The sequence below is a fragment of the Palaemon carinicauda genome, chromosome 8 (genome assembly GCF_036898095.1).
Source record: "Palaemon carinicauda isolate YSFRI2023 chromosome 8, ASM3689809v2, whole genome shotgun sequence".
Classification (NCBI taxonomy): Eukaryota; Metazoa; Arthropoda; class Malacostraca; order Decapoda; family Palaemonidae; genus Palaemon; species Palaemon carinicauda.
Genome location: NC_090732.1, coordinates 90,400,517 through 90,468,965, shown reverse-complemented (window position 1 = coordinate 90,468,965; position 68,449 = coordinate 90,400,517). Strand labels below are relative to the sequence as shown.

At 40.1% G+C, this 68,449-nt stretch overlaps 1 pseudogene; it reads left to right on the top strand.

Moving 5' to 3' along the window:
- Window positions 1-7,901: 7,901 nt before the first annotated feature.
- On the top strand, window positions 7,902-62,988 carry LOC137645796 (uncharacterized; annotated as a pseudogene).
- Window positions 62,989-68,449: the final 5,461 nt, after the last annotated feature.

The following is a 68,449-nucleotide window of genomic DNA, read 5'->3' as shown; positions in this document are numbered from 1 at the left end:
AGAACATTTATAATGTTAACAGTTGCGTTATCTTATATCGGCCCCTCATAATACAGAAAGCGTTAAAATTCGGTTTTTATTTCTGAACAAGGAACACCGACACCGACAAGCATGACTTCTTCAAACGTACAAACTAGCGCCATCTGTCGTGATTAGACTGAATTCTCATTTGTCTTTCGATAATCTTGACAATTACAAGCGTTACATTTGCTTATGCCCATAATGTAAATAGCAGCGATTTTTCATCAGTTATACTTTCGAAATATTGATAATGGTAGAACATATGCATTTTTTTTTTAGTTTTGTTCTCAGTATGCATGCAGTACCAATAGTTGATACGTCGTAATATCTTAACTTTGCATTATCACACTCTAGGCATTTGAGAATTATGAACAATGATAGTAGTAAGATTAAGCTTCTTTGACCTCTAAACTTATATCAATGGCAGTGAGATTACATTTTTCTTAATTCTGTATATTGCATATGGATAAGGTAATCATCTCTTCCCTAGTTTGCAATTTGGTTTTCGTAAAGGCCTTGGAGCATGTGATGCCCTTCTTACAATCTCCAATGCTGTACAGAAATCCCTTGATTGTGGTCGGGAAGTTCGTATGATTGGCCTTGATTTTAGTGCTGCCTTTGACCGTGTTAATCATGAGGCCCTTGTTTTCAAACTGAAACAGTTGGGAGTGGGTGGGTCGTTTCTTAGCATTATTATTGATTTTTTAAGTAATAGATCTCAAAGAGTTGTTGTTGATGGGCACCATAGTGATTATAGGAATGTGATATCCGGTGTTCCACAGGGTAGTGTTCTTGGCCCATTACTTTTCATACTATATACACATGACATGTGGTTTGGCCTAGAAAACAAGCTTGTTGCATATGCAGATGATGCTACTCTCTTTGCATCAATTCCATCCCCTGAATGTAGATCTAGGGTTGGTGAATCCCTTAATAGAGATTTAGCTAGAATTAGTGCATGGTGCAAATTATGGGGTATGAAGTTGAATCCTAACAAAACTCAAAGTATGATTGTAAGTAGGTCAAGGACGGTGGTTCCTCAACATCCGGATCTCAGTATTGATAATGTTTCTTTAAATATGTATGACTCTTTCAAAATTTTAGGTGTGATTCTCGACAGTAAATTTACTTTTGAGAAACATATAAGGTCTGTGTCTTCTTCAATTTCACAAAAAATAGGCTTATTGAGAAAGTCTTTCAAGATTTTCGGTGATCAATCTATTCTGAAGAAGTGTTTTAATTCTTTCATTCTACCTTGTTTTGAGTATTGTTCTCCTGTCTGGTGTTCAGCTGCTGATTCTCATCTTAATTTGTTGGACAGAAACTTACGGTCTATTAAATTTCTTATTCCAGATCTAGATATTAATCTCTGGCACCGTCGTTCAATTAGTTCATTATGTATGTTGCATAAGATTTTTCACAACTCTGACCATCCTTTACATTCAGATCTCCCTGGACAATTCTATCCTGTTCGTAATACTAGGCAGGCAGTTAATTCTAATAGCCAGGCCTTCTCCATCACGAGGCTCAATACTACGCAGTACTCTAGAAGTTTTATTCCAGCTGTGACCAAGTTGTGGAATGATCTTCCTAATCGGGTGGTTGAATCAGTAGAACTTCAAAAGTTCAAAGTTGGAGCAAATGCTTTTTTGTTGACCAGGCGGACATAGTCTTTTTATAGTTTATTTATGACATATTTGTTTTTGATGTTGTTGATAGTTTATTATATGACATGTCTGTTTTGACGTTGTTTCTTATTTTAGAATGATTTATTGTTAATTTGTTCTCTTCATTTATTTATTTCCTTATTTCCTTTCCTCACTGGGCTATTTTTCCCTGTTGGAGCCCCTGGGCTTATAGCATCTTGCTTTTCCAACTAGGGTTGTAGCTTGGATAGTAATAATAATAATAATAATAATTGGTGATAAATATTTTTTACATAGATTTCTTCTATGTTGTAAAAAAAAAAAAAAAAAAAAGCTAGTGATAGGACTAAATTTTACCATATTTATGAATATTAGGGTATTGATAGCAGTGAAAATAATACTCTAATTTCTGGACTCAAAATGTCAATAGTAGAATGACTGAAAAATCCTTATTTATGGACTCAAAAACTGATAATCTAAACTAAGATTGGAGTTATTTTGATTTCTGATAACGTTAGAGATCAGGAAAACTTAATTTTGCTAACGTTTTTACTAAGAGAAATTACAATAATACGACTATTTTTTTAGGAATTCTTTCTTAACTTTGATGATGAAATAATGTTCTTGGTCATAGCAATATTTGCAATAAAAAGCCTCAGCAATGCCTACAGTCAGAATATCAAAAACAAAAAGATAGAGTATTTGTCATTCATGCATGATGACGTGAAGAGAATTTTTACTTATATGTACTGTAGAATCTAAATCATCTTGTTATCATTACATCGCTATGAACACAGGTAGTGGTGAAATACAATGTCCCGTTGTTCTGCTTGTGAAGTATTAATGGTGATAAGATTATATTTTTATGGCTACAATTAGAACTTAAAACGAAGCTCCTCTGATTGCTGTATTCCGAACATTGATAAGAGTAAGGTTGGGATTTTCTTTGTTTCTTGACTCGGATTTTCGATCATGGTGAAACTGAGTTTTTGTCATAAAAAGACAAGGAAAGAGAAAAAAATTCTGAAGAACACCGCAGTAAATGGACTCATGCAGTATCAATATCAACAACAGAAATGGAGCCGTCCGATAAGAAACTTTAGATAAGCTTTTAAAGTGGAGTGGAGTTTTAATCAGTGAGTTTGACTAACAAAGTCTCGAATCATATGTTGACATATATATATATATATATATATATATATATATATATATATATATATATATATATATATATATATATATATATATATATATATATATACCTTAGAACTACCAAAAGCCTTATTGATGAAAGAAGAGAATATTTTGAGAATAAAGTTGTCATAGAAGTTAGTTTAAAAAAAATTTATAAAGTAAAAGAAATAAGACTTTCTCTAGGATTATATGCCAGAGTTAAAGATAAGTCAATAAAATTAAAAAGTAATTGAACAGACTTGTTATAAACCACTTGAGAGAACAGAGATTAATGCAAATATGGCCTCATATTCAACTTGTGCTCAGAAATTTCATAACTCTGAGGAATTAATACATAACATCAAAAAGTGTATTAATAGCTCATGACAAGGTTTTTGCAATGGAATCATCTGAAGATGAGTAAATTGAAAATGAGAAGGGAAATCGAGGGCTTCTATGGTGTTATCAAACTTGAATGAGAAGGGGAAAGCCAACGTTGCAGAAGTATTTGGGGGATGTTTTTAGCTAAAAAAAGGGCGTGGGTAACGTTTACAAGATGACAACGTCACACAGTTTCATAACTTATTTATAAAACAGTTCATTTTTTAAAGGATTTTTGTTCTGGAACAGTTCTTCCCTGATTTGACGGCAACGTAATGCAGAATGACATTCCAAGTTAGCCTTGCTTCTCTTGACTAACTCTCGCCTTCTCCAGAATAGCACGAGAACACGTATGGCCAAATCGAGGTTTTATGTGAAAGGGGGAAAAAAAGAAAAAAAAAAAAAGGGTAGGATGCTCACCTACAAACTTTTAAACAAAACCAACTGATTGCTAAACAACTAGAGTCACTGGAACAAAGATAAACGAAGAAAATCAAAGTTGAGGTAATATGAAGGATGGTCTGGAAAAATGCAAGTTATTCAGTGTGATCGGTTCCAAATCACTGAAATTCTCTGTTTGAGAATCTCTGGATATATTTGAATCCGAAATAACATTCGGAGAATGGATAGATTTTAAAGACAATATTACGCATTATTATTATTATTATTATTATTATTATTATTATTATTATTATTATTATTATTATTATTATTATTATTATTATTTTCCTAAACTCCCAGCTCTAGGGAGGGTTTTCACAATGCATATTCGTGAGATATTTTGCTTTCGTGTTTCCATTTTTCTTTCCACAGCAAGTTCCCTCACTTGCAAAAGCATTGTCGGTCTTTTTGGTCGTCATTGTCTCGATTGTGTCGTAATCCTTCGATAAATCATGTCAATCTTTACCACGTTTTCTTTACAACATTATAGTTTATTAGAAAGGCTTGCATATAGACAATAAACAAATGTATTATCTGTGTTAGAATAATAAAAGGAATTCTTTTACTTTACTTTAAGGGCTATTTTCCTAGTCCTCTCACACAAGGGAACCCTGTGCCCTACACGACATACGAGATCTGTTTGTCATATACATTCTTAGGTATTTAGAGAATCACACAGCATATTCCGTATTAATTGTCAAATCTACATTATAGAGGCACTTAGAAACCAAGAGTCCTCAGTTTCTTCTTGATAACCTTGATATCTTCAGTCTCTCGAATATATAGTGGGAGCGTGCTGTATAGTCTTCGGGCCGAATGTTTGAAAGCTCTAAAACCTACAGTAGACATACATCTTGGGTCCAATGATTATGAAACCATCTGTAACTATTCTTGTATGTACACGATTAGTTGACTGTACGATGTATAAGAATTCTCTAAGATATTTTGGACATCCGGTTCTGATAACTTGATGGGTTATTGCAATTTTAGCTTTAGTAGCCAGGCAAATTCAATTAGTATAGGTGTAATCCTTTCTCAGAGTGGGTCACCCTTTACTAATCTTCCTCCTCTGTTTATTATGTTTTGTAATTTTCTGTTGCTTAGATGCTGTAAATGTTTTTTGAATTGTTCAAGATATATACAATTTCTTTTCATAATCTACACATATATGGACAACACTGTTGTCATTTTTCGAAGATGATACCTGAGCTCCAAAGTATTTCTTAAGGACTAGATGGGAAGCACATTCAATGGTCACAGGTGCAATGCTTGATGGTTATGATGGAATAATTCATTATTCCTGCATTGCATTAACTGCATGTTGGTGCTACAGAGAACGGCGAAACAATTAATCAAGCCATAAATATTTTGAATAGAATGGATGAGTTTTAATTCATGTTAACATCAAAAATATTTATGGAGTTATTTGCTGGATGAATTTTACAAGACTAGACAATCACTGCAAGATCCCAAAGTTAGTCTAGAAGTATGTAGGAAATTGTATGCTTCACTTTCTGATTTTGTTGAAGGTACCCGGGATCGTTTCTATCATTTTGAAGAATAGGCAAAGGAAAAATTGCCTAATGTTGAATACAAGGAAAGCAAATCTAGAAGAAGGCACATCAATGATGAAGATGGAAATCCTTGAGCCAAGAGGCAATTTTGGAATCAAATGTGGCACATAGCGCATCAGTAAACAATGATGCCGCATTTTTTTTATTCTTAACAAAATTAGATGCTGCAGAAGAAGAGATTCGTGAAGGAGTTAGTCTAAAAGATAATTGTCCATAATCTATGTTTAGTAACAACAGAAAATTTTACGCCTTAAGCCATCATGAAATGTCTTAAAATGGCTTAGAATATAACCACCCAATTGATTCAACAAAAGATTGATAATGTGATCTAGTATAATCTTTGACATCCTCTTAAAACATAAATGATATGTCTTACACATACCATATAATACAGGCGGGCAGATAGACATACGGATACGATCGTTACTCTCTCTCTCTCTCTCTCTCTCTCTCTCTCTCTCTCTCTCTCTCTCTCTCTCTCTCTCTCTCTCTCCCAATAATGAGGCATGTGGGAAAAACATAATTTATTTGATAAAGTCCTTAAGTGTTAGCAAAATTAGTAAAAGAATTATGAACCAAATTGGAAGAGATTATTCCACATTAGCATAATGTGGAATACCTTTCATTACAATATAATTTGGAACCTTGAAACTTTTCCGATTTAAATTAAAAAACTACTGAAATATCATTATACTTTTCCCCTTTGTCAAATGATGATGATGATCATTATTATTATTATTATTATTATTATCATTATTATTATCAATATCATTATCATTATCATTATCATTATCATTATCATTATCTATTATCTATTATCTATTATCTGTTATTTATTGTTATTGTTATTTATTAAGTTCCAATAAGTTCACAGAGCCCAATACAGTTTAAAAAGCATATCATTAGGATCCTCACTTTATGAAGATTCTAACAATATCTTATTACATTTCGGACGTTCACTTTAAGCGAGTTGAACAGACATAATCAATCATTCAGAAAATACGATTAGCATTTATTTCCCAAAAGTAACCAGTTTCTCTACGAAGGAATTATTCCATAAAATAATAAAAGTATCACTTACTGCCACATTCGTACTTTACCGTGTGCAGCAAATTTCCAAAGCAATAGCCGGCCATTTGTTAAGCCCTTATAGGCTACTAGGCGTTTCCAGGACTCTCCTATCCTCCTAGAACCTTTGAATTATACATCCTTACCACAACACTAACACTTTTGATTATTTTCTTAGGACAAAACCATCCCTAAATACTGTGATCCTTACATTTTTGTATCTACATTTCTCATATTTTACGTTCTTCGTACGCCACATATATATAGCCAACTGAGCATAAAATAAATTTCAGCGGCTTCAAATTGGTTTTCTTTCATTTGCATTTAACATCTAAGCTTCACATTCATAAATAGACAGTTATATTCCCTTCATACATTCCCTCCAGTGCTTTCAAAGACGTTCGAAATCTCTTCCCAGCTTTTACATTCGTGACATGCCGTTACCTTTATTAATTCACCTGTCCTGCAACTCTCCTCTTCTTATTTTGCCATCATCTGTTATATTTATTCTGAAGGCAAAAACGAATAATCTGCTTCCATTTTTTCAAATCAATAGAAACGTTTGTTTTACATGTTCCTTTCCATTTACCTTCATAAAAAATAATCTTCCTTACATTTACCCTTAACTCTCAACTTTTGCATAAACATTCGGTCTGTATTTTCTCTTCACTAACCCTAAGCAATACCATATTAGATCAAACACCCATTCTATAGTCCATCTACGATCAATTTTAACTACGAGTTTGAGCTTACATCTGCTTTCCTTTTTCTTACTCTTAGCATTATTCCAACCATAGATGTATGAAATATAACACATCAACACCCTTGCCTCTTTAATCCCCCAAAACTTTTAATCCTGCAATACATTTTCCATGGCCTCTGCATTACCTATTTATCAATTTAATCATAAGCTTTGCTTTATGTATAGCATATAGACCATGAATTATTACTGAGGTTTAAAGCTTAAATGCTCTTATTCTTATTGCCCACGTACCAAAGTATTTTCCCACCAGCGTTTTATCATTTCATTATGAATGTTCTGAATCTAATCTTAACTCTGTGAACTTATCAATGAACGATTTTTAAATAGATGAAGGTACATTCTCAAACGTACTAAGGGTTTTATGGTTTTCTAAAGTGAAAACTTTATGTTCGAAACGAATCTTAGCCTAAACATTTAAAAGAGTAATAATTGATAAACAACTATAACAACGACTTTTTTTCTCTCATCGCCATTGTATTGAAAAAGCTAAAGGAACACATTTAGCGCTCAACAGGCTACATTTTTCATCACAAATTTTCCAATACAAAGCTCTTGGAAAAGCTAAGAAAATCTATCTACTCATACTTAAGAAAATAAAGGAACACTGTTGAAACATTTTTAGATCAAGAATAGGATATGATTAGAGCTCCCCCTCAACCTTGTGTATGTTTCATGCATGGCAGAAAACATCATAATACGTTGACGTATCACTTTACTGTGTTGCAGAAAGGTTTATTTCTTTTATTGTTATTTCTTTTGTTTGCTGCACTTCATGCACGCTCCGCTATACTATCTTATCTCATATTCCAAACATCTTTCAAAGTACATACGTAAATACTGAAATACTCGATCCGTCCTTTTGTACTTGTCAATCAAGTGGTGTCAGTCAGACCTTACCCGTCTACATTGTAAGGTCAAATTCAGCCAGCTTCCTTTGGCCTCAAACCAGTGTCGACCAAGTCCCCTGCTGATGACGTCCTGTAATAAAGGTTGGTTTTATGTGAACTTTTACATTTTTTTGGAAACCTCAGGTTATTTATCTTTTATAGCATTTCCTTTGAGAACCCTTCACATTGACAAATACCTTTCAAATTCATCCTCATTGTGCCTAATGCAATTAATTTGAGTCTCTTTCTCATACTATTTTTCTTTTTTATGTAAAATATTCAAACGGAATTAGATGTTTTCCAGCTTTTAGGTCCAGAAATATCATATTTTCATGCATTACTAAGATGATTTGAGAGAGAAAAAATTTAAATTTAAAATTGCAAGAAAAGACATAAATCGCCCCTTCATCACGCTATACTAATCTGATATAATATAAATTGTAAGAATTGTAAATGTGTATTTCTCAATAAAAGGGAAAAAATCTGATAACCAACTTCAGGACACATCACAATTGGTCAGTTTGTGTCTGTAATCCTCCACTTATGGATAAAGCATCTCTCTCCTATTCGAGGAGGAATTCAATCTTAAAATAACGTTTAGAAGGATGCTGGCTCCCCCTTGCTTGATTGGATGCATGAATGGGGTTGCTCTCACTTCAGAACCTTGCCCTCCTAACTATCTAGTTTAGCTGTGCATTAAACAAGAGACACATTGCCTTGACATTTCACAGACTCTCTCTCTCTCTCTCTCTCTCTCTCTCTCTCTCTCTCTCTCTCTCTCTCTCTCTCTCTCTCTCTCTCTCTCTCTCAGAGGTTGTGTATTACGGATAAGTTATCCCAATAAAACTGGCTGTCAATTTGTACTTGAGAATGAAAGTCAGAATTGTGGTAAATAGATTCATTTGATAATAACCATCCCTAAAAGTGTACTCTATTCACCCTTACAAAACAAGTTCTCCACAAAGTGGTTTCTTTTGAAAAAAAAAAAAAAAAAAAACAAAAAAAAAAACACTATTTTTATTTGATATAGATATAACTTCATAAAACATTCACAGTGATTGATACAATATGTAGGGAGTCCTACTATATATACGATAGATGTGTATATATACGTATATATATATATATATATATATATATATATATATATATATATATATATATATATATATATATATATATATATATATATATATATACACACTTACACCTACACGTACACCGAATAGTCTGGCCTATTCTTTACAGATTCTCCTCTGTCCTCATACACCTGACGACACTGTGATAATCAGGCAATTCTTCTTCGCCTAAGTGGTTAATTACTCCACTGTAATTGTTCAGTGGCTACTTTCTCTTGGTAAGGGTAGAAGAGACTTTAGCCATGGTAAGCAGCTCTTCTAGGAGAAGGACACTTCAAAATCAAACCATTGTTCTCTAGTCTTGGGTAGTGCCATAACCTCTGTACCATGGTCTTCTACTGTCTTGGGTTAAAGATCTCTTGCTTGAGGGTACACTCTGACACACTATTCTATCTTATTTCTCTTCCTCTAGTTTTGTTAAAGTTTTTATAGTTTATTTAAGAAATATTTATTTCAATGTTGTTACTGTTCGTAAGATATTTTGTTTATCCTTGTTTCCTTTCCTCACTGGGCTATTTTCCCTGTTGGAGCACCTGGGCTTATAGCATTGTGCTTTTCCAACTAGTGTTGTATCCTAGCAAGTAATAATAATAATAATGAAAAGATAATCTTAGTTTTAGAATTTCAATAGAGAAATAAATGATTAACATGTTGAGCTAAAACCTATAGAATGAACATCTGCTAGGATGAGTGTCTAAAAAAAAAAACTTTTTTTATGATAAAGAATTCATTTACACTTTAAAGGGATGATTAAAACACCACTGACAATCATTGTCATTAGGGCTAATGAAGCAAAGAATCAGTTAACACGGTTTTGTAGACATGGAAAATGAAGCAAGGATTTAAACGCTTATGGGGGATTATTTAAAGTAAATCATCAATCAACAAGGTTATGGAGGTCTTATGAAAACTGACCTTGCCATGATAGTCTGTAATTAAAAGTAAAACATTAATTGGCATAATCATGGAGGGTTACTGAAAATGTTTTGGATTAATTGAAAACTAAGGTATAATTGACAAGCTTATGAAAGGCAGTTGAAATAAAAAGTATGTATTCGTATGGTTAACGTAAGAATACCAAAAGTAGTGCATAAATTGACACGTTTATGAACTGTATAGAAAATAATACCTAATTGGCAAGGTTAAGCAAGGTTATTGATGGCAAAGCATTTATTGTGACATTTATGAATGACTATTGAAGAAAAACTTTAACCGCTATAATAATGAAATGTTGAAAATATGCCAGTAATTGACCACCAACACCCGAGCTCAAATATGGAACCCTGCCTGTAGCAATCCCACAGCAAGGTCTATAGATATGTGGGGGCGGGGTCCTTGTGGCCGAGAAGTAGTCTAAATCGTAACCTTACCCGTTTGTCGATGGAAGCCCAAAAGACATCTGTTGCCTTGGCGGGGTTGAGCACTGACAAAAAAATAGTTTACCTTGTTCTTTGAGGTGAAAAGTGACATTAAAAGTTGTCACTGCGCAAGCGGAAACTTAAAGCGAAGCTCTTCCTAAAATGGAAATTTTCGTGAAAGTATATTTTTTTATTCCACGTGGATCGTCCATCATAAGAAGTTGAGTTTTTTTTTTTTTTTTTTTTTTTTTTTTTTTTTTTTTTTTTTTTTTTTTTTTTTTTTACCCGTTTCGTTCGTTTCATTCATACTTTGTACATACGATCTTGCTTAAATTCGAGGTATTAATCTTTCTTACGCGTTGCCCAGTGTTGTGAATTAACTTTGTGTGTGAGCCATAGACTTTTGGGTCTCCCGAGAATAGTTCAAAAGAGTGCCACTTGAAATGTTAAAATAAAGTTAAAAACGTACATGAGTGGGCTTAATTATATTATGTTATGTATATAGGTTATATAAACTCCAATAGGATGAGGATAAACATTGCAGGCTAAAACCTAGATACAAACTATCTTGGTTCGATGAAATGTACTCCTTTTAACGTTTCAAACGTATTTAAAGGGAATGAAACATTTTCTGAAGCAACGTAAAAAAGTTGATGTCCCTTTTTATTCATACAGATTTCAGCATTAGCTGTGTGTTTTAAAGTCACTGGCTGTCTGTCTACACTCTACAATCTATATCATCTATCATAATGGCACAATTGTTAATCGGGTCTTCTTGTCTTACAAACAAAATCAAAATAAAAGTAAAGGAACTAAGCAAATTACCTGAATTAATTTTTATTCTTATTAAGAAAACGCTAGAAAAAACGACATAAGACCAGAAAATAGAATAAGTAAAATTATTAAGAAAGCGATCGGGCTATTGTGGTTTGGATGGCAGTAGAAATTTAAATCCTGGTGCCTAGTTCCTGGTTCCTGGTTCCTAACTGCTCACTCCGCAAAATAATTTTGCAGGCAATCTGTTACTTGATAGATAGGTGCAAAGCTTCTAAGCTTATACTTATTATTGCAATTTAGTTTTTTCTTGTAACATAAATAACGTTCCCAATGAAAATCTTCATTCTACCTTGAAATCAGTTAGGATAATAATACCTTGTTATCAGTTTTGGCAAACCATTGTTGTAAGTTTGGTATTTCTGAACTCTTCTTTCAGATTCATAGCCCTACTTATTTATACCACCAGCTCTCTGCTATGATCTTGCAACATACCAACACTTATATCTTGTTTCTGCAACTTTCCTAATTTTAGGCTTGAAAATGAATGTTCTGTATTATCTTCTTTGCATAAGTCACACACATCATCGGCGTATTTTCCCCTGAATTTTACTCTTAGATTGTGCATGTTTAATCTTGCCTTCATTATAGGGAGTGCCTTATCCATATCCATTTTCGTGATAAAAGGCTGTGGGCCATTTCCTTCTATGAATCAATTTTTTTATCTCTTTCTTTTATTCTTCAATAGTTTCCTCTATCTTTTACAATTCTTTTCTTAATTTCCTATTTCAGGGTCGCTTTCCCCCCTATTCCTTATTCCCCCTAATCCAATCTATATTGACAGCAAATTTCTTCGATGCTGCTACTCCAGCACATTCCATAGGAGTTCTTCAATTATCTCTCTGATTAGTCTCTTTTCATCAGAGTTTATGATGTTTCTTATGGAAGAGCATTATTTTCTATAGTCTATTCTGCAAGACGCTAGCCAGATTCCTGTATCTGTAAGGATGCCCCAATATGGAGTACTTAGAGGTTGTTCATACATATTTCTTATTATCCTGTATTGAAGGGCTTTCAGATCTTTCATATTTTTATCTCTTATATCACCCCAGGTCTCTAAGTTAGCAAATACTGATGGTGCAACCACTATTTGATATGTTTTCTATTTGAGTTCCAATGTCATTTACTAATTTTCTGACGTCACCATATTTTCGTATTTCTTGGGTCATATACCCGATCATTTGGCTTTTCTTATTAATGCTAAATTCTTTGTTTCCTTTTGCAGTGTACCATTCACCCAGATGATTATATTCCTTAAGTATACTTAAAGACTCACTCTTCACTTTTGTTTTAATCTCTTCTTCCTTCTTTTTCTTTCTTTTATTGATTATTAATATACCAGATTTTCTTTTCGCGGGGGGCGGGGGGGGGGGGTGAAATTGGCACTGATGCGATCTTCAAACTATGGCTATTACTCATAGCACATTCTATTCCTTCTTTCCTTCCTGTGGGAAACATAATATCATCTATCAGATCCAATTTCAATAGTCCTTATCAAGGTAATATTATTTTTACTGATGCTGTTCTCTTTGTCAGTTCCTGGTCTTACTCTTCCTTCAATCTCAGTGTTTTCTGTTGTACCTGCAGGACAGTTAACAGCTGTTATACCTTTTTCCATTCCTTTTCTTCACCGTCAGGGCTTCCTTCCATCCAATAATTTTCCCCATCTCTTCAATGCAATCTTTGAGATCTAGCTAATCAAAGCCCTTATATGCATCACATGACCCTATGTACGGTGATTATTCTATTCTGAAGAAGTGTTTTGATTCTTTCATTCTACCTTGTTTCGAGCATTGTTCTCCTGTTCGCTCTTCAGCTGCCGATTCTCATCTTAATTTTTTGGACAGGAACTTACGGTCCATTAAATTTCTTATTCTTGATCTAGATATTAATCTCTGGTACCGTCATTTAATTAGTTCATTATGTATGTTTCATAAGATTTTTCATAATTCTGATCATCCTTTACATTCAGATCTTCCCAGACAGTTCCATGTTGATCTTAATACTAGGCATGCAGTTAATCCTATTCAGGCCTTCTGCATCATGAGGATCAATACTACACAGTATTCTAAAAGTTTTATTCCAGCTCTGACCAAGTTCTGGAATAATTTTCCTGATAGGGTAATTGAATCGGTAGATCTTCAGAAGTTCAAATTTGCAGCAAATGTTTTAAGTTGAACAGGTTGACATAAGCCATTAATAGTTTCATCATCTTCATCATCATTATCATCATCATCATCTCCTCCAACGCACAGGGCCTCGGTTAGATTTCGCCTGTCGTCTCTAACTTGAGCTATAAAATCAGCACTTCTCCATTAATCATCCCCAAATTCACGTTTCATAGTCCTCAGCCATGTAGGCCTGAGTCTTCCAACTTTTCTAGCACCTTCTGGAGCCCAGTTGAAAGTTTGGTGAACTAATCTCTCTTGGGGAGGGCGAAGAGCAAGCCCAATCCATCTCCATCTACCCCTCACCATGATCTTATCCACATATGGCACTTGAGTAATCTCTCTTATAGTTTCATTTCTAATCCTGTCCTGCTATTTAACTCTCATTATCCCTCTGAAAGCTTTATTTTCAAATCTACAAAATCTTTTCGATATTGTTTAATCGTCATACAACGACTCATATCCATACAGTAACACCAATCTCACTAAACTGATATATAGTATGATACTTATGATAATTAACCTAGTCATTATCTGATTTTCTCTTTTTAATCTTTCATTAAACTTCATTTCTAAAGACCCCGAATTAGTGATCATAGTTCCTAAATATTCAAATAATTCCCCTTCATTAATCCTTTCTCGTTCCAATGATAGTTCGTCTTCCATTGCATATTCCGTTTTCATCATTCTATCGTTCTTCTATTTATCTTGACCCCAACCTCATGTGATATATTCTAGTAAGCAAGCTTTGCAAATCCTGTGGTGTTCTGCTAATAAGGACAGCGTCATCAGCATACTCTAAGTTAGCTAATTTCCTGTTACCAATCCAATCCAATCCTTCTTTACCATCCTAAACTCAGATATCCGTAGATACGGATGTCTCTGATGCGATGAAAGACATCCACCTAGATGAGAGGATGTCGGAGGTGTCCGAGGACACCGAAAAAGACTTTCTAGCGGGAGGTCTAGAAGAGGAGTCTACCCTTGCTCCCAAGACTGAAGAGGACGACGTCGAATCCGAGTCCGTTTCGTCGGTTCCGGTCCCAGAACCAGTACCCTCTACGTCATCTGCTGCTTCATCGGATGACATGGTAAAAGCTTTGGCTAGTCTCATGTCTATGATGGAAAGTCTTCGTAAGAAGAACGAAGAAAGGGACGCTGAATTGAGGAGAAGGATGGACCATCTCGCCGTATCCCGTGGGTCTCAGAGGAGACTCAATGTAAAAGATCTTCCTCCTTCCTCCTTGCTCTGACGTGAACCAATGGGATGATTTTCATTTCAGAGAAGCTGGGGGCTGTCCTCATAGGGGATGTTGACTTTTGGCCCAGCTTTAAGTCTTACCCAGACTGCTTCGTCCGCTTGAAGGCAGAACCTGTTTCCAAGGAGGAGACAGAACCAAAAGAGGTCATAGTGCTTGACCATGAAAAAGCTCAGGCTCTGTTGGCAAGTAGCCTGAAAGAAAAGGGCTTCACTAATTCGAAAGTGCCAGCCCTTAGCAAGACACACCATTCTTTTCTTGCTCCTGCTAAACTAGCCTTTCCCTTTACGGCAAAAGGGTTTAAGGCAGTCATGAAGGCGGTGGACGCAGGAAAGCCTTGCCCTACACTCAAGGAGTGTAGACCCTTGTCCCTAGCCTGCCTACGGACGGGAAAGACTGGAAAGAAATCCACCTTACCTTCTCAGTTGGGAAGCTGGAGGCGGATATTGCTGGATGTCAGTTCAGTGAAAACCTCCCTAAGTTGTCCGAGTTTCTCTTGCAAAGGGAGCAAGAGACAAAGGAGAGACTTGCCGCATCCCTGTCCCTCCAGATTACCTTGGAGGCAATGGCAAGTGACAACAGATCCCCAGATATGTACATGGTCATCGCCAAATAACATTTGGCTACACTATTTTTAAATTGCATATTTCTAGGACACTTTTGAGTAATCACTCAATTCTTGATTAAGTATATTTTGAATATACAGTATATCAAATGTACGCTGGCATCACGAAATTCTGCTTATGTACGCTGGCATCACGAATTCTGTTTGGTTGACTATGTTGACGTCAGTTCCATGTCGTTTAGTGAGGAAACAGAGCTATTTTCTTTTTATAACCCCTTCTCCCCTCTTCAATATATCTTGCTAATTATTGCTTTCCCAGAATTTAAATAACCCCCTAATTACTGAGCATGAAGGTGAGAACTGCAGGATTACATTATATTGGAGTAAATGGAGAGCGTGGTGTTCTATATTATTACCTAAAGTCACACTGTCTCTCTATTCCCCCAGGGAAGAGGAGAGACACAGCGGGATCTGTCAAGAGACTACTGAAATCCGACAGGATATCAAGACGCCAACAGGAGAGAGTACTGGGTTCTCTTCAGTTTGCATCAGTGACAGACCCGGTGCTAAGAGCACAACTGAAAGATGCATCAGGAGTCTGGAGAAGATATGCATCAAACGCTCGAAGAGATCTAAGAAGACCGATACCAACTCGACTACGATCACTTCTCAAGCCATGGTCGAAGGCCAAGAACCTGAAAAGGTCTGTGCCCTTGCAACCACCTCTACCTTTAGTCATCATCCATACAGACGCATCAAAGGAAGGTTGGGGAGGTCACTCTCACCAATGGAAAGTCCAAGGGACTTGGTCTTCTCTATTCAAGACCTTCTACATCAACGTTTTGGAAGCCATGGCAGTCTTTCTCACGCTGAAGAAGTTATCTCCTCAACATTCAGTCCATATAAGACTGATCTTAGACAGCGAGGTGATAGTGTGATGTTTGAATCGTCAAGGTTCGAGATCACCCCAAATCAACTAAGTGATGTTGGCCATCTTCCGCTTAGCGGAAAAGAAGAGATGGCATTTATCAGCAGTTCACCTGCAAGGGTTCAGCAATGTGACAGCGGACACTCTATCCAGGCTCATGCCGATAGAGTCAGAATGGTCCCTAGCCGCAGGATCATTCTCCTTCATCTTACATTAAGTCCCAGAACTGCAGATTGACCTCTTCGCGATGAGCGACAACAAGAAACTATCTCGTTACGTGGCCCCGTACGAGGACCCTATAGCAGAAGCGGTGGACGCTATGTCCCTCGACTGGAACAAATGGAACTGGATTTACCTGTTCCCTCCAACCGGCCTCTTAATGAAGGTCCTCAACAAGCTGAGATCCTTAAAGGGAATGGTAGCTCTACTGGCTCCCAAGTGGCCAAAGAGCAATTGGTTCCCTCTGGTATTGGAACTGAAGCTGAGGCTGGTCCCTCTGCCTGACCCAGTACTGACTCAACAAATACAGAAGTCAACTGTCTTCGCTTCATCACAGAAATCCCAAAACCTTCATCTCATGATTTTCTCTCCTTAGCAGTAAAGAAAAGTTTTGGGATCTCGTGAGACAGTATAGACTTCTTAGAAGAATATAAGTCTAAGTCTACTACAGGACAATATGAGTCATCTTGGAAGAAGTGGGTTGCTTTCGTCAAGGCAAAAGGACCAAAAGAAATCTCAACAGACTTCTGTTTATCCTTCTTTATTCGCCTTCATAAACAAGGTTTAGCAGCCACCACGATAACGACGTGTAAATCAGCCTTGACTAGACCTCTGCTATATGCCTTCCAAGTAGACTTGTCAAACAAAATCTTTAACAAGATCCCTAAGGCCTGCGCAAGGCTTAGGCCTGCAGCCCCTCCGAAGCCCATTTTATGGTCCTTGGATAAGGTCCTACACTTTTCTTCAACAGTGAAAAATGAGGATTGCTCTCTGAAAGACTTAACCCAGAAAATTATATTCTTGGTGGCTTTAGCCTCGGGGGCCAGAGTTAGTGAAATAGTGGCCCTTTCCAGAGATGAGGGCTATATTCAGTTCACAGAAGTGGGAGAACTGAATCTCTTTCCTGACCCAACATTTCTCGCCAAGAATGAGCTATCTACCAACCGGTGGGGTCCCTGGAGAATCTGCCCTCTGAAGGAAGATCTCTTGCTGTGTCCAGTAGTGTGTCTAAAGGTTTATCTTCGTATAACTTCAGACTTCAGGGGAGGACAGCTCTTTAAAGGAGAAACCTCGGGGTCAAATCTATCCCTAAGACAACTAAGGGCGAAGATCACCTATTTCATTCGCAGAGCGGATCCTGACAATATACCCGCAGGTCATGATCTAAGAAAAATTGCTTCGTCATTAAACTTCTTCCAATACATGGACTTTGAGCAGCTTCGCTCACACACTGGATGGAAGTCATCCAGGGTGTTCTTTAAACACTACGCGAAGCAAGTGCAAGAGTTGAAACGATTTGTGGTGGTGGCAGGTAGTGTCCTAAAACCTGTCGTCTAGTGCTGCAAGGAACAGTGAATTGATTGGGACTGTCAAATTATGGGTGAAGGTGTCGACACTTCAGAGTGCAATACTTTAAGATAAGTGTCACGAAGGTGGCACTATGGACTGTTCTAGTTATTAAAGGTGAAAGAAACATAGAGTCAACACTTGTGCCGTGTGTCCTTTCACAGTGTGAAGAGACAATCAAAATCATAGAAATGCATATTAGAAAATTTAATAAATTTCCAGTTTGTGGCTTTAACAATATTTTTTCCCTTTCAGGTGAAATAAACATTTCTGGTCCTGATTGTAATACATGTTTCTAATTACACTTATTAAAATTATGTTAACATTATGTTATGTATGTAGATTTGCTGGTTATTTATTGCCAATAAATACTTGATATGTATTTGCGTCTTATTTCACCCCAAAATTCATCTCAATAAAGATATGCTTGAGTATTATTTTCCTTTAATAATCTGCATATGTATATATGAACGAAATATAATTAATACATTTGTTCTGTTACGAGTACAAACTTTATCTGGCTATGCATACAGTGAGACCTGCTTGCTTTTGATGCTATGTTTCTTCATATGGTATATGCAAACCTTGAGACTCTTTCCTAAGTCTAGTATGACTCTTCCCTGCAGGGGACAGGAAGCACTAACATGGTTTATGATTAGTAGTAATGATGTATAACGGTAAAGTCAAATGTCTCTATGGTCTGGATGACCAAGAAATAATCGTCCTGAGGTTAAGGCACATTTGGAAAATCCACAGATACAGTACTTTCTAAATAATGCTCTGGTAACCTTCCATCAGGACGACATAGCCTGAGCCCAAAAAACGGATTTCTAGCGAAGCGAAAAATCTATTTGTTCCTACACTAGATACAAACCCTCATTCTTTACTATAGGAGATATTCTAGCGCAAGTTAGAAAATACGGCAGAAAAACCTTAACAAGGTCGTTAACGACCGGGCAGGTAATTACCCACCTGTCAGTGGTGGGGGACCACCGGTCGGTAGCTGCTGTTTACCTTCAATCAAATTCTAGCCTTCCCAGTGGTAACACCACTGCTCCTGCTTTATTTGCCTGGCAGACTAGCCTTTCGTTTTTTGAGTTTTGATTAATCCATTTTCTTTTTCTTTGTTAGATGATATCCTCTATTTTGAGGAAGTGTTCATGGCGCCTTTATGTCACCGCTGGATGTGGATCCTCTTTCCCTATGTCCCGTTACAGATGTCATGGGTGTTCTGCTACCTTGCGGAGGAAGGGTTCCCTGCCAAGTATGTAGAAGTGGTCTTCACAGTACCTCCTCCTCCTCCTCCTCCACTTCATTGTTCTCCCCTCTTCGGAGGCTAGGAGGGAGAGAGAGAAGAGGAAAAGGAGCGCTCGCACTCCTTTGCCCAGTCGTTCTCTCCGGAGACACAGGTGACATAGGAAGAGACATAATCGTTCTTGCTCTTTCTCGCCTTCTGTCTCTTCACGAGATGTCTTGCTACAAGATTAAGCACTCTCGTCACAAACTTAAGAGCGCTTCCTCCTTACCCTAACATAGAGCATCAAGAGCGTATGCGCATGTTGGCGCATACGCTCCATCACACGCCATGCGCTCAACTGCGCTCCTGCGCACAAACTACTGCGCGCCACCAATCATCTGTGCAATGCCAGCGCTCCCGCGCCCCAACATTCTCCTACACGTGTGTGTACGCGCCCAACACCTCACTCTCCTGCCCGCCATACTGCGCACCATCCTACACGTCAGGTAAAACCTACGCGTCAACTTTCTACAGTTAGAAGGACTTCTGACAAGTCAGCCATGTTGCCTTCTCCCGCGCGCCAATCCTTACCAACGCGCCAGTGCTTACCATCGCGCCAGCATTTACCAACACGCCAGCACTTACCGGCGCGCCAGCCTTCTCCCGCATCCGCAAGGATATGCGCGCACGCCCACATGCCCGCACGCCCCATATGATTCCACTATGCATGTTAGGGAATTTTCTGCTGCACGCGCCCTACGGCTGGCACAGATGTGCGAGAACACTCTCCCGCACGCCCGTTTACGCCTTCACCTAGATGTTCTCACCGAAGAGACAGGTGAAATAGGAAGAGATATTATCATTCTAGCTCTTTTTTCGCCTTCTGTCTCTCCCCGAGACTTCTTGCCTCGAGATTATATACGCTCGTGCCACAAACCTGAGAAGAATGCTCCCTCTCGTCATCATTCTAAGAAACCAGGAGCGCGGCCAAGGGTAAAGCATGTCCTAACCTCGATCCCTCCTCTTCGCATAATAGTTTGAGGGTCTCTGTCTGCTCTAGAAAAAGTCAGATAGAGCGCTTCTCCTTACTTCACTCTCTATCTTCAGAAAGATCGCTCTCGCCTTTGAATTCTCGATCGCTGACCCTTTGAGGTCTCGTGACAAGGAAACTTCGGTTTCCCGGTGTGCTATACCTTCGTTTTCTCACAGCAAGTTGCTGAAACCTTGGGCTCTCGTTCATTTAGTCTCGCTGACACTTCGGTGTCTCGTGACAAGGGAGACTTCCGTTTTCCCGTTGGTCTAGCCCTTCGGGTTCTCGCAATACAACCTCTAGGGGCACGCACGATCACGCTGAACCTTCGGGTTCTCATGACACAAGTCATCAAGAGTGTTACTCTTAGGTCAGAGAGTCTTCGGACTTTTGTTGCGCGGAGTGTTTGCGTACGCCCATCCAACACCACGCCCATGACAATCAAGAGTTTTACTCTTATAGCTGAGTCATCAGACCCCAGTCACGCAGGTGTTCTCACATAATTAGTGCTACACATGCAAAAATCTCCGGTCATACACTTGCGCGGTCAATCCCTCACTCCCGTGTTTCAGACAGGACAACCTCCCTAATTCCTTTGCTCCCTAATGAGTTAAGAATTTCGAGTCTCTTGGAAACCTCGAGAGAAGATGCAGGGGTTTGGCCCTTCTTCTCTTCGGTGGAGAGCAGAAGGGAAAGGGGAAACGTGTTAGAGAGGCTAAAAGAAAACACCCAGATAGCAGCGACGTAGAACGTGATGCCGAGGGCTTCGGCCGCTCTGTTCGTTATCCTGCGCTTCATGTGGCTGCTCATGAGCTGCCCATGTTATACGGTAACACTCGTTGTCAACGTGCAACTTGATCAACATATCGGGAAACTTAGATTGGTGACAGGAGGTTCACCTCCAGGGATTAGAGATCATTTCCTTACGAGGGAGTGATAACCTTCCTTGGAATTGGACTGCGTGAGAGATCCATCCCCCTTCCGAGGGAAAGCTTCCCCACTTTAGCCAGTCAGCAACCTTCCCTCCTTCGTAAGGAGTTGCGAACAGCTCAATGAGTTTTACCTCTGCTATCTCGTCCCTGAAGACTGTGCTTTCTCCCCTGGAGCGGGGGGAAAGCAAGTCTACGGCTTGCTCCTCCTTCGGGGGGAACTTCTCCCTGAGAGTATGCTTGGCTCAGGCAATGTCCTTCATCGGGAGGACTTCTCTCTTGTTCACGAGAGGAGATTATTACGCCTACGTTTTTTTCCGTAAAACTGGGAGAAAACTTGCCTTAGGCGATGCCCTCCTTCAGAAGATCTCTCTCGTTCGCGAGAGAGAGATTATTACGCCTTCGCTTTTTTCCCATAGAACTGGGGGAAAACTTGTCTTAGGCAATGTTCTCCTTCGGGAGAACTTCTCTCTCGTTCCCAAGAGAGATTATTAAGCCTATGCTTTTTTCCCATAGAACTGGGAGAAAGCTTGTCTTAGGCCAGGTCCCCCTTTGGGAGGACTCCTTTCTCGTTCACGAGAGGGAGATTTTTACATGAGAGCGAGATTTTTACACCTACGTTTTTTCCCTAGAACTAGGAAAAAACTTGTCTTAAGCGATGTCCTCCTTTGGGAGAACTTCTCTCTCGTTCGCGAGAGAGATTATTACGCCTATGCTTTTTTTCCATAGAACTGGGAGAAAGTTTGCCTTAGGCGATGTCCTCCTTCAGGAGGACTTCTCCCTCATTCGCGAGAGAGAAATTATTACACCTACGCTTTTCCCCATAGAGAGGGGAGAAATCTTGCCTTTGGCAATCCCTCCTTTGGGAGGACTTTTCCCTCGTTTGAGAGAGAGAAGTTACTACGCCTACAATTTTCCCCATAGAGCAGGGAGAAAGCTTGTTTTAGGTGATCTCCTTCGGGAGAACCTTCCTACCAATCACGAGAAGAAAACTTGTAGGAGTTTGCTGATCCACGCTCCTCCCTCTTACGATTTTGGTTCTCCTCCAGAGGCGGAGCGAGAGCCTTGTATTAAGCAACATTCTCCTTTGGGAGAACAAATCAACCCTGCGGAGGAGTTATTTTCATCCCTGACGTTCTCCTCCTCATGCTGTAAGGAGATGTCTTTTTGAACCTACTGGTTCCCCTCACATTGACCCCTCGGGGTCTCGTGACGATCACCCTTTCGCCGGGCGTGATCGGGAGCCTTTAAACTTTCGTCATGTTTATCGTACGGGTTCTCATGACCTTAGGAGTCCTTCGGGCCTCGGTCGCGTTGGAGTTTCGAGTTCACACGACTTGGAATCTTCGAATTTCAGTTATGCTGAGTAGTCGGACTCTCGTAACAATTAGCACAGTGTCCGTGCACGCACGCAATTAGTGCTATGCATGCGATCATCGTCATTAAGAGTTTACTCTTATGACAGAGTCGTCCGACTCTCATCAATGGTCGTCGCCATTACCTCCAGACAGTCCGACTTCTACCTTTCTTCCCCTTTCGATAAGAAAGATACGAGGGGTAAGATATAAGGTTTGTCTGCTACTCGCGTCTCCACTTTTTCCTGTAATAACACGCGAGGAATTATCGCAGCCTGAGGAATCCTCGAGAGAGCTGCTGTCCAGGGACTTAAAATCCTCCTATTTAAGGACTCTAAGAACAATGTGTTATATATTATGCCTCGGCGATTTGCATCTGTCTCCTCGACCCTTTGAGTCTCCAGCCTTAGACAGGCTATGTATTGACAGTCTGGGGTTCGAGTCCCGCCCAGACTCGTTAGCGCCATCAGTGCCTACAACCTTACCATCCTTGTAAGCTAAGGTTGGGGGGTTTTGGGGGAGCCTATAGATCTTTCTGCTGAGTCTTCAGCAGCCACTGCCTGGCCTTCCCTGGTCCTAGCGGGGATGGAGAGGATGCTTGGTCGTTGACCATATATGGTCAGTCTCTAAGCGCAATGTCACTGTCCCTCGCCTCTTCCTTTCTTGAGCGACCTTTAAACCTGGTCTGTTCTCCGAGATCAGAGACGTCAACCTTCTCCTCTGATTTGGATCCCCTCATGGCGAGGCTCACACCAGGCTAATCCTCGAAGAGATACTAAAAAATTCCAGGCTCTTCTCAGACACAGAAGCCTCGGCAAGGGAAGCGACTTCAATGTCCCTTCTGGCTTGACACGTGGTCTGATACAGTCGGCTACCTTGCGAGCCACGAGGATTTGTCAAACCAAAACTCTAGGCAGTCCCTACAAGAAGTCCTAACTGCTGGGGCTAAGACAATGGACTTCTTAACCGCTACAACAGCGACAATATGAAGCAATTGGATTCTCAAAAGGAAGGATCAGTAGTTCCCAGACTTCCTTTTGTACCTCAGTGAGGAAAGCTTCTCTCAGTCTCGGCGATTAAGGGCTATCGCGCAGCCTTGAGCCTCATCTGTAGACGGAGAAGGGGTGACCTCTCCGCCTCAGAAGACATCACCCTGGTTGTTTCGGGGTTTGGAGTGACCTTGCCCCCTCCAGTTGAGATTAGACCATCTCCTTGAGACGTGTCTTACGTTCGCTGAAGGGTCTGCCCTATGAGCCCTTAAGGGCCTCAGACTACTCTCTGAACCTTAAGACCGTCTTCCTCGGACCTCTGTCCTCCGCTAAAAGGGTCAGTGAGCTACATGGTCTGTCTTACGTCACCCATTCTAAGAGATGGGGTGGGGCGAGTGTCTCGCAACTTCGTACCGGGCTTTGTGGCTAGACTCATAATCCTTCATCTACCGATGAGAGATTTCGAGATATTCCACTCTCAATAAGGTAACACAGGATGCAGTCCAGTCGTTACTATGCCCAGTCACGGGGTCAAAAAAATATCTGAAGCTCACCAGACTTTTCTGACCACGTCTCCGTCATCTCTTCCTTGTACCAACAGGGTAAAGAAGAGAATCTCACGCAACACCATCTCTTTCTGGCTCAAGAAAGTTATTGTGAGGTCTTTTCACAGAGATCCAGAGGCAGCACAACCCAGAGCCCATGAAGTTAGGGGAGTGGCTGCCTCTCTGGCATTTAAGAGAGTTTTCTCAGTCTCCCAAGTCTTAAGTGTTGGGGTCTGCAAACGCTAATCTACATTCACTGCTCACTATTTGAGCGACGTGACACATAGGTCTCTAGACACCCTTTCTATAGGTCCTATTGTGACAGATCAACAGATGCTGTAACTACCTTACACCCTTTCAGGGGACAGTAACCATTGGTTGAGGATTCTGGGTTACACTAGGTTTTAAGAAGGACATCCATCTATCTTCTTTGTCTCCTTCTCCCCCACATCTGGGGATCATAGCCTGTATCCAGTTTCAGCTGGACTCGCCAATGGAAATAAGGTATGATACTCATCTGATGCCTCTCACAGGGTATAAGTTATACTCGTGGTCACGAGGGGGTCCTAGTCGAAGGTTCCTAACCCACTTCATCTTTAAACATTTCTTTCCTCGAGGCTTCAAACCTTCAGTTGTGCTGAAGATTATGGGGATCTACAAAGAAAGAGGATTAACGGAAGGTTGTTGCTTCAAAAGAGTCTAGTCTAAGGACTATCTTCCCTAGGAATAGGGAACTCCTTGGCTGCCCTGGCTTCAAGACTAAGTCTCCTATAGTAAAGAATGAGGGTTTGTATCTAATGTAGGAACAAATGACAAACTTATAACAGAGTTTGTATTTTTCCTAACATACAAACCCGAATTCTTTACTCAAATCTTCCCTCCATCACCGCCCCCCTAGGATAGTCCTAGCTAGAATCCGATTGAAGGTAAACAGCAGCTACCGACCGGCGGTCCCCCACCACTGACAGGTGGGTAATTACCTGCCCGGTCGTTAACGACCTTGTTAAGGTTTTTCTGCCGTATTTTCCAGCTCGCGCTAGAATATCTCCTATAGTAAAGAATTCGGGTTTGTATGTTAGGAAAAATACAAACTCTGTTATAAGTTTGTCATTTTTGGATGAGATAGCCATGTCGTCCTGATGGACCCGCCCTCCTTTTTCAACGCTACAAGAAATAAACATAGCGGCGACGTACAGCACCATCTGGATACTCAAGTAGTAACAGAGGAAGGGTAACCTTGATACCGGCTCCCCTTCAAAATTTTGCCACTTTCCCCCTCGAAGCGAAAACGCTATTCGGGGTGAAGATTGCTATGTGTCGTATCAAGATATACGTCCCCTGATTTATGCGATATCCTTAGGAGAAATTTTAAGGATATTCGCGCCAGGAGTTAGAATTCTGGAGACCTAAAGGTAAATTCTCTGGGGATATCACTGTAGTCAAATATACCCTAGGAAGCTACTTATAGGAACCTTCCATCAGGACGACATGGCTATCTCACCCAAAAATAGATTTTTCGCTAAGCTCAAAATCCGTTTTATCATAATTTAATCATAAATGAAGATCCTTTTGTTCAATATCTTGCTTCTTTTGGCTCCTGTGAGGGAAGGTGGCTGCTCCTCTCTCTCTCTCTCTCTCTCTGTATGCTGGTGAGTGAATACACTTGTGCAATCCTATAAATATCCCGATTTAACGTGGATAACAAAAGGCTATCGAGTGCAATATAGCTACAAGTTTTCGTGAATAGTCGGTGATTAGTTTGAGGTCAGAAAAGTGGGATAAAACGTCGGCATAGGATAGTTATCTTGTGAATTACTAAAAATCTGATCAAGATGGCGCTCTATAATACAGGCAAAGCTTGGAGGGACATTGCTGCAGTCAGCAAAAGTAAATTCCATGAGTTGGCGAAACAAGAACTCGACCGTTTGATAACAGAGGTCACTAGTAACTCCAACCAGTGTGACGGAAAAATATTCGCAGACATATTGAAACAATATGATCCAACAAACTGGAGCAAATCTGTGGAAAACATCAGCCAAATAATAGAAGAAATTCCAAAGAAGATCCAAGTGATAGAGAGACTTATAAAGAAAGTTTACATCAATCAACACATTCCATCAAAGAACAATAAGAAGTTCAGTATGGTGAATATGCTGATTGATGCATTGGGAAAAAGAATGCCAAAATGGTGCATTACATGTAAGATATGGTATTCCATTACTAATCCTCAACAACTGATTAGAAAGTGCGATGCCTGCCATGTTCCAACACACCCTACATGTGCTGATATACAGCAAAAAATAAAAAATAGAGTCAAAGGTATTCTGCTCAACTTGCTTAGTCTGGATAGAAAATATAATTAAGTCGAAACTTAATTTGTAAAGAGTTGAAGATAAAGACGATGAAGAAGAAGAAGAAGAAGAAGAAGAAGAAGAAGAAGAAGAAGAAGAAGAAGAAGAAGAAAAATGAACAGGATATGTGTAAGGATGCAGAGGAAATTATTGATATAACTTATGATGCCATCCAACAACATACTTATGAAGAAATAAATTATCAGATTAAAACAAATAATACTGTAAACCCAAGAGACTCTACCTGGACGTACATACTTTTAGGGAAGAGCAAGAACAAGAAAAAAAAAAGAAAAGAAAGAAATAGTCTTCAATTTGCTGAAAAGAGGGAATTGAAGATTTGACGAAAGATGCTACTACAGGCATCCAAAGATATGCCATAATTATGAAGTATATGGTAAATGTGTATTTAGACGGATATGGAGACGAATGCAGTGATCTCCATCCAAAAATATGCAAAAACCTAAAAAAAGGAAAAGGATGCAGTTTCAACAAAAAATGTTGATATATGCATCCTGCAACCATGAGTGAAAGTAAGAAAACTCAGCAAACTGAAAAGAAAAATTAAGGCAAAAATGAAACAAAAAAAAAAAAACAAAAAAGCAGGCAACGTATATACCGCGCTATGCACCAAGGGCCCCAAGATATGATGCCTTTCAAAGAATGCATCTATAATGCCAGGGGTTAGTGCAGATATGGGGATAATTGCAGGTATACACACAAAAATAAATATGAAGGTGAAAGAGCAAATATAATAGAAAAGTTGGATTTTTTAATGGCAGAATTCTTGGAGATGAAGAAAAGAACATCATATCAGAACAGGAAGAAAGCATGGGAGAATCCATATTATTACCAATATTAAATAATGGGGATGAAACACAAATCATAATAGTGATGAATGCACAGGGTTTAGTCACGAGTAACTCTAAAAGGAAAATAGAGTTCTTAGAAGAACTAACCCAAATTGAAAAAATAGATATATTAAATATAGTAGGGTAAGGCAATTTTGGACGGAGGCAATTTTGGACAAGTGAGGCAAAAATTGGATAGCTGCAATATCTCTAAAACTATTTATAATTTTCAAAAACTATAATGCTGTTAGAAATTTCCTAACCTTCTACTTTATAAATATTAGTATGTTTGATTTTGAAAAAGTATTAAATACCACTAAAAAAATTGTTGAATATGGGTGTCCAATAATTGCCTCACCTTCATTTTAGGGCTTCTCAAAAATAATACTAGAAATTATTATTTCTAAAAAAAGATTAGTAGATGATACTAAAGGAAGGTACAAAAAAAAAATTATGAAAAAATATGGAATATCTAGTGTCCAATTTCGCCTCACCTCGAAAAATGGTGAGGCAATTTTGGACACCTAAATGAAAAAGCAACTAATTCTTAATGTAAGTTATTAAGTAATAGATTTTGTAATTTTCTTATCTATTATATTATTCTTATATGCATTTATATATTTTCTTAATAATTTTAACCAAAAATATAGGTAAATGATAGTTATTTGAAAATATTTTTAACCCTTTACTTCAAGGGAAAAAATATTGATTTATAAAAAACGGAAAAAGAAAAAGGTTTTCTTTTCAAAGAAAATATTAATCATACCTCTTACTAATGAAAAAAATATGTACAATACAAAACCTGAAATGAAAGTGAACAATTCAATATATATTATAGCCATATACGTAACAAAATAAATACCTGAATAAAAGACTTGTCTATTTACTTCAACTGAATGCTCTAAAAACTACTTCTGTTCTTTTATAGATGACACTAACCATTTTCGTTAAGGCCTGGGTTCCATAAATAAAGGACGTCTAATTACATCTATGATTTGAAAAAAAGTATGTATTCGTTTGTTGCTTTGGATACTCCTATACTCCTGAGGCCTGGTGGATGATCTTAGTGGAATTAGTATGGACCGACAGGGATCACTTGCCTTAAGCACTGCGCATCACAAGGAACTGGCTGTCCTTTGATGACTCTAACCAATGAATCCTCTATGGATTTAGTCATTCTTTGAAAAGCGAAAATTAAAGAATGGCCCCCAGTCCCAGGCGTTACAGGGTGCTAAGAATCTCCCGGTTAATAAATACTAAGGAAAAATTTAAAATTGGTATTGGGATGTTAGAAAGATGAATTAGGTTTGGAAGTTACAGCAAGTAGAGAATGAATTTATGAAATATAGTTTGGATTTCTTAGCCCTAAGTGAAACACGTAAAGGGATAGGTAAAGAACTCACACCTAGGCAATACATATATCTACTCAGGAAGAACATATGGAGTTGGAAGAGAAGGAGTAGGAATGACGACATAAGAGCAGAAAAGTCATTAATGGAATGGAGAGCTGTATATAGCAGATGGTCACTTGCAAAGTTTAAATCAAAGCAGTGCAATATGAGAATTATAGTTAACTATGCACCAACAAATGATTTCCCTGAAGACAGGAAAGATGAATACTAAAAAGAATTGCAGAGTGTAACAGATGAGATCCCAGAGAGAGATATGAAAATTGTTATTGGTGACTTCAATGTTGAAGTTGGAAGGAATAATGGAAGCATAGAGAATGTGATGGGTGTTGAGGGTCTTAGCGAAGTTGCAAATGAAAATGGAGCGCATTTTATAAGTTTTTGTTAAATAAACAATCTTGTTATTAGAGATATTCTTTTTCCAGCACAAGGACATCCACAAATAAACATGGGCTTCATCATGTGGCAGTTACAAAAATCAAATGGATCACATCCATTGATAAAGAGAGAAGGAGGACTCTGAGAAGTGTAAGAAGGTATGGAGGTGCAAGTATTGGTAGTGACCACTAGCTCCTCTTGCTACACTGAAATTAAAACTGAAAGCACCCAACAGAAATGTAGATAAAATATCTAGGATTGATACAACTAAGCTTCTAGACTCTAGAAGCTTAGTTGTATCAAACCTAGTTAGATAAGCACAGAAATCTTTGAAATTGAATGTAGGAATCGATTTGCAGTCTTAGAGAATTTAAATTAGTTAACAATTTACGAATGATACTTGGGATACTATAAAAAGGAGACAAAGATAGAAGTTGATTGTTAAAAGTTTTTGAGGAAGTAATGAAAATTGCAAGGTAGAGCATGCTAAGCATTCCAATATTGATAGTGAGGTCAAAAGAAAAGCCAGAAATGACTGGACAGAATATTTAGACAGGAAACCAGATGAGTCTGACAAAGCTATGGATTCAGGGAATGACTATGGTATAAGAATTGTACATAGAATTATTATAGAAATCTCTGCGGGAGCAAAGAAGAAGAAGCATATAACCATCAAAAAGAGAGACGGAGCTGTTATAACAACAGAAAATGAAGAAAGGCAACGTTGGGTGGAACACTTTAGTGGGGTCATGAATAGGAGATATAAAGGGAATAATTTGATTGATATACCTGAAGCGGATGAAGACCTTGATGTGCCTATCAATGAATTCAGTATGTTTGAAGTCGAAGCTATCTTTTAGAAAAACTCGAAGAGATGGAAAGTCTCTGGTTACGATGGAGTAACTGCTAAGATAATATTGGCCGAAAATGAAGTGACTCCCAGATTACTTACAAGATTATTTTGTAGAATGTGGCGTGAAGAGGCAAAGCCTGGTGAATGGGAGCTAGGAGTGTTGGTGAAAACGGCAAAAATAAAGAGATCTGACTGATTGCAATATTTAGAAGCATCACACTTACGTCACTTGTCATGAAAATACTATGTTGTTAATCTTCCTCATACATTTTGTAATGCATAGAACAGTTGGGTATGTTGGAGAAGGATTAGACTGGATTGGTAACAGGAAATTAGCTGACCTAGAGTATGCTGATGAGGCTGTCCTTATTAGCAGAACACTACAGGTCAAGATAAATAGAAGAAAGACGGATGAGGAGAATGGAACATGCAATGGAAGATGAAATATCATTGGAAGGAAAATGGTTTAATGAGGTGGAACCATTTAAATATTCAGGAACTATGATATCTAATACAGGCTTTAAGAATTTGAGTTCAATGAAAGATTGAAAAAAGCAAATCAGACAATGGCTAGGTTAAGTAAGATCTGGAAATCAAATCCCCTGAAATTACATATAAAAGTCTGGCTATATATCAGTTTAGTGAGATCGGTATTACTGTTTGGATATGAGTCGTGGTATAACAATGAAACAATATCCAACAGATTTTATAGATTTGAGAACAAAGCTATAAGAAGAATATTGGTAGTTAAATGGCAGGACAGGATTAGAAATGAAACTATAAGAGAGATCACTCAAGTACCATATGTGGATGAGATCATGGTGAGGGGTAGATGGAGATGGTTTAGACATGCTCTTCGCTCTCTCCAAGAGATTAGTTCACCAAACTTTCAACCAGGCTCCACAAGGCATCAGAAGAGTTAGAAGACCCAGTCCTACATGGCTGAAGACTATGAAGCGCGAAGTAGATGTTGAATGGAGAAGTATTGATTTAAAAGCACAAGATAGAGACGAATGGAGAAATCTAACTGAGGCCCTTTGCGTCAATAGGCGTAGTAGCCGTGTCCGGAAAATTCACCGCCAGCAAATCACCGTTGAAGAAAATTCACCGCCAGCAATTCACCGCCAGCATACCATTCACCGTTAAAGAATTTAACGAATAATAAATCTGTAATTTTTTTTTTATTTTACACATTATAAAAGACATTTAAAAATCTGTATTTGTTGCTACGACATTCTATTTATTTGTTTATAATTTCCTAATTAAAATAACTGCTTAAAAGGAAAAGAAATAAAATAAAATTTTTATAGAATATAAATTCGAACATAAAAATCTAGTATGAAATATTATGAGCTATTCCACGCAAGTAATCAATAACATTTACGTCTGGATCATAGTTTCCGACAAGTCTTCGAAGTCGTTGGGCGCAATCTCGATATTTTTTCTCTTTCTTGGGAGGTTCCCGACCAGCTACGTATTGCTCAAATATAACTTGATTCAATGTCTGTTCTTTCTTAATGCAGTCAATAAATTTCCAGATGTTTGGATGGCATACTGTCATCTGTTCTTCAAAAGCTCTGTGCTACCCTTCTACAGAATTGTTTGTCTTCGGCAAATTATGTAATACAGCTTCATAAACGTTCCACATTTCGTGCGGAAATTGGGGTGGTCGACGACGCTATCTTCTGTCTGGACGTCCTATCCAGGTATCTTCGAAATAATCCAAGACTTCTTGGACCTCAGGGGGGAAAATATCGCTGTCACATAACTCTTCGAATGTAGATACGACTGTCTCTGTTGGTACGAATGCTATTGCAGGGAGCATTCGCAGACTTAAAGCAAAATCTGCCTCATTTTCATACCTCTCTTTTAACCCTTGACTTTGAATAGTACGCATGATACACTGGCAAAAATGGAAAAAACAGCCATTTTGCTTAATTTGGAGAAATGTGTTTTTACATGCTTTTATCATAGCTTTTTCAAAATCTGTTGTTATTGACAATGCAAAATGATGGACGCTCCTTATCTTTATAAATTACCACATACCATTTTCCTACAACTGAGGCTTCTTTATATGGAGATGAAACACTCTTCCAAAATGAATTAAATTCCTTTTGATTCACTATCAGGATTATCCAAGTAGTTTGAATGATCACTATCAATTACCTTGGTCAATTTAGATTTTTTATATACACTTTAGCATTTATTCACATTTTTCTTAAAAAATTGAGAAATATTCGGTTGCTTTGTATTTCCATTATTTGTTTTGTTTTTATCTCTTAATGCCTTTCTTTGGGGTTTCCTTTTATTTTTTTTCTATTTCATCTCTCTTTCTTAAATCTTCGATTGCATCCCTTTTTGTTACTATTTGAGCAAATGCCTTTTTTATTCTTGTTTTGTTTTTATCATTCTTGGTTGCTTTTTCTGTAAGGTTATCTTTTGTAGGCAAAAGTGTCTTTTTGATGGCTCGTTCATAATATGAGGTAAAAATAATAAGAATTAACTAGATATGTACAACTTAGGACGAATATTGTTTATGGGATCAGCTTTGTCCCTCGTTGATATCTCTCACTATCATGCTGTTTACTCTAATGTTGCTGCATTGAACACCAAATCAAAAAGGCAACATGCCAGCTGCGTCTTTTCTAATGCAGTTATCAACATGGAAATTAGCAGAAAAGGGAAAATATATTTCCCCTAATCCCTGAAATTTCCATTTAGATATGTGAATTATTCTATAAACAATGTATATACAAGAAAGTTTTTTTTCTCTCTCTCTCTTTTTTTTTTTTTTTTTTTTTTTTTTTTTTTTTTTTCATTATTTGTAGCATTTGGGGTGACACCCCTCTCGAGGATGTCACCATGATTTGGTCGATATTTTTGAAGGTTTCACCCCTGAGTGTCAACACCTTTGAGTATGTCCCCAGTATTAAACAACTTTTTGAAAATCATATCATAACCCTCGAGCTAGAAAGACAAACTTTTTGTAGATGTAACTCTCAGGGTGTCACCCTGAGCAGACACCCCCCCCCCATACTGCACTCCTAATGTCTTATTTTGTATGCTTATGATTATATATATGTAAATTTACACATAAAAGTATATTCGTGTGCTTGAATACAAAGTTTAATTCATATATTCTAATAAGGTCGGGCAAAATTGGACAGGCAACTTTCTCACTTTTTTCTTGGTGAGGCAAAATTGGACAATCTTGGATTACGGACACAAAAATTTATGTAAGTCCTTAATAATTTTATAGTATATTTATATTGATAGTGACCACAAATTTTCATAATTTGCAAATTGAGCGTTGCCGCTTAACGGAGATACAGACGTGTCCATAATTGCCTCGCAGTCCAAAATTGCCTCGCCTCTAAGATATTTTTTTTATTGCTGAAATTTAGGAATTTCTAATTCTTTGATGATTATGAGACAAACTATTTTTATAGATGAGACCTCCCTCTTTTGAAAGCATGTTTGATTTTTGGTCATAAATTATTAACACAGATTTTGTACAAAGGTTTCTAAAAAGGTGTCCAAAATTGCCTCGCCCTACTATATAAGTGAAACTTGGTATTCCCAAGAGACTGGCAGTGATGACCAGATAAGGGGTTTCCAAACTTATAGATCAGACAGAACAAATATGAATCAAGGGGGAACCGCAATATATGGAAGAGACATAAATCAAGGAAAAGTCTGAAAAATACAGCAACACAGAATGTGAATTGATTGCGATAGAATTAGAATTTGAAAAACTAGTGAATATTGTAGTTTACAGACCCCCAAATACTAAGGAGTTTGACATAATGATAGAAAAAATAGATGATATATGTAGAAACCATAAACACTGGAATATACTCCTATCCGGAGATTTTAACTTTCCTTTCGTGGATTAGAAAGAACGGATAGAAGAAAGTGGTTGTATGTATACATATAAAAAAGAGAGTAATAGTAGCGCAGAAGATAAGAGGCAATTTGAAAAGCTTCAAGATATGCTATTAGAACATAATATGCAACAAATAAACCACATTCCAACAAGAAAGGAAAATGTCCTAGATCTAGTATTTGTGAATGAGGTGAATTATGTTAAAGAAATAATAGTGTATAACACGGGAATTTCAGACCACAATGTCATAGAATTAATAGTCCATTCCAAAGCAAGTGATCGCAGAATTAATCAAAGCACAAAACGTTGGGAAGGCTATGGGAAATATAATTTTTATCGTAAGAATATAAAATGGTCAGAAATAAATTAAGAACTGAACAAAGAATGGAAAAATGTATTTGTAAGTGATAATATATAGGTAAATACGGACATACTGTACAAAATACTGGAGAAAATTGTTGAAAAATATGTACCGAAAAAAAAAAAACAATAAACAAAAGACATGCATACCAAGAGACAGATGGATCTTATTTCAGAAAATTAGAAAGTCGAAGAAAAATCTTGCAAAAGAAAAAAAAATGTACGGAAAATGATGGAAATAAAATGTACGATAGAAAATGCAGAACAAAAGATTATACAATTGAAAGAAAACGAAAAAAGGGACTTAGAAGAAAGGACACTTCAAAATATAAAAAAACCCCCAAAGTACTTTACTCCTATGCAAAAAAGATGAATAAAGGGAGATTAGAAATAGGCCCTCTAAGAATTGAAGGACGGGTAACGAATGAAAAAAAGGAAATATGCAACATATTAGCAGAAAAATATAAGAGTGAGTTCACGCCAAGAATTGCGAATGAGAACAATGAAACAGAAATGAGAGAAGAAAATGGTGAATATCTAACGGATATAGATATTAATGAAGCAGATATTGTCAAGCCGGACCAGATGGAGTCCCAGCGATTTTGTTAAAAAAAATTGCAAACACTATCGCAAAGCCGCTTGCAATACTGCTAAGACAAAGTGTAGACATGAGCGAGATATATGTTAAACATAAATTAGCTTATATAACCCCTATCTTCAAAAGTGGATCAAGACTAGAGGCAAGCAATTATAGACCTGTTAGTCTAACATCACATATTATGAAAGTGTATGAGAGGGTATTACAAAAGAAAATAATGAATCATTTGGTTAAAAATAATTTGTTTAATACTGTATAGGTCAACACGGTTTGGTGCCCGGAAAAAGTACACAAACCCAACTGATAGCACACTATGAAAACATATACAAAAATATGATAAATGAAAAAGACACAGATGTGATCTATCTAGATTTTGCAAAAGCCTTTGACAAGGTAGACCATAATATATTAGAGAAAAAAATGAGAAAGCATAATATCATAATATTGTGGGAAAGATAGGAAAATGGGTAAAAGAATTCCTGCAAAACAGAAAACAGATAGTGGTTGCAAATGACGAGAAATCAGATGAAGCTCAGGTAATATCTGGCGTGCCACAAGGTACGGTATTAGCTGCACTGCTGTTTGTTATTATGATTTCAGACATAGACTGTGATGTTGAAAACTCTGTAGTGAGAAGTTTCGCCAATGACAAAAACTCTGTAGTGAGAAGTTTCGCCAATGACACAAGAATAAGTAGAGAAATTACTTGTGATGAAGATAGGAACTCACTACAAAGAGATCTAAACAAAATATATGAATGGGTGGAGATAAATAGGATGGTATTTAACTCCGATAAATTCGAATCAATAAATTATAGAAACAGAGAAGGAATGGTATATACATACAAGGGACCTAATAACGAGACAATCACAAACAAGGAAGCAATTAAAGACCTTGGTGTAATGTTATCACTTTAAAATAAGAAGAGCTGAACACATCATTATGCTTTACAAAACTTATGTATGTAGTACACTCGAGTACTGCAATGTGATATGGTACCCACATTACCAAAAGGATATTGCACAAATAGAGAGTGTACAAAGGTCCTATACTGCTAAAATAGAAGAAGTTAAGGACCTTGACTACTGGGAAAGCCTGCAATTTTTAAAACTATACAGTCTAGAAAGGAGAAGAGAATGCTATATGATAATACAAGCATGGCAGCAAATAGAAGGAATTACTGAAAACATCTTGGAGCTAAAAATATCAGAAAGAGCAAGCCGAGGTAGATTAATAGAGCCAAAAAATATACCAGGAAAACTAAGAAAGGTGCACAGGACATTAATCCACTACGCACCAGCATCGATAATGCAGCAACTATTTAATGCGCTGCCAGCTCATCTAAGAAACATATCAGGAGTGAGCGTAGATGTGTTTAAGAATAAGCTCGATAAATACCTAAGATGCATCCCAGACCATCCAAGACTGGAAGATGCAAAATACACCGGAAGAAGCATTAGCAATTCTCTGGTGGATATACGAGGTACCTCACACTGAAGGACCTGGGGGAACCCAAACATAAGATAAGGCAAGGTAAGTCTCTCTCTCTCTCTCTCTCTCTCTCTCTCTCTCTCTCTCTTTACACTACCGATATTACCCTCTTCTTAAATGTTAATAGAGTGAATTTCCTTCTTCCTTATATTAGCAAAATGCTGAAATTGTCTTTTCCTTTCTGAAATGATAAAATTCTTGCCGAAAACGAGAAAAATGAACGTAAAAATGAGTGAATGTTAGAGGGTGTTTAAAGCTTATCTTTGTTTGTTCCGACGTGATATACAAACCTCATAATCATTTAGTTTAGGAATTCGCTTCACCTCAGCTGAAACAGCCGAAGAGAAAGAAAACCAGGCAGTTGTGCTGATTGGTTGTCTGGCGGTATGCCCCACCGCCAGCCTGCTTTCCTCATTCACTCGCTTTGGCTCAACGTGGATGGTTGTGCTACTCTCCGCTCTGTACGCTGCAGCGTTTTGCCTTCTCTTGTACTTGTGTACTAGTGATTGTAATGGAGGAGAAAATTACTCGTAAGATTCGATGGTGTGTAGGATGTGGCGGGCGCTGCAGTAGGTGGCTTTCATCACCATCTGTAGACCCACACATGCCCTGACCAACATGCAAAGGAAAACCTTGCTCTCAAGGTTCTCCTTGCCGTGAGTGTGAATCCTGGCTGCCCTTGCAGTGGCAAGCTTTCGAGAATCACGCAAATATTGTCGGAAACCTAAAGCTTCTTCTGCTTCATAGAGCTCGCCTCTTTCAAAGAAGAAGAAGACTGGGGAGCCGGTGCAATGTGTGTAGTCTCAAGAAACTACCACAGTGAAGTCTGCTCACGCCCTCTCCGAGTCGGAGGAGGGTGTGAGTATGATTTTGGGAAGCTTGGATATACAGCCTGTCGGGGATTTTTCGGGTTTCACCGGGGAAGTGGGTGACCTTAGCGCTCCCGCTACTTCGGCAATCTCGAGGGATACCCGATAGATTGTTGAACCGTCTGATACCGATGACGACACGTTACCTGGTAAGATGGGGGAACTTTGGGCATCTCTTGGATTATCAGGTAAGCTTGACTTGGATTTGTTAAAACGCCGTTTAACTCTGGCGGATGAGATTGAACAACTTCATTTGAATGATCCGATTAATGATGAACACATGAATGTAACTGATTTTGCAACTTTATCAACTCCCATGTTCCCTGATGCCCCTGTTGTTGTTGACCATATTCCTGTTAAAGCATTTGTTCCTGGCAAAATGCAAACTTTTACTTTTACCAAAGGTAAAATAACTGCTGGTCTCCCAGTTAAAACAAGGGAGAGTAAGGTTTTAAACATAAAGATTTCTTTAACCAATGCTGGTAAACCCTTTACAGCTTCGCCCGCAAGTCAGTTAGAATTAAAATCTGCCAAAACTCTATGGATACAATATGTTTTTCAGGTTCACCAAGTTCACCGACCACGGCTCTTCTTACGGACATGGCTCAGGTTGTTGATCCTCGTCCAGTGTCGTCTGCTGTTGCCTCGACCACCGTTCCAGTACCTTGGAGGGGGCACAAGAGGAGGAAGCTTGGGCGGTATTCCTCTTCTAGTTCCTCCTCCTCTCTCTCCTCCTCTTCGTCTTCATCTTGACTCTGACTCTTCTCCCTCAAGGAGAAAGAGGAAGGGAAGAAGAGGAAATCGATAAGGGCCAGGAAGGCCAGTCGCAGTTGAAGGGACATGGCGCCCCGAGATGCCTCTTCTCCTCCGGAGGATGAGGTCGACGTTCGAGATTCCTGTGTTCCCCACGCTTGTGGGATTTTTCACGGCGAATCTCGCACAAGGCCTCCATGCATGACAACCGCACTCGAGGGCGTAGGTATCGTCTCCCAGAGCATGGTGACGGGGTCCTCGGGCACCGAGCTACTGCTCAGACTCGAGTTGAACCGCTCTCAAGTGGGGAAATGAGAGTTCTGGCTTCGGCACGAGAAATCTCAGCTGTGGTCTCTTGTGAAGAATCTGCGGTACGCACGACTACCTCCACGGGGTTAGCCATGCGGACCGACTCCACGACTCGTGTGTCACCTGAACAGGGAGCAGGCCCAGACAGCCGCGCACTCAACCCGCGCGACTGGGGCCCGGCATGGAGCCACCTCACGGCTCAGCCCGTGGCATAGGGGCCAGTCGTGCACGACCAGGCTATCTCTCGCGTGCACCAGTCGCGCGAGATGCAGCTAACACCCATATTTTCTGGCCATGTAACAGGTGAAGCCGCACGCACCACCAGCGCAACTAACCTGTCTACACCTCCTGGTGTGAGCGCTGCAGTTCTCAGCGACCCCGCTCGAACTCCTTCCGGAGCTTCGTGGGTCTTGCAGCGACCAGTGACGCACTCGGTCGCAATGGGAATCTCGATGCATTCCGTCGGGGATGAACCCTGCCAGGGTCCTTCCTTGACTCCTGAATACACACCTGGTTCGGTCTTAGGGCCAGAGCGAGGGTATTCATGGGGGATGTCATCACTTGTGCAGCATGTCACTTCCCCTATGCCTGCGGATGTAGCGGGACCTAGGGATCAGCCACTTCAACGGCCTTCACCGGCCGTGGAGACATAAGATCCCGAGGTGGAGTCGCCGTTCCTAGAGGTCATTAACCTCATGCGTGAGATTAATGGCCTAAGGGCTCCTCCTGCGGTAGTGTCTGAGGATAAGTGTACAGCTCTGGAGATCCTATGGGGAGCTCCCGAAGGCAGTTCACAGCCCATCACACTACCTTGGTCGAGACAGGCTACTCGTGCATTGGACCGAGTGAGTGACCAGATTGCAGGACCTGGTGACTCGCTTAGGAGCCAAGGTTCGAACAAGCATCTCCCTCAACCACTCCAGCAACAGAAGAGGTACTATGTCACAGAGTCTTCTATGCCTTGTCCTCTCCCTTTCGACCCCGCGGTCGGAGCGCTTGCTGGGGTTTCCTCGGTCGAGAGCTTGAAATCCCAGAGTGTCTCCTTCTCGGCCTCTGAGATTTCAAATATAGAGTCCATCTCTGTAGCTGCTTCGTGGCTCGACCGCTGGTGTGGTACGGCCATAGTGTTCGCGCGGGACATCAAGCTCGCTACCCCCGAACACATGGAGTAGTACAGGAACCTGGCTTTGTCTGATGGGAAAACTGTTGCTTTTCTCTTGGACCAGCTTGCTACCCAGTATGCCAATATGATCCTCAAAAAATGCGAGGCAATAGCCGCTCGTTTAGCGGGACAGATTGGTTCAGGAGAGGCCCTGTCACTCATGAACACTCCTATTAGAGCTACAGCTGCTCTCTTTCCACCAGAGGAAGTTCAGGCTGTGCTGGATAAATGGCTCCTCGACTCGAAGGACTCCCTTATCCACCAGGCGCAGGCTGCGAGTTTCAAGGGACCTGGTCCCGCGAAACTGTCCGCAGCCAGGCCGAGTCATGCCAAGGACACGGGAAGTAGCAAGGTTACCGCTGGTCATGCTCCTGTGCAGCCAAGACCTGTTCCTGTTCAGAGGGGTTCTGCCCCCAAACAGACCTTTCAGCCTCCCACGGGAGCTCCTCCACGTCGGGGAAAGAACAGGGGCAAGCGAGGGGAAGGGAAACGCTGAGATTGGCTTTCCCCTTCCCATGCTGCCAAAGGTAGGGGGATGCCTATCGCTCCATTGAGCGATGTGGCAGCACCTCGGGGCCGAGGAATGGGTAGTGTTGACCCTTCGCGAAGGGTACAAGCTCCCATTCGTGCTTCATCGGCCCCGCCTTTCCTCCACTCCCATAGCTTTCCACACGTACGCTCCAACATCTCCGAAGGCTCTGGCCTTGGAGGTGAAGGCCCAGGAAATAATTGAGAAGGATGCGCTAGAAGTCGTACACGATCAGTCACCAGGGTTCTACTGTCGTCTCTTCCTTGTCGAGAAGGCGACAGGAGGTTGGAGACCGATCATCGACCTTTCGCCATTGAACAAGTTTGTTCAACAAACTGCATTCAAGATGCTGATAGTTCGCACAGTGCTGTTAGCCATCAGGCAGTACAACTTCATGCTTTCTGGCAGTTTGTCGCGATCTGGGGATCGTGGTGAACTATGAGAAGTCGAACCTCATTCCCAAGCAGAAGGTGGAGTATCTGGGAATGCTGATTGACTCGGCAGCAGCTCGCGTTCTTCCCTCGGAAGAACTGATCAGAAGACTCAGAGAGGTTGAGCAGCCGTTCCTGTCGCAGGAACAACTTCCCGCCCTCCAGTGGCAAGTTCTTCTAGGTCACCTCTCCTCGCTGGAGAAGCTCGTTCCTTTCGGGCGGTTCCATCTCCGCTCCCTTCCGTGGGTTTTCTGAAGGAGCAGTGGTTGGCAGCCCCAGATCCTCCCTCTCATCCGGTCCTCATGGAACGCGAGGTAAGGGAGGTCCTCCTTTGGTGGCTAAACGAGGAGAACCTCATGAGAGGGTTTCTCATAAACCCTTCTTCACCTCAGTCCTGTCTGTTTACAGACGCGTCCATGGAAGGTTGGGGTGCACACCTGGACGACTTAGTCGTGTCAGGTGTGTGGTCGGAAGAGGAGAAACACCTGCATATCAACGTGCTGGAAATGATAGCAGTCTCGAGAGCACTCTTTCATTTCCAGGCCCATTTGAGAGAGCACTCGGTAGTACTGATGAACGACAACACGTCTGTGGTCGCGTACACCAACAAGCAAGGAGGCACGCTCTCATGTCCCTTGCAGTAGTTGATGAGGCAGGTGTTTCTGTGGGCAGAGAGTCAACGTGTAACCTTGTCACCCAGGTACATTCTAAGCAAGAGAAATATTCTGGCAGACGCCCCAAGTTGCAGAAACCAGGTAATAGGGGCAGAATAGTCTCTTCACCCTTGGGTCGCGAGTCGAGTACTCGACCTCTAGGGAGAACCATGCATCGACCTATTCGCAACATGGCACAACGCCAAGCTTCCCGTGTTTTGCTCTCCAGTACCAGATCCCGGGGCTACTTTTTAGGACACACAGCAACATCCTTGGGATCTACTGGATTGCTACGCGTTTCCCTCCTTTTGCTTGCTTCTCGCAGTCCTGTCCCGGGTCCTAGTAACCCCAGGACTCAGGATGACTCTCATTGCTCCATTATGGCCGCACATGGAGTGGTTTCCAGATCTGTTGTCGCTCCTGGTCAAGGTACCGAGAGAGCTACCACACTGACCCAATCTCCTTCGACAACCCTTGTCTAACAGGTACCACCAGGCGATGCAGTCACTCAGACTTCACGCATAGAGACTATCCAGCATCTCCTCAGAATGCAAGGCTTTCGCGACTTGCTGTGAGAGAGATGTCTGGGTACCTTAGAAGATCCTCCTCCTCAGTCTACCTGGGGAAGTGGTTGGTCTTCTATGATTGGTGTAGTGGAAGAGTTACCTCTCTGGTCAGCGCCTCTCTGGCTCAGATTGCAGACTTCCTAGTCTTTCTTCGCAAAGATAAGCTCCTGTCAGTTTTTGCCATTAAAGAGTACAGGTCTGCCCTTGCAATGGTGTTCCGTCTGAAGGGCATAGATATCTCCAATGCCTTGGAGATTTCTATGCTCATTAAGAGCTTTGAGCAGTCATGTCCCCCGAGGGAACTTCGAGTTCCCCTGTGGGATGTCACTTTAGTTCTTGGGTCTCTTACTCGTGCTCCTTACGAACCCTTGAGCCGTCCCTCAGACAGGCCCTTGACCCTTACGACTGTTTTTCTGCTAGCCTTGGCATCGACGAAGAGAGTCGGGGATTTACACGGCCTCTCTTGTAATGTCACTCACGCAGAGGGTTGGAAGGAGATCTCCTTGAGTTTTGTGCCAGAGTTTGTGGCCAAGAATCAGAACCCAGCGATCCATGATCCCAGGTTCGAGGCCTTCACTATTCCTTCCTTATCGGATGCGGCGAGTGGTGGTTCAGATGAGAGGCTTCTCTGTCACGTCAGGTGTCTCCGGCGCTATCTGAAGTGAACTCGGCATCTCAGACCTGAGTTTCGACAACTTCTTTAGCACCGGCAGAGCGAAGAGGGAGATGTAGAGGAACACGATATGCTTCTGGATCCGTGAAACCATCCGCAAGGCGTACGAGACTTCCTCAAGAGTCTAGGCACCAACGAGGGTTAAAGCTCACGAGATCAGGGGCATTGCCCCCACACTCCCTTTCAAGAGAAATCTTGCAGTGGGCCAAGTCCTTTACGGCCTTTTACTTTAGGGAGTTTACGCACAAGTCCTTGGACACCTTTGTTCTTGGCCCTGTGGTAGTGGCTCAAGCTATTGCCTGATCTCTCCAGTTCCTCCAGGACAGGAAGTCATTTGTCTTGATTTTATGGTATGTTTGGCAGTGTGAAAGCAGTCTGCATATGATCTGCCTTTCTCTCTGTCTCCTCCCTAGGAGTTCCATACATCATGACAAGTCTTCCCAGGCAAGATTGCTAGAGTTTGTTTACGGGTATTCTCCCCCCATCCTTTGCTAGGCAGGGAAGACGGTGGATGTATAAATCCTTTGCCTTTTGGTTTTGGAGGTTCATCCAGTCACTGTGATCCTAGGGTCGAGTGTCTCTTCACGTTCTCAGGTCATGCGATGCTCTTACACATCGCGGGGGGTCCCAGTCTCTCAGACCCCCCCCCCCCCCCGTCATCATGTCGGGTCAAAAGACAGGGGTAGGTGGATTTAGTCCTTTGCTCTCATTCGAGACTAGGTCTATATACAGGCAGTTTTCTGCCCACAAGCATCAAAGGCAGACCTCCCACCAACCAGTGAGTCTTCCTATATTAAATGATTACGAGGTTTGTATATCGCATCGGATCAAATGACAATTTGTTCTAAATTGTATTTTTCCTAGCTATACAAACCCATAATCATTTAATATAAATGCCCGCCAATATCACCCCTCTCATGTTCCACATTAAGCCTAAAGTGTTTGAATGAGGAAAGTGGGCTGGTGGGGGTGGAGGGGGAGCTAAGCTCTGCCCCATACCGCCAGCCAACCAATCAGCACGACTGCCTGGTTTTCTCTCTCTTCGGCTGTTTCAGCTAAGCTGAAGTGAATTCCTATATTAAATAATTATGGGTTTGTCATATTATTCCACTCGTCATTATTTAAGATCCGATTCTGCTCGTATCCCGTAAAGAACCATAGTAATTTAACCCTTTTACCCCCAAGGTATTTGGAACTCTCCAACCCTTAACCCCCAGGCATTTTTTTCTTAAGCACATTTTTGGGCTCAGGCCATGTCGTCCTGATGGAAGGTTCCTTTAAGTAGCTTCCTAGGGTATATTTGACTACAGTGATATTCCCAGAGAATTTAACTTAAGGTCTCCAGAATTCTAACTCCTGGCACGAATATCCTTAAAGTTTCCTTTTAGGATATCGCATAATATCAGGGGACGTATTCTTGACATGCCACATAGCAATCTGCACCCCGCATAGCGTTTACGCTTCGATGGGGGAAAGTGGCAAAATAAAAGAGGAGTCATTAATAAGGTTCCCTTCCTCAGTTACTGTTTGAGTACTCAGATGGCGCCACAATCGCTGCCATCTTTATTCCTTTTTCTGTAGCTCGCTCGGTGGTTTTCCCAGTGCTCTCTCGTATTTTGGATTTATTATGCAATCTCCAGCCTTTTCTGCCTCTGGAAAGTTGAGTATTTGATTCTCATGCTGTACAAATTTAGCTCTTGCCGTAAAGTAAAAAATTGGATCGAATTAAACTAGATTTTTTGCAGAGCTCTTGCCTGGACCGGAGGCGTCTTCGGCGCTGTCGTTCGTAACGCATGAGTTATTTAGTTAGCCAGAACGACTATGTTGGTATAATAGCTTAAATAAACAAATTTAGGTATTTTGTCATCATTGCTAGGAAATAATTATATTATGCCGATAGTATTCACATAAGTTATGGCGAATTAGGTAGCCGATCTTGTTTACGCTTGGCTTACTACCCTAGGCGTTCTAGTTTACTTTCATGATATAATAAGTGTTCCTGGTGTTAACAAATTTAAATGAAGATATTAGGCAATTTATACATGTAAGATATATTGATTGCGTATAAAATTTTCCTCTTCCAAGATAGTATATGAGAGAGCTTCGATGAGTTAGGTAGTCAATCTCACTGTCACTAGGCTAGTAGCCTAGGGGCATTAGTATACTTTCATACAATCTCCCCGGTTACCCTCATGTATAGGGTAATCCCTCCTTCCCTCTGACTGTAGCCTAAGGCTACAATCGTAGTTAGTCTTGCCTCGAGTTGTCATTCAGGCAAGACTAGGCTAGAGTTTTTCTGCCCTTTCCCCTAGCTACAGATGGTAAGCTTCGGGTTTAGGTCAGAACCTCAGAGTACATGACGTGTGCCGGCAGATGGTCGGCAGGGTGTAGACATTCCCCTGTCGGGTTTTGGTTGTTGGCATAGGAGGCTTAGCCTCCCTAAACTGCACTTGAAGGGGTCATATGATTCACCCTTCTCCCTGTACTTTAGTTGACTGGTCCTGTGCTTGCAGACCCTAGGCTGAAGAATAGAGATTATTCTGCTGCCTATGATGGCGCCGGCACTGGAACTCTGTTTCTCTCTGATTAAGGGTGGCGGCTAGATGACTGCTGGCCCCCTTACTGTATTGGCAGACCTTAGGCTGGGGAATAAATTCTCCGTCCGTCTAGGATGGCGCCGATACTGAAACAGAGCTTCCTTAAGGTGTGGTAGGACCGGCATACTGCCGGCTTCTCTCACACCTTATACAGGACCCTCTTTCCCTTCCCCCTCTGTCCTTTAGTGATGGCCTAGCCATCACAACCCTGTGGCCGTCGTCCTGCAATCTCACCGCTTGCGGGCAGGTTGTAGGGCCGGCTTGGGCTTCTGCTTGCATGGCCTAGTCACTCAGCTTCCCTATCGGACACAGAGCTCCGGGATAGCTGTGTCGGCGGGACCAGTTGCCGGCAGAAGATCCCTTTACTATGGAGTGTTCTTCAGTCCTCCCTTAGGCTGCCATTCACATCCTATGCCCGGCAGGGACCGGTAACGGAGGTGGAGGGGTGGAAGCTTGATTATCTTATATTCTCCCCTTCCATTAGAACCCTCATTCCAGAGGAAGGAAGTGAGACAGTGCTCTTACACCACCCTTCTCTCCTTGCTTTCTCTCTCTCTCTTGGCTAGTGCTGCCAGGTACTAACCTAACAGGCGGCTGCCGGCCACTACCCTAGCCGGCAAGATGCTGGCTAGATTTGTGTGCCGACAGCCAATGATTCGCTGACACAACTGACTTAGCCGGCAAGACCCGGCTGAGTTCTCTCTACTGGCCACCACCCTGTCACATAGAATGCAGGGCCGCCGGCCACTATTCTAATCAATATTGTGTCAGTTGAACTGTACCTTAGATACTAGCCTTGCCGGCAACATGCCGGAAGCAACTACAGTACAGTATATGTCTATACAGTAGCTAGTACATCTGCAGCATAGAGCATACTGCAGACAGAAAACTATGGTATAAAAGTATACAGTAGTTAAATTTTCCAACATACTCTGTGTGTCCAGGCACAGTCTATTGTTGAGACCTTATAAGATAAGGAAAGGAATTCCCTTTCCATATACTGATAGATGATTAGTTAATAATGACCCTCGTTATTAATCCTTTTGGAAGTTAGTGTTTAGTTACACTCTTCTATCCTTATAGGCTAGACTCTTCCACTGGGCCTCCTGAGGAGGATAACCCTAGGTTTAATATTGAGGGAGGTCACAGCAATTGGCTGGGCAGGAAACACACGTATGGGTCTTTCCTAATTCATTTCTAGCTTATCTATCCTAAGCTATATGCAATAAAATAAAATGGAAAATATTAATAATATTTATTAGTTTATCTAGTGAGATGAACTACTTTATACTCATTTTATTTTCCTCTCTTTATAAGAGGACCATGTGAAATGTCGCAGCGTCTTCTGCAACGTGCGCAGCAGGGACTTCTGCGGCCACCTGGAGTGTAGGATGCACTCCCTTTGTTCCATCACCAAGGGACCTCTCAAATATTGGGACCCCCAGGTATGTACAGTGTGCAAAGACTTGGTTAATGAGGCTTTTGAAGACCCCAAGACAACGAAGTCAAGGGATGCAGCTCGCAATAAGCTGCGCAGATGGGTTCTTGGCTTTCAGAAAAATGCCACGGGGCGTTACCTCCCCAATGATCGTATGAGGGCCTATCTATTCCCCAAAGCATCTGTGGATGCTGTCATTCCACAGCCTCACCCTGAGATCCCTTGTGTCCAGAACCAGCGAAGAAAGGGAAGCTGCGCTAAGGAAGGAGATTCATCAGCTTGCAGCGGCCCGTGGGTCTCATAGGAGACTCAATGTTAAGGATCTTCCCTTGTGCTCTGAGGTAAAGCCATGGAAGCATGCCGAGTACATGCCAATCACGAACGGCAAGATCTTCATCTCAGAAAAGCTGGGAGCTGTCCTTATCAAAGACATTGAGTTCTGGCCCAGCTTTGAGTCCTATCCTGACTGCTTTGTTCGTCTAAGGACAGAACCTGTATCCAAAGAGGAGACAGAGCCCAAGGAGGTCATAGTGCTTGACCATACAAAGGCTCAAGCTTTGTTAGCCAGCAGGCTGAAGGATAGGGGCTTCATCAACTCTAAGGTGCCAGCCCTTAGTAAGAATCACCCTTCCTTTCTTGCTCCAGCGACAATGGCCTTCCCCTTTGCGGAAAAAGGGTTCAAGGCGGTGATCAAGGCAGTGGAAGCTGGGAAACCTTGCCCTACACTGGAAGAGTGTAGGCCCCTTTCCCTAGCCCTGCCGACAGATCACAAAGACTGGAAGGATATTCAGCTTACCTTCTCAGTCGGGAAGTTGGAGGCCGATATCGCTGGACGTCTGTTTAGGGAAAACCTCCCCAAGTTGTCTGAATTTCTCCTGCGTAGGGAGCAGGACACGAAGGAAAGGCTTGCTGCCTCTCTGTCCCTCCAGGTGACCCTGGAGGCAATGGCCAGTGAACATAAGTCCCCAGATATGTTCATGGTCGTAGCCAAGACACACTTGGCAACCCTAATTAGAGACTTTTATAGCTTTGTTAGGGCTTGCAGGGAGTTCGTGTTTGCCTTGGCTGTGGTAAGACACGAACCCAGGAAGCTGATATCTTCCAATATCTGGGGAAAGACCTCTTCCCGAATTAAGTAGTTAAAGAAATAGTTGACAAGGCCGCCACGGAGAATAGGAATCTTCTCCAGAAGTGGGGCATGTCGGCTAAGAGGAAGTCTTCCCCGGATGAGGGTCCCCAACCGAAACGGAAGACAAAGAGGCCAAGGTTGCCCTCTCGCCCTGCTAGACAACAACAACAGCAACTTCCCATGACTGCCGTGCCCCAGATAGCGGCTCAGCCTAACCCACCTACCAGATGGTACCCCAGCAGGTGGTGACTCAGTCACCAGCCTTCACTCCAGCTTATGAGAGGCAGACCACTACCTTTCGCCCTAAAGGTAGGGGGTCAAATAGAGGTTCCTCTAGACGTCCCTTGAGAGGAAGAGGGGGTAGGGAAGGACGCGGTCAAGGAGGCAAGCCCTCCATAAACCAGGAGCAATGAGATGCTTCCGGTAGGAGGAAGACTCCGACTATTCCGGGAGCTGTTGGACCTTCGATCCCTGGGCCAACAGCCTAATCAAGAACGGACTAGGTTGGAGCTGGAAGAAAGCTCCACCATCATTTCCTCAATTCCTCAACACTCCATCCCCGTTCTGGAAGAATATACCCGAGAACTCTTGAGCAAACGAGTGATAAGGAGGGCAAAGTCCATCAAATTCCAAGGAATGCTGTTTTGTGTTCCCAAGAAGGACTCAGACAAACTCAGTCATTCTGGATTTGTCGCCACTCAACAAGTTCATAGAAAACGATAAGTTCGAGATGCTGACCCTTCAATACAAAAGGGCCCTGCTGCCCAAAAGGGCATACACAGTCTCCATAGACATGGCAGATGTCTATTGGCACATTCCGATCAATCGCCAACTCTCCTCCTACCTAGGATTCAGGCTACAAAAAAGAAATTACGCTTTCAGAGCCATGCCCTTCGGACTAAACATAGCCCCAAGGATCTTCACGAAGCTTGCTAAAGCAGTCGTTCAACAACTATGCCTAGAAGGTGTCCAGGTGATATCCTACCTGGACGATTGGCTGGTGTGGGCAGCATCCGAGACAAAATTCATGCAAGCACCCAAGAAAGTGATCCAGTTCCTGGAACATCTGGGATTCAAGATCAACACCAAAAAGTCTCGACTGTCTCCAGCTCAGAAGTTTCAATGGCTAGGTATACATTGGAACTTACAGTCACATCGCCTCTCCATTCCATTAAAGAAGAGGAGAGAGATAGCGGGATCTGTCTAGAGACTACTAAAATCCAACAGGATTTCAAGATGCCAACAGGAGAGAGTGCTGGGCTCCCTTCAGTATGCATCAGTGACAGACCCAGTGCTAAGAGCACAGCTAAAAGATGCATCAGGAGTCTGGAGAAGATACGCATCAAACGCTCGAAGAGATCTAAGAAGACCAATACCGATCCGACTACGATCACTTCTCAAGCCATGGTCGGAGGCCAAGAACTTGAAGAGGTCAACGCCTCTGCAACCGCCTCCACCCTCAGTCATCATCCCCACGGACGCATCATTGGAAGGATGGGGAGGTCACTCTCATCAACGGAAAGTACAAGGAACTTGGTCCTCTCTATTCAAGACCTTCCACATCAACATTTTGGAGGCCATGGCAGTCTTCCTCACACTGAAGAAATTATCCCCTCGCCCTTCGGTCCACATAAAACTGATTCTGGACAGCGAGGTGGTAATGAGATGACTGAATCATCAAGGCTTGAGATCACCTCAACTCAACCAGGTAATGTTGGCCATCTTCCGCTTAGCGGAAAAGAAGAGATGGCACTTATCAGCAGTTCACCTTCAAGGGTTCCGCAATGTAACGGCGGACGCTTTATCCAGGCTAACTCCAATAGAGTCAGAATGGTCCCTAGATGCAAGATTATTTTCCTTCATCTTACATCAAGTGCCGGAACTGCAGATTGACCTCTTCGTGACGAGCAACAACAAGAAACTTCCTCGATACGTGACCCCATACGAGGACCCTCTAGCGGAAGCAGTGGATGCCATGTCCCTCGACTGAAACAGTTAGACCAGGATTTACCTGTTCCTTCCATCCAACCTGCTGATGAAGGGCCTCAACAAGCGGAGATCTTTTCAAGGAATAGCAGCCCTAGTGGCTCCCAAGTGGCCCCGGAGCTACTGGTTCCCTCTAGTATTGGAAATGCAGCCAAGGCTGATTCCCCTGCCGGACCCAGTTCTGTCTCAACAAGTACAGAAGTCAACTGTCTTCGCTTCATTACAGAAAACCCAAGACCTTCATCTCATGATTTTCTCTCCCTAGCAGTAAGAAAAAGTTTGGGATCTCGAAAGAGAGTATAGACTTCTTAGAGGAATATAAGTCTAAAGCTACCAGAAGGCAATATGAGTCGCCTTGGAAGAAGTGGGTGGCCTTTGTCAAGGCAAGAAAACCAAAGGAAATCTCGACAGATTTCTGCTTATCTTTCTTTATTCACCTTCATGAACAAGGTTTAGCAGCCAACACAATAACTACATGTAAATCTGCCTTGACTAGACCCTTGCTTAACGCTTTCCAAGTAGACTTTTCTAATGAAATTTTTAAGAAAATCCCTAAGGCCTGTGCTAGGCTTAGGCCTGCAGCACCTCCAAAGCCCATTTCATGGTCTTTGGATAAGGTACTACATTTTGCTTCAATATTGAATAACGAAAGTTGCTCTTTGAAAGATTTGACTCAAAAAGTTATATTCTTGTTTGCTCTAGCTTCAGGGGCTAGAGTTAGTGAGATAGTGGCTCTTTCTCGGGAAGAGGGCCATATCCAGTTTACTGAAACGGGAGAACTGAATCTCTTTCCCAACCAACGTTTCTCGCCAAGAACGAGCTACCCACCGATGGTGGAGTCCCTGGAGAATCTGCCCTCTGAAGGAAGATGTCTCGCTGTGTCCAGTGGAGTGTCTAAAGGTCTATCTTCGTAGAACTTCAGACTTCAGGGGAGGACAGCTCTGTAAAGGAGAAACATCGGGCTCAAACTTATCCCTGAAACAATTAAGGGGAAAGATCACCTACTTTATTCGCAGAGTGGATCCTGACAGTACACCCGCAGGTCATGATCCTAGGAAAATTGCTTCATCGTTAAACTTTTTCCAGCTTATGGATTTCGAAAGCCTTCGCTCATTTACTGGATGGAGGTCATCCAGAGTGTTTTTCAAACACTATGCGAAGCAAGTGCAAGAATTGAAGAGATACGTGGTGGCGACAGGTAGTGTACTAAAACCTGTCGCTTAGTGCTGCCAGGAACAGTGAATTATTTGGGACTATAATTCCATAGGGTGTACATGTTGGCACATTATAGTGCAATATGGTAAGTGGAATGTCATCAAAGTGACATTATGGACTGTTCCAGTGTATAAAGGTAAAGAAACATAGTAGTCCATGAGCCAGACCCAAGAATTTTATGGATTGGTACCACCTGGGGTGGCAAAATGTAACTGTTTTTTCTTGAAAGGTATATATCCATAGATGAAAAAAAAGTTTGAAGCCAAGCTTGGAGGAGTAGCTTAGTGCTAGTAATCACCTCGTGAAGATCTACGAATGGTCCCAATATGGGATAAAAAATTTTTGGGGTAAGGGAAATGTATATTGCAATATCTTTTGAAGTAATGGTCCAATATCTGAGTTACCACTCAAAATGTTAGGAATTTTATGTTCTACAAAAGTATACATAATGTTTTACAATATGATAATAAAGTAGGTCACTAGAAGTCAAAAGGTCATAAAATTTTGACCTTCTATAAAATCTGTACCTCTGTTCAAAAAATCTCCCCAGCTGCTGCACCAATGGGATTTTTTCCACTGAAATGAGCTTAGATAGAAGATAATAAGTGTCTAACTCCATTTTATGCCTAAGAGTGATATATTTATTTGTATCTGAGGTATGGTACTTAACGGTATTTGACACATATTTGGAAAAGGCCCTTTTTTTAATGAAACACCTGCAAACATAAAGATGACAATTTGTTGCTCGTTCATGCAATTTTACAAACAGATTTTCCCCACCAAGGGCAAAATTCATGTCAGAATGAGTTTATTTCATCTAGGACTGTTTTGACATTTAAAGGTCAATGCCCTAGGGTCAAGGTCAAGCACATACATCACTTAACTTTGGAAATGCATGTTACTTCTATCTGACAGAACAAAACATAAATATATGGTAAACCATCTTTCAACAAATACAAAAATTTTGATACTTGCAAACAATTTTTCTGCATTTGTAGGCCTACTTATCTCCTACCCTAAATGCATGCTCCCCTGGATATTTTTCGGCCTCTTCGAATCAGTAAACTTTTTTATCTCATTCTTCATCAGTGTCGTCATCATCAGATAAGCCTTCAAATTCAATAGTCCTCTGCTCCTCCTCCTCCTTTTCCTCCATGTTGCTACATGTCTGTAACTTGCAAAGGTATGTGCACCTTATTCTGTTCTGTAAGCAAGAACAACTCTCCTCTAAGCACTGCTTTTGACAGTTGCAGGCGATCAACTCCATGACAGCCTCAGGCGCAGGTGGTGCGTCGCCCCAGTCGATCACTAACTCTCCTTCATCTACCTTCCACCCATGGCCAGCTGGAGAAGGAATATCTGGATTCCTTTCCAAACTTCTTTTACAGATGGCACACTGATAGTTGGCTCTCTTGCAGTGTTTGAGCAAGGAAGATGCACATAGTGGCAGTTGCCAAGACTTAGCATCTCCTTTCTTTGAAAAAAAAAAATGGAGAAACGCAACTCATTTATGCTGTTAATTGTTGTCCTGGCAGTATTAAGGGAACATGTTAGTGCCTATAGTTGTTTGATGGCTTGGTTCGATAGGTCCCATGACTGGCCTAATGACTTCAGGGTTGTCATGTGGTCCTTATCATTTTAAAAGACGGAGAGCTGAGACTTTGCCCATGCCAGCAAAACTGCTCACAGTGTCACAACCTGTGAAGGAGTGGAGACTAAGAAGGCAGGCACATTTTTTGAGACCGAGAAGATCTGAAGTCTTCTTTACGTCTATATATTCAGTACGCATCTTTGAGCCCACTTTGAAATATACATGGCATGCTAACTTTGGTGTAAAAGCCATAGCCAAAATAAAGACATCAGTGTCTGGTGATACGATGACAACAGCTGCCAGACCAGACCTGCCACAGTGCTCTGCATATAGAAGTAGCTGGGTGTCTGCCTCCTCCTGACTACTCTGCAGATCATGAATGTCAGAGACTGAGTCTTTTGTAACTAGTATGCATTGATCTCCATGTGTTAGGAAAAGCTGTTTCTTGTCCAGCCTTTCCCGTAGACTTTGATCATTGCTCCATTCATCAACAAGAAACTCAATCAGTTGGGTCTTGTTGTTTCCATTATGTAGAAAATTCTTCCACTGCTTCAAACTGCTTCAAACATCAATTCGGCAGTTAACTCTCCCCTCCCTCAGGATCGCAGAGAAGATAGACTTGGGAGCTTCTCCAAAGGAGACATTTGTGGTGTTGGCCATTATTTTCTGTACAATGGCCATTCCATCAATGATGCAAGCTGAATTAGACGGGATGGTATCGGCTAGTGAAAGATCCTTTCTCAGACGTTTGGAGAGCTGTGCCTTATTGGTCTTTCGTAGGGTGCCTTCAGAGTTTACTAATGCCCAAGGTATAGAACCAAGATGATAGGACCGCACATTCCTCATATCCAGCTTTCTGGTCTGTCCAATGAGTGTCATTTTTGCAAACAGGTTTCTGTCTGCAGCTATGATGACACTCCGTCCCTGTGTTTTCACAGAACTCCTCATTTTGATATCACTGAATGTTTTCAGTTTCAGTTTCCTTAATGGGTCAAAAAACTCTTGGTGGCGCTGATATCAAACCTTTCATTGTAAAATTCTTTAAATGCTAAAGTTCCCTTAACCTTGGCCCCTAAAAGACCTTTTGCAATGTTGTCATTAGCGATCATTCCTGTGGAGAGGCTGATTAGCTCAGAGGAGACACCGAATGGATTTGTCCAGTTTTCATCCAACATGCTGACCAACATTGATACTGCCCTTTCATCGTTCTGTATCCGTGATGCAGTGAGATCAGGGTGGCAAAATCGTTGTCTACTCCTCAGTGCACTTTTCATTAAACCAAAAAATGAGCTTCTGTACTCTGCAGTCAGGTAGTATCTGTGTACTGCACTTGGCCTGAGGCTGAAACCTTTTGTTCCTCCTGGTGTCTGGATGTCTTCATTCACTGTCTCCTCAATGGCCTAAATCACAGGAAACCTTCAAATGGATTAGCAGGTCCAATTTGAATGGAAAACCCGCCGTCCCGGAGGTGCTCCAGTGCATCTGGGTGCTCTGTTGACAGGTTTGTCATCTCTGCGTAATATGTGCTAAGATACCGGGCATAGTTGTGCTTATTGTATGCAAAAGACCATGGTATCATGTCTTTGATAGCAGACAGATGGAGACACCAATTTCCTTCTCTAGAAGCTCGCAGCATATTCAACATGATGTCTACCATGTCCAAGTACGACATCCAAAATGATGCTAGATCCCCTCGATCCTGGCGCAGACTCTCTTTGTATGCCTCAAAACGTTCAGTCATTGAAACAAATGCTTGGGTGCTCAGTGTCTCTGTGAAGGTCTCCTGGCATATATCTTGGGAAAATGTGTTGACCAAGTTTCGAATGGCAATTTCATCTTCTCCATGTATTTCTAAGAACCCTTTCCAGACAAGACGATGCAGAGCTTCATACAATAGTTTGTGGAACCTAACTGAATGATTGTACTGTTTTCCCAAAAGTAGCTTTTCTACTGACCCCTCAGCAATGAGACCTGATTCAATGCAAGGATCTCTCAACCCAGCATCTTGGAATCGTTTACCAATGATGTTTAAAAGTGTACATGCGTAAGATATACATAATAAAACCATGACCTAAGGGATCATTGGAGAAGTTAGGAGTATGTGAACGTCAAGTCATAACAGGATGCGAAAGTCAAGACCAAGCTAAATCATTGCAATGTAACATTTTGTATGAAGAGTAAACACAACACAAGCATCCCGTGAGAAACAGTTGACTTATTTGATCTTTGCACGGAAACAGATGGGTTCCGGTAGTAATCTTGTGTAATCATATTTGTGTTAGATGCTGAGATAACTAATGAGACGTTATCACCAAACTTCATATTTTTGTCAGTTCTATCTTCACTTGTCATACGGAGTGGTCATCCGACCAAACCATCCATACTCCTGTGATGGAGCTACTAATAAACTGTTTAAAAGTTAACTTACATAGACTTATTCAGAAGAAGTAACCTACAAGTCTAACAACTATATATCACATTGAAGAGACATGAGATAGAACACTACTTTGTGTTTATAACAGTACCACACCAACACACGGGGTGTGAAATGTGCCCATCCGAGGAACGACTTCTGAAAATGTATCTCTCTGCTTCCAAATTATTTCAGTTGCTTTGGCATATAGTGCTTGTTAAACACAACGATGATGCTACTAAGACCTAGTGATCTTCTGATTAGTTGAGACTGGCACAACACCTCATTGACAGTAGATAGCTCAGTGGCAGGGGCATTTATTGTGGGTAGAAAGTTTTCACAGAGCATGGTACGAAGACTGCTCCATCTTTCATCTCCTCTGGTACTGGGGGCTATGGCATTTTGACATCATGCTGTTTGACATCATTTCTCAGGATAGTGGACAGGTTTTGCATCATGACATGTACATTTGAGGTGTTCTGCTTAGTATCTAGGAGTTCCTCTTTAAGTTTTTCGTTTTCTATGACAAGCTGAGAAAGGGAAAGGTTATCGGGATACGCCAGCATTTTACCCATCTCATCTGGTATTACATGAATACTCTCGCCAAGCTCCCCCTAAATCGTTCTACGGATGTGCTTTTGAGTTGAGACTTTAACATCCTCGAGGCCTACACCAGATTCTACAAAGAGATCAAGAGGTATTTACATGATTCAGTCATTCTTATCACTTGAGGCTTCTCAAATATAACAGTATTTAAATAGTCCACTATAACAAAGCTCTTCAGTCTTGGCATACTCCTCGTTTGGGTCCAATGCCACAGGATCAGCACTACCTTCAGAAGAGGAAGGAAAACTAGGTTTGGTATACTTACAGTAGCAAGAACGATGGTAGTGGCCCTCACCTGCAACTGGCTCTCGCGACATAATCGCTATCATTCTCTGATCACTTTTGTCAATTGCTACTTGCCTAACTGTCTGGTCAGAACGAAGTTCTACACGTTGAACCAAAGGCTCTCTTGTCTTGGTCTTTGTGAGATATTTACTGCTTTTCAGACAGAAAATGCAAACAAGTTCATATACACGTGATGATGATGATGATGATGATGTTAGGCTTGCAGATGAATTCCTCTGGTTAAGTTCTTTCTTTACCCGACTCCCTGGCTTTCCTTCAGATGCCACTTTTTTTAAAAGCATCCAGGTCACGTTTCTTAACGAACATATTCCTGCATCCCCTGTGATATAGGACTTGTGGTACCTCATCATCTCTGGCAGTGGCAGCAATCATAAGAATTTTGGCATGCTTCCGAATCTCAGTTGCTTTTAAAAGCCGTTCCCACGATGCACGATCCTGGGGTGAATTCAACTCATGGTCTGTATCATTGCATTCAAAGATACAGTAATTGCATGTTAACTTGCACGGCAACAGTACTTGGTCTAGATCAGCGGAACTCTCCATGATAGCCGGGAAATGCAAAATGAAATTAGACACTTAGTTGTATAAAATCCTAAATAATGCTAAGACCCTATGACCTTATCATAATGTAAAATGTACAATGCTCTATCTCAATACATGGTAGTCTGTTTAGAAGTGATTTCAGAGAATTGGAAGGGGTACCAGTTTTAAATGGGTTAAAGGGCTGTCAAATGACTTCGTCCCTTGTAAACCCGAAAAATGTAACCTAGTATATGCATATTGCAATATTTTAATGGTTAAAAACAGATTTCAGCAAAACACGCATACCAAATGATCAGAATATTGAGTAATTTAATTTTGTTTCTTCTCTGGCTAAAAATGGGTTTTTTTTTAAAAAATGTGTCTAATACCGTTAAGTATCATACCTCAGATACAAATACATTTAATATTTCTAGGCATAAAATGGATTTGGACACTTATTATCTCCAATCTGAGCCCATTTCAGGGGAGAAATTCTCATTGGTCTAGTATCTGGGGTAATTTTTTGAACAGAGCTACTGATTTTAGGCAAGGGCAAAATCTTGTGACCTTTTGACCTCTAGTGACCTACTTCATTAGCATATGGGCAAATATGATATATAATTATGTAGAACATAAAATTCCCAATATTTTGAGTGGTCATGCGTAGCAATTGGACCATTATTTCAAAAGATATTGCAATTTATATTTCCCCTACCCCAAAATGTAGGATCCCATATGGGGACCTTTTGTAGATCTTCATAAGGTGATTATTAGCATTAAGCTACTGCTCTAAGCTTGGTTTCAAACTTTTTTTTTTTTTTTATCTATGGATATATACCTATCAAGAAAACACAGTGACATTTTGCCACCCCAGGTGGTACCAACATCTGGTCTGGCTCATGGACTAATAGCATTAGGTCTAATGTTTATATATATGTGTGTGTTGCCCACAGCATTAGGCCTAACATTTATATATGTGTGTGTGTAATGCTCACACCATTTGGCGTAGGGTTTAAATGAATATTAATGCAGAGAATCTTTCAGATGTTAGGGCTAATTTTTTTATGCTGTATTGTAGCATTTGTGATAAAAATTCCTTAACATTATAGAGTCCTTTCAATGACGTCACTGGGAATCGCCGGCGGTCATGCTGGAGGACATACAAAGCGAAAACATGGCAGCTGCTACAGCGAATATGGACAATGAGAGCGACTTTGTCAAACAATTGTCGGGTGATGATAAGCGTTTCTACAAGCAGAAACTCGATCTATTTGATGGCCTAGATCCATACCAGATGCAGAATTCATTCAGTCAAAATATTGAGGATTTTCCCAGTATTTCATACATTGATATGGTGAACTACTTGGTACTGTCGGCCAACCCAGAACATGAGTGGGCATACATTTCCATTGAATAATCTGCTTCCAGAATTCGTTGTTTTTCCCTTTAATGCTTTTAAGTCCAAAATTAGATTAACACTGGGCCAATGAAGAGAGTGTTTATAATTATAAAGATAATATTGATCATTTAGCCTAACCTTGTGTATTATAATTTTTGATTGTCAAAATGTATGTAAAAGTTTTGCATTATAATGTCAAATCTTTATCGGCTCATGCTTAACCATTGTGTTTGTATTTGGTTACAAATGCTATAATTTCTTATATACATATAAACACATGATGGACAAACTCTATTGTAATGCTCTTGGATGATTGTTTTGCCTCCTTGCAATTAAATACGCAAATGTAATTATTTTTTCAATGTTTCATATATAAACTGAAGACCGCTTCGGGTTAAACCAGCTTTCAGATATTATTATTATTTATAATCAATGTTTATTCATCACATAGGCCTGTATGTCTGCACAATTTAATACACAAATTAAAATAAATACAGATATACACTTAATTATATATAGGCATGAGCACCTTGACGAAATAGAGACCTAGGTAAGTAGCCTTTGTTGATATAGCCAATATGGGTACTTTTAATTTTTCTTTTGAAAATCTGAGATGCCCCTTTGATGTTTAAAAATTGAGATGCTCCCTCCCCCACACACACTACACACTGAACTGACGATGATACTTGTGAAGTCACCTATGCGATCGGATATAGCATGTTTACACAGGAATAATGACACTTTTAGGGCCTAGCCGAGACTGACCTGATATGAAATGATCAGAACAAATACGTGCGTAGGGTAGTGAGGATTCACGTAGATCAGCCCGTGATATTCTGGTCAACCACAAGTCACGTCTGCGCTTGGATAATTCCTCTGTATCTTTGTCCTGATTCTGAATAACTGCCGGTATGCGGTAGAAACTCTTGTCATCTCTTCGTCCTCGATTCCCACAGCCACCAATAGCGCAAAAACTGGGCATTGTGTGAATGTGAATGTGATGAAATGGCTAAATATTCAACAGTTCAACCATAGCTATTCACTGAACGTGTCTTTGTTTGTCCTCCAAGATGGCGGACCGGAAGTTTGATGACGTGTATTGAAAGGACTCTATTGGAATCTTCCCTAGTATTCCTTTTGTCCCTACAGTGAAGACTGTCGTGTTCATCCGAGGAATATTTTTTTTCGTCACTGATAACTTTTTCCAGAATTCATCGACCTTAGGGTAGTATACTAAGGCAAAAGAGAGCCTTTCTTGATGGTGTCTATCTGTCAAAAATGGTTTCCTGGCTGGTTTGAAGTAGTGAATGGCAGTTCTATGTAATTTTCTTCGTTTAGTATCTGTCGAAACATGGAGATCTAGTTCCCTTTTAGTAACTGTTGTTTTATTAAACGGATGATGACGAGCAAAATCGACAATCAATTTGTCTTCTCCCAGGGTAGTGAGTTCTGGTGTACCTTGTCCCTGCATTTGGTTCATAGTTTCCAATTCAGCTTCCTTATTCATCTATTGATATACAGTACTCTTGTTTTGTGTGTTTAATTATCACGCTGTATTTGTTTTCAGTATGTTTGCCTTGTGCATATTTATGATGGAACTGCGCAATGCTTGAGAATTATATTTTCTCATATTATGAGCCATAAAAATGTATAAAAACTTGAGTTTGATTCACTTATTCAGCTGACTGGGATACTAGTTATCATCCGTTTTACGTCAATCTGGTGACGTAATACTGTAGTTGCAGAATCAATCAAAGTAAAATCTATAATAATCATGGATATTTTAATGTAAAAAAAAGTAAACTTTAACTAAATTACATGAAAAGCTGCATCAAAATAATTAAAAGTAATGATAATAAATATAAGTAAACACATAATGATTAGATAAAAAAGTATTTTCGTGTCTTACAATTTACGATAGATTCTAATTTGTTCACGTCCCTAAATGACCAAAAAGTTTCATAATGTTTCATGTTGTTTCTCATTTTTCTTGAATGATGTAAATATGACAATGATTTTTATAGTGAAAAGAAATTAAATCATCATATATATTTTAGAAATATTTCCATGAGAAAAAGTAAATTCTGTACAATATAATAAAGAAAATAGTTGATAGCCATTTGAGCGAAACATTTCGAACAAGGTAGCGGTCTCTTTGCAAGCGAGTGTACCTGAAAGGGTTTCTTTTATGGTTAGTCTGTATTCCTTTTCAGTTGAAGCATAAACTCTCTGAGCAAAAGCTCTAAGCTGAGTATAGTTATTCCAGGTCAAATCTGATCTGTTACCCTTCCAAAGATGATAGGCCTCCTGGTTCTCCAAATAAGCATGTATACAATCACCATTGAACCGTGGTTTGTCCTTCACTCAGTACTTTACCACTCGAGAAGATATACTAACTAGACTAATAGAAAAATTTATTTGAAAAAACAAGAAATGTTCACATGTTGGACAACCCTATACAATTACAGTTATCAGAGACAGCTTATTTAGTAAACCACACATTTAGTGAAAAACATCACAAGTTCAATAATCTTAATACATATGTGTGCTGCATAAAATTGTCCTCCTCCTCTTCCCCCAACATTCCTACAAACATACTGGAAGAGTAAACAGATTCTCCACAAGCATCATTTCATCACAGCCAGGTTAATTCACAAGAACATTCAATCCTGTCAACATGGACAAAGTTCAGTTCTTTCTGCTCTCACTTTTTTTTAGTAACTCTCAGTTCTTTTCAGTAGTTCTCAAGCCCTCCTGTTGGTACCATCAGGCTGATTTGAGTATCACCAATTTAGCTCCCTTCTATTTAAGTTGCTATCCAGGCTATGTTAAAATTATTGGTCTTGTAATTAAACAAATATGTTTTATTATAGTTAAAATCAGTTTTCAATACAAAGCCATTACTTTTAACTTCATTGCCAACCTCCCAACCCAACTGTTCTGTTGAGCGGTTCTTTCCACTGGAGCTCTGAGGTAGACAAATATACATTTACCAAGGCACAGTATATGAGATATGGATCTCTTTTATTTTATCTGAGGTTAAGTGTATTTTTTATTTGCTCTGGTACACGAATAAGCTTTGTTAAAAGTAATGGGGTTTTATTGAAAAAGAAAAACAGTTGAAAATGTCATTTTCTATAGGTTTATGAAATTTAGGAAGGAGTTGTAAATGACATGAAAGGTGAGTTAACTATTGGTAAATAAATAAAATTTTTATATTTACTATATAATGCTTATGATTTTATGTTTTGTTGAAAGTCTTTTATCCCTTAACTTTACTGACAGAATGTTCTCTTTGCAGGCCCATAAAGAAATATGGATAATGAAAAGCTGAAGACACTTTTAATCAATGAGTATTCTTCATTATCAAAGGAAGAAGAAGGATGGAATATTTATGAATTAAAGACAATACAAAAACAGAAAGATGAAAAAAATAAAATCCAGATTCTAAGCATTGGTCCAGAAAATAATGACCCAATAAAGTCTGTCCTGTTAATGGGAGAGACTGGTGCAGGCAAGACTCACATGATTAATGCTATGGTGAACCATCTTTATGGTGTGACATTTGAGGATACTTGTAGATTTTTCTTCAAAGATCAGTTAGAATACAATGACAAAAATCCAACAGAAAGTCAGACAGACTACATAACAGCTTATGTAATATACCACCAGGATGGGATGGTTAATAATTCAAATTACATGCTTATTGACACCCCTGGATTTGGTGACACAAGAAGTGAATACCACCAAAAGCTTGCCATAGATCATTTGAGAACTTTTCTGACAGAGGATTATGGTATTGATGATTTACATTGCATTGGATTAGTGGCTAAAGCCAATCAAAATAGGATTTCGGGTTTTCAGAGAGTTATCCTAAGTGAATTCACTTCTTTATTAGGCAGTAATGTCAGTTTGATAACATAACTTTTGGCAACTTTTGCCTCAGATGATACACAGGTGAATGAGGTGGTAAGACAAGAAGAGGTTGAATTTGTTGGTATGTATGAATTTGATAACTGGCCTTTATATGTTCCACAAAATCCTTCCTCATCCAATTCCAAGAGAGATCACAAAAATTATAGAAACTTTAGGTGGAGGGATATGCAAAGTGAGTATGTAAGGTTTTTTGAAACTTTGGAAAATTCGTCACCTGTTAGCTTGAGAAGAACACGAGAAGTTAATCAAGAAATCAAACTTCTGGATGAAATTATGATGACTCTGAAATATGATGTTATGAATGTTTCTCCTCTTATTAGCTCTTTAAATGAGCAGAAAAGAGTGAGGCACCAGTATGCAGAACAGGCCAGTAAAATGGAGTGGAAGACAATAGAAAGAAAAGAGCATCAAGAAAGGTATGAAGTTGATAAGGGGTTTCATGCCCACAACTGTGACATTTGCCGCAAGACTTGCACAAGCCTTTGTGCTGACCCATCCAATGTCACTGCTGCTGCAGCTGTAGCTGGTGTTGGCTCTGCTGTTACCACTGGTGCTGTTATAGGGGCTGAGGTTGGCACCTTTGGAGGACCCCTTGGTGTGTTGATTGGAGGTGGTATTGGGACAGCTGTTGGTCTCATTATTGGTATTACAACAGGGGAGACAAGCAGTGAGTGCTACATTGCTAGCAATGAAAGCCTTTGCAATACTGATGGATGCAACCATAAGATCTCTGACCATACAATTGAAAAAGAAAAGATTGTTATTAAACATTCTTATGATGAAAAAATAGATTTTCATGTAAAATCTAGGTATGATGATGCCATAAAAGAAATAGGGAAAATTGAGAAAAGTATTGAGGAGAAAGAGAAAATCATTAATGAGTTTAAAGATAAATTGACCCTTATTGCAAAAGCTTTGGTGGAACATACTAGTAAGATAAGTAAATTAAGTTATGGGCACAAAAATTTAAATCCACAAGTAATAATCGATAAGATGATTATGGAGGAAAGGGAAAATTGTCAACATGTAGAACTTTTGATGGTTCTGAAAAGTGAAGTGAGAATATTATCCAGCAAATATTTGCTATAGTGTAAAGGAGACAGATGAATTACTGTAGTTATGTTATTTTATAGCACTAGACTATTGGTTTTAGTTTAGTGCTTTGGGTTTCCAACCTCTTTAGCCATTAGAGTATAGTGCTGTTATGCAATGATTACAGTTAACTTACATAATACCTATGCATTCATGCCCTATAAGCACAAAACTACGATACTACACTATTTTAATTATTTATTGAGTTTATTGTAAATAAGATTATTTTATTGTTATATCTCAGTAGTTTATTGATTAAATCATAATTTATCATCAATATTAATTTGGGAACATTCCATTATGCTGTGAAAATTTTAAGTTTAGTTGCATCTGTTATTACCAGTGATATGAATGTATCAGGGTTATTGTATTTAATAAGAAGTGAAAGATTGGTTGTTAAAAATTAGGTTCTTATGTATTGTATGCATAAAATATCATGCTTATTGTGGATTTCTGGAAGTTTTTATATTTTCAAAGTATTATATGTGTACTTAGTAATAATTTACTCATGTAAATTTAATTTTTCTAGTTTGCACAAAAATATGATAGATTTTAGTCGATGAGTCATCACTAGATATAGTAAACAAATTAAGTTATTGACAAGTACTCTAGTTGACTATGGTATTTCATACATGCAAGTTTTTGTCTGCTCAAATCCACCTGATTATTAGATAAGGAAATTTTGTAGTCATCAGTCCTATAAACCTTTAAGTTTTGGCTCAATTTTATTCTATCAGTCCTGTATGACAACCAATGTAAAATACAGAATCTGAGACTTCATGTGTGTTTACATGTTTGGTCACTTATTTTCTTTTGAATATAGAACATTTTATACATGGTTCTTCAGAGATATCTAGAAAATGTAGGTATTTAGTGACTTAAAATGAACAGACCATTCTTTTATTTAGTCTCTAGGTTTCTCAAATGAGTATTTTTCATTGAGTGGAGCCCATCGGCTATTTTATTGGCCTTGTTATCTTAGGTACCTTTTAACACAGAGTCAATAGTGTCAGCTGCAAGATTCTGTACAATAGTAGTTATCTTTTTATGTTATTCTCAGGATATGTACTTTGTTGGCATGCTTGCTGCCTTTCAATTATAACTTTGAGGGAGGAGATGTCGTATGGCATTTGTTTATGGTAGTATGGAGACTTGCTACCTTTCATTGTAAGCTATTTTTCCCATTCAACAATCCCTGGGATTATTATTATTCTATAAACCTAAGTACTCCGATATGGAAAACTGCCCATTAAAGAAAAACCTGACTACAGTGTTGTAGAGAATATGCTCCTATTATAATCATTATTTTTATTACTACATAAGCTACAACCCTAGTTGGAAAAGCAAGATGCTATAAGCCCAAGGGCTACAACAGGTAAAAATAGCACAGTGAGGAAAGAAAATAAGGATATAAATAAACTATCTGAGAAATAATGAACAATTTAAATATTTTAAAAAACAGTGACATCAAAACAGATATTTCGTAAATAAACTATAAAAAGACTTATGTCACCCTGTTCAACATAACATTTGCTGCAAGTTTGAAATTTTTAAGTTCTATTGATTCAACTATCCAATTAGGAATGTCATTCCACAACTTGGGCATAGCTGGAATAAAACTTCAAGAATACTGTGTAGTTTTCCACAATTTGGTCATAGTTGGAATAAAACTTCTAGAATACTGTGTAGTATAGAGCCTCATGATGGAGAAGGCCAGACTATTAGAATTAACTACATGCTAAGTATTACAAACAGGATGGAACTGTCCAAGAAGATATGAATGTAAGAGATGATCAGAATTATGAAAAATCTTGTCACATGCATAACAAACTAACTGAACGAGGGTGACAGAGATTAATATCTAGATTAGGAATAAGAAATTTAATAGACCGTAAGTTCCTGTCCAACAGATTAAGTTGAAATCAGCATCTGAAGACCAGACAGGAGAACACTACTCGAAACAAGGTAGACTGAAAGAATTAAAACACTTCTTCAGAATAGATTGATCACCAAAAATCCTAAAGACTTTCTCAATAAGCTTTTTTTTTTTTTTGCGTGCAATTGAAAACGACACAGACCTAATGTGTTTCTCAAAAGTAAATTTGCTGTTGAGAATCACACCAAAAACTTTAAGAGTCATACAGAGATAAAGAAACATTATCAGTGCAGAGATCTGGATATTGAAGAGCCACTGTCCTTGAACTACCTACAGTTATACTTGAGTTTTGTTAGGATTCAACTTCATGCCCCATAATTTGTACTGTGCACTAATTTTAGCACGATCTCTATTAAGGGAATCAGCAACCCCAGACCTACATGCAGGAGATGGAATTGATTAAAAGAGTTTAGCATCATCTGCCTATTCAATAAACTTGTTTTCTAGGCCAAACCATATAGTATGAAAAGTAATGGGCCAAGCACACTACCCTGAGGAACACTAGATATCACATTCCTATACTCGCTATGGTGCCATCAACAACAACTCTTTGCGATCTGTTACTTAAAAATTCAGTAATAATACTGAGAAAAAACCCACCCACTTCCAACAGTTTGAGTTTGAAAACAAGGGCCTCATGATTAATACAGTCAAAGGCACAAAAAGCACTAAAATCTAGGCCAATCATACAAATATCCTGACCACAATCAAGGGATTTCTGCATTGAAGATTGTGAGAAGAGCATCACATGCTCCAAGGCCTTTACGAAAACCAAATTGGAAACTAAGTAGTAGATGATTACCTTCAGAAAACCTATTAAGACGTTTTGCCAGAAGACGTTAAAAAACTTTAGATAATATGGGAGTTATGGAAATCAGGCAGTAATCAGTTGGACTTGAGCTACCACAAACCCATTTACATAGTGGAGTGACATTACTAATTCTCCAACAAGTGCTAAAAGCTCCTCTGCTTGTTAACATGCGCTAAATAACAGATAACTTTGGAGCCAAGACATCTGCAATATTTATAAAAACAAAGGAAAAATACCATTTGTGTCTACACCTCCATAAGCATCAAGGTCCATCAAGAGAGCTTTAATTTCACGAGATCAAAAAGCTAAACTAGTTGGTTTAGCCTCTTGAAAACAGGAATGAGGAAGATAAGTTTCTTATTACTCTGTTTATTGTCAAACACATCAGCCAAAAGGGTTGCCTTTTCCTTTGGACAGTGAATGACAGAGCCATCTGGTTTAACTAAAGGAGGAACTGTTGCATCTATGCCAAAGAGTACAGATTTAAGGGTAGTCCACCACTTATGTTCCTGATTTGTACCAGAGAGGTTTTCTTATATGGTTGAATTGTATTCTCTTTCAGTTGAAGCATAAACTCTCTGAGAAAAAGCTCTAAGTTGAGTATATTTATTCCAAGTCCAATCTGATCTGTTACCCTTCCAAAGATGAAAGGCCTCCTGCTTCTCCAAATAAGCACTTCTACAATCATCATTGAACCATGATTTCTCCTTCACTTTGTACCTTAACACACGAGAAGTGACATGCCTATCAATTATGTTGACTAGATTTTCCTTCAAAGGGACAAAGGGATCAACACTACTATACAATTGTGACCAATGCAAGCACAAAAGATCACTCAAAATCCCATTCCAGTCTGTCTGGGATTTCATATAAATCTTACAAGATTATGATATATCAGTCTTTACTACTAATGATATCAAGGCATGATCAGATGTCCCAACTGGATAACCAACATTACTTGTTATGACTCCAGGGGAGTCAGTACATAGAGTTCCAAACAGTTATCAGACATGTGAGTAGCTTCACTTATGATTTGCTCGCAGCCTGATTCAGAGGCAAAGTTTAAAGCTCATTAGCCATGGCAATCAGTAGAAGTAGAATTTAACCACTCCCTATGGTGAGCATTGAAATCACCATTAAAGACAAAAGAGGCCTTTCTATCTTGGTAAGATGACAATCGAAGATACAGTAGAATCATCCATGTCTGGATTCCAGTAAATTGAACACAAATAGAAGTTGTTATGCCTGCCAGAAACTTTTATTTCCTGAATCTCATGACATCCACGTTCATAGCAGGACTTATGAGAAGCAGGGTCCTGATATACACTGCCATTCTCCTGGCTCTAGGAATGGCATCCCCTTTCAAAATTATTGGCTTCTTAAAACTAGTTATATCATATTGTCTGTATGCAACTGTAAGGTCTTGAATATTTGCATGAAGACCACAAATATTGCAATACAGTAGACGAAATTGAAATCTAGGACGTGCTGGTCCCAGTTATTGGTCAATATCTTTAGACAGCATAAGAATTAATGGTAATAAAAAAAGATACATCAGACTTTAAAACTAAATCAACAAGAATGATAACAAAAACAATAGGTGCAGAATTTTAAATGAAGTGATTTATCAAACCCATAGATTATAGAAAAAATCGGAAAAACTGGTCAACATGGAGGAGCCGATACACCATGGAAGGCTAAATACCTTCCAGGATAGCTAATTCAACTGAAGGGAGTACAGTAAGGATGGTTTTAAAAAGAAACAAATAAGGAAAAGACCTCTTGATAAACCACCAAGCATCCATGGCCTTTCTATTAAGCCTGCCCAACACTATCTATCTATTTACCAAGGCACTTCCCCAATTTTGGTGGGTAACCAACATCAAACACAGGAACGAAAGGGGACCTTTCCTTTCTCCGCTCCTTCCAGCCTGACGAGGGATTCAGCAGAGTTTGGCTGGTACTGCTAGGGTGCCAGAGCCCACCCTCCCCCGTTATCCACCACAACGTTCCATATGCTGAATCCCCCTACTGCTGCTACCTCCGCAGTCATCAAGGCGACCAGATGAAGCAGCAGGGCCTACCGGAACTGCGTACAATCGCTCACCATTCATTCCTATTTCTAGCACGCTCTCTTGCCTCTCTCACATCTATCCTCCAATCACCCAGAGCTTTCTTTACTTCATCCACCGACCCAAACCCTGGCCTTCCTCTTATACTTCTCCCATTAATTCTTGCATTCAGTACCTTCTTTAACAGATAGCCACTTTCCATTCACTCAACATGGCCAAACCACTTCAATACATTCATATCCACTCTAGCTGCTAAATAATTTACACCCATTTTCACCTCACTACTTTGTTCCTAACCTTATCTAATCGAGATACACCAGCCATACTTCTCAGACACTTCATCTCAAACACATTCAATTTCTGTCTCTCCGTCACTTTGATTCCTCACAAGTCTGATCCATACATCACAATTGGTACAATCACTTTCTCAAACAGAACTCTTTACATTCATGCCTAACCCTCTGTTCTTTACCGCTCCTTTTATTGCCCCCAACACTTTGCATCCTGCATTCATTATCTGACATACATCTACTTCCACTCCACCATATTCTGCAACAACAAACCCCAAGTACTTAAACTGATCTACTTCCTCAAGTAACTCGTCATTCAACATGACATTCAACCTCACACCCACCTCCTTTCTCGTGCATCTCGTAACTTTACTCTTACCCACATTAACTATCAAATTACTTCTCTCACATACCCTTCCAAAGTCTGTCACTAATCGACCAAGCTTCTCTTCCGAGTCTGCAACCAGTACAGTATCATCTGCAAACAACACCCAATTTACCTCCCATTCATGATCACTCTCGCATATCAGTTTCAATCCTCGATCAACCACTCGAGTATTCACCTCTCTCACAACTTCATCAAACAAATTGAACAACCATGGTGACATCACACATCCCTGTCTCAGCCCCACTCTCACTAGAAACTATTCGCTCACTTCATTTCCTATCCTAACACACACTTTACTACCTATGTAGAAACTGCACTGCTTGCAACAACCTTCCACCAATTCCATATAATCTCATCACGTTCCACATCACTTCCCTATCAACTCTATCATACACTTTCTCCAGATCCATCAACGCAACATACACTTCCCTGCCTTTTGCTAAATATTTCTCGCATATCTGCCTAACTGTAAAAATCTGATTTACACATCCCCTACCTCTCCTAAAACCGCTCTGTACTTCTGAGATTGCATTCCCTGTTTTATCTTTAATCCAATTAATTAGTACTCTACCATACACTTTTCCAACTGGACTCAACAAACTAATACCCCTTGAAGACAACACTCATGTACATCTCCCTTACCTTTATATAGTGGTACAATACACGCACACACTCAGTCTACTGGTACCATTGACAACATAAAACATATTGAACAATCTCACCAGCTATTCAAGTTCAGTCAAC